The sequence below is a fragment of the Tasmannia lanceolata genome, unplaced genomic scaffold (assembly GCF_043159265.1).
Source record: "Tasmannia lanceolata isolate RefF3 unplaced genomic scaffold, GAP_Taslan_0.1 ptg000020l, whole genome shotgun sequence".
In the NCBI taxonomy this organism is placed as follows: domain Eukaryota; kingdom Viridiplantae; phylum Streptophyta; class Magnoliopsida; order Canellales; family Winteraceae; genus Tasmannia; species Tasmannia lanceolata.
In genome coordinates, this window is record NW_027518697.1 from 24935588 (window position 1) to 25007676 (window position 72089).

Sequence of the window (72089 nt, forward strand, 5' to 3'; positions counted from 1 at the left end):
ACCTGCTAAATTTAGATCTCTCAAGATTCTCTTAGTCTTGCACTTCAGGGGTATTTTAGACATTTCCAAACATATCATATTTGGTCCCACAGGGCTTGAGAGGAGTGACAGGTGCACGAGAAGCCCTAAAAAATAAGGAAAAAAAAGGCTACTTACTCCCTCTAATTATGGACCCTGTCTCATGCCTCCCATATTTCCTCTCAAATTCATCTCTTCCTATCTCTATCTAAGTAGTAGATGGACAAGGATATCATGATTTTTTTACAGTTACCAAACGTGAACTTTAGGGCACGTTTGGCTACCATGAATTGTTTTTCAGGATAAATCCATGTCTCCAAGGGCACGTTTGGCTACCTTGAATTTCTTTTCATGATAAATCCATGTCTCCAAGTGGATATGAGGGTGAAATCGCTACAAATCAGGAAACAAATCCCGGCGACTAGTGCCTCCGGTGCTAATAGTCTTGAAAAAGTCATCCCGATTTTGAGTAGAGTTTTTTGGTTCCTAATTTTTAGCCACATCGACACTAGGTTCTAGGATCTTATTTCCGGATTTTTAGTTATCTTACCCTCATCACCACTTGGTGATTCCGATTTATTATGAAAAGAAATTTATGGCAGCCAAACATGCCCCAAGTGTAAAATGAGGGTGAAGTGGTTAAAAATTAGGAAACAAAAATCAGTAAACTAGTGTCTCCAAGTGAAGAGAGTGGCTAAAAATTAGGAAACAAAAATCTCTACTCAAAATACGGTCAACTTTTTCCTTATTTTTTAGCCACTTCACAATCTCACTTCAATTGTGCCCTCAATTCTCTCTCCTTCTTCCACTGCCCTACCCCTCTCACCACTTGAAGACACTAATTTATCATAAAAATATTCCTGCTGCCAGACGTGGCCATAAATGAATAATTTTTCATCACACTTATTAAGGCTTAGGTCACCCAAAGCATTCTTATTAAGGGTGTTAGAGGGTATTTTGGTCCTTGTTCATGTAACCCTATTTTCATATGTATATAATATATGTCATATTACATGGGAGCTCCCCCAAGGAGACTCCATCTTCTCCCTCACTTCTTCTTCTTCTTCACAATAGAATGGTATCAAAGCTGATCCATTGAAGAAAAACAAGAGGGGAGAAGTGAGAAACCAAAACACACAAAGAAAACAAAAAAAGGAGAAGAAAACCCTAGTTTCTCTCCCACTTGTGTGACCCCTCTCTCTCCCATGGGTGGCCCCACCTCCTCCTCCCATTCGCATGACCCCCCGCCCTCCACAAGCGCCTCCCACTCGCATGACCCCCCCTCCAACCTACGCCTCCCATCTGCGCGCGACTTCCCCTCTCCTTTTCAATCGCGTCTCTCTCTCTCTCTCTCAAGCATACACACCCACGCCCTCGACTGCTCAACCCATTTATAACCCTAAACCCTTAATCCATCCACCACCTATTCCTCCAAATTCCTTTTTTTCCAAACCGAAATTCCCAACTTCTCAAACCTTCAATTCCCTCTCCTAAACTCTAATCCACCATCCCATAACCATTCCAGTCCATCTTTCACTACCTATTCCTCCATATCCATATTCTCCCATATTCTTCCACCATTTATTCCTCCATATTCCTTTTTTTCTCCAATTCCAAATTCCCAATTCCTTAAACCCTCAATTCACTCTCCTAAATCCTAATCCACCATCCCATAACCACTGCCATTCTCATCCACTTTATCCTAGGACTCTTGTTGGGTTCTCTACACCAACTCGATTCCCTTTCTTTACGGTTTGAGATTCTTCTTCCTCCATATTCTGTGTTGTCGGTGGCCGGTTGATGTTGTCGCATTATTCGTTGTTGGATGGTTACTTCCATGCTTGGTGTTTGTTTCTGTTCCAGAGCCGCATGATACTTGTGGTTGCTTTACGTTCATTTATGCCTTATTATTGCTGTTGGTTGTGGTTTGCTACCTCTTCATCTCTGTGCCTCATGTTGTTCGGTTGTTTCTATTCCCGTGTAGCATTATCTTTGCGGGTGATTTGCATTGTCTTATGCTTTCATTATTGTTTGGGACTTGCTATACCGGTTCCGTCGGCTACATCTTATTGTTCTATCGGAGACGTGTTGTTCAACTATTTTCTCTTTGTGGTGCTTCGTCATTATCTGTTGTGAGCCTCGTGGTACTTCTTCGTTACTAGTTAAGTCTGCTACCTCTCTCGGCCTATGTGGTTTCTGTCGGCCTCTTGTTCGCTGGCTCTCGTTTTATCTTTCTGTATTGTGGTTGTCATTGGTGTGGTTTGGTTTGATTACTTGTTAGTGATTCCTTGCTAGTGCGCATTTGAGAAGCTTTAATTGTGGCTCTCTCCTTGAGTTCTACTTCTATGGCTGTTCCTGCTCTGTTTGGAGGTAATCATGTTTTCCATAGTGGATGTTCCCGCAGTAGTCCTGATTCATAATGAGGCCGTTGTTATGGTGGATGTGGATCTCACGTTACTACTCATTGTGTCATGGATGACCACTCTGTTGCCTTTTGTTATGATCTTCATCCTAAGTTGCTCCCTCCTCAAACAGCAGGACGAGCCTCTATTGCGACGTCTGATGGCCTTGTTCCTGCCTCCATTGCCCATAATACGCATGCCGTCGTGCCACCTTCTCTCCACCTGATAACCATCCCTCTTGCGTTGTCTCTGCATCTAGGTCATGTGTAATTGATTAAGGTGCCTCCCATCATATGAATGGTAACTCTAGTATTCTTTCTACCTTCCGATCCTCTTCGTCTGTTACTTCTGTTACATTAGTTGATGGGACTGCCTCTCCTGTCTTAGGGAGTTGGGGCCGCCTCTCTTTCTTCTGGACTTTTCTTATCATCTGTCTTATGCGTTCCTCATTTTCCTATAAACTTACATTATGTTATTAAGTTGACTAAGGATCTTCATTATTTTGTTACTTTTTACTCCTTCGTGTGTCTTTCAGGATCTGGTGATTGGGAGGTCTATTAGTTCAGATTGAGAGGCGAATGGCCTATATTATCTGGATCCACCAATGGCCACTATTACTTTATGTGCCTCAGTTGATGCCTTTCAGTCGCACTGTCTTTTAGGACATCCCTATGTCGATAAGCTGTGCCAATCTGGACTTCTATTGAGTCATGTTACATCCATATGCCGTGAGTCCTGTGAGTTGGGTAAACACCATCGTGCGTCATTCCCACCTCGCCTTATTCATAGAGCTTCTCATCCCTTTGAGTTGGTCCATTCTGATATTTGGGGTCCTTGTAGAACCTCATCCTTATCTGGTTTCCAATATTTTGTCATATTCATAGATGATTATTCTCATCTGACTTGGTTATTTTGGTTGAAATAACATATTGAGGTATTCTCTACTTTTCACACATTTTACCATGAGGTGTGTACTCAGTATAGTTGTTATGTTCGGTGCTTGAGGATTGACGATGCCACGGAGTACTTTTTCTTGGCTTATGGTTTCCTATCTTGAGTCCCACAGTATCCTTCATCAATATTCTTGTGCATATACCCTCCAGAAGAATTGGGTTGCCGAGCGGAAGATGAGGACTTTACTTGACATAGCTCGTACTCTTCTTTTTCAGATGAAGATTCCCAAGCCTTATTGGAGTGATGTTGTTCTTACTGAAATCCCAATAGGCAACACAAGAGGGGGCGTGAATTGGATAATTAAAAATTTTGCCTTAGTTAAGTGGAATATTAAAGCTAATTTAACTAATTTTGCATTTATAGATCTAACCCTTGTTCATTTAAGCATATTAAAAAGAAGTAGGGTTTAGATATTACCAATCACCACAAGAAGAAGGAGGAAGAAGATAGGAGCCAACGCAATCATGTATAGTGGCTCGGTCACAAACAGACTCACTCCACTACCCAAGTACTTGGTATTTCCTTGGAATTTTGTTTCACTATTTGAGATTCCGCAAGCCGAATCTCCGGGTTATACAACATAGAATCCTTCAAGGGACAAACCCCCTTTATACAAACCGCATCCAAGGAACAATCCCTCTTCGCAAAACCTCCTCCAAGAAAATCACTCCTCTTTTCAAACCGCCTCCAAGGTAGTGATCCCTCTTTGCAAACCGCCTCAAAGGGAAAAGTTCCTCTTCGCGAATACAATGAATAATTGAAGGAGTTTAAGCTCTCTCAAGCCTCTAAATAGGCAAATAATACAATGAATAGCTCACCAATCACTCCAAATGATTACAAATAAAAGCCCTAAGGAGTGCCTCTTGTTGAATGTAAAAACACAAATCAAAGCATAGAAGATGATTTAAGAAAAACCTTAGATTTGAAAGTTTAAGCTCCAAAGGATGTGAAAATGATCGTCCAAAAGGTTGTTTAGATGGTCAAGGATAGGGTATAAATAGCCCAAGTGAAAATATGACCGTTTGGGGGCAATATGGTAAATAACTGGTCAAGAAAAATCAAGTCGTGCAAGCCCCAACGGCTACTTTGCCAGACGGGGGCGGTCGATCGGGATGTTGCGGTCGCCTGCCCTTATCGATCGCTCCTTTTTTATTTTCAAATTTCAAACCTCCGTGGTCGACCGGGGTAGTCGCGGTCCCCCTCTGTTGGCTTTCTAGACGATTGTAGTTTTTGTCCAAAACCTATCCGCGGTCGACCGCCAAGACCTTTCCGGATTGCTCCTAAAATTCCAGGAGCATATCCGTGGTCAACCCGGGTTGCCTCGGTCGACCGGCCCACTTTCATCGGGTAGATGCTGGAGTTCCAGGATCCATCCTGCGGTCGCCCGGGAGACCCCGGGAGACCAGCCCTGTTTTGAAAACTTCTTTTTACCTGTTTAAACTTTAGGGCTTTTGGCTTTTGTCCAAGGTTTTCAAACACATTTTGGGGTGTGTGGATGGTTTTCAAAGATGTCAAATTTGTTATGAAAACCCTTTTGAAAGTGCAAACACATTTTGACAAGAGGACTCCAATACAATCTATGAAAGGCAAAACCTTGAGTCCTCTTGGATTGTCTTGGCTCCTTAGCACTTTCTTTGACATCTTCAACTTAGAGTGAACTCTTCAACTTGCTTTGGGCCTTGTGACTTCCTCCATTCTTTGAACATCTTCAATGGTACATGATGTGGTCACCAATGCTAGTTCATCTCTAAGCTTCTTTTGGCACTTTGCAAGGCATGCTTGTGGGATCTTTAACTTGAGCTTTTGACTTGAACATCTTCCAAGGATGATGTCTCCAATGTATGTACAATCTCGTTTGGTTCATTGTGCATGTTGATCCTCAAGCCATGTGTTGTTGTATTGTGCTAGATGTGCTATCTTTGGTTTGACATTTAATTTTCCTGTCTAAGTCACAATACTACAAAGCAACACATTAGTCCATAAAGACTAATCAATTTGGGTTTGCTAGTATCAAAACAACAAGGTAAAGGTGATTAGTTGAACCCATGGGGAACCTTGGGCTAACACTTACGTTCCCAATCCTTATTGGAGTGATGTTGTTCTTACGACTTGCTTCCTTTGGAACCATCTTCCCTCTTCCATGTTGGGTGATAATTCTCCACCCTTTGGGTGATCCATTTCGTTTAATTCCCCATGTTTTTGGTTGTTTGCTCTTTGTTCATCGGTTGTCTCCTAGGTTGGATAAGCATGACCCCCGTTCTAAGCGGTGCATCTTTCTTGGCTACTCTCTCACACATAAAGGGTACAAGTGTTACAATCCTACCCTTCGGCGTGCCTTTGTCTGTGCTAATGTTACCTTCTTTAAGGATACCCCATATTTCTTGCCCACTGCTACTAGTTATGTTCCTAGGTCTGGGGTGCCTCTTCCCATTAGGGTTGTTCATTCGGTTTAAACCGAACTGAATCATTTGAAATTAACCAAAAAGTTTCGGTTTCGTTAAAAAGGTAACCGAAACCAATAACCGATGATATGATAACCGAACTGAATCGAAACCGAATAATAGATTCGGTTTTTCGGTTATAACCGAACTAAATTTGTGCAAATTTTGTGTGACATATCTGTTCTCTTTTTCAGTTGAAATGAATTAAATGTGATAAATGCACCCCTTACATTACTTGGGACACCCAGCTACAGTGTATCTATCACTGAAAAGGTGATGATGTACTTCACATATGAAGGAATGAAGTGACCTTATTGCCATGCACAATGCAGTTGGCTGTCCCAACTCCCAAGTGAAGTTGTGAATTGGGTGTCCACGAATAACACATGCTACAGTGTATCAGGCATCAACAAGAAAGATTTCCTAAAGCAAAATCAAGTTTAATTTAGTACTTTACCTCCACAAGAGCAGTGTTCTTCCTGTCTAATTTGGCATTAATTTGGCATTCATGATTTATCTGAACTGTGAAGACGTGAAGTTGTGAACTGTGAACTTGTGAAGGGCATTAGAATGGAAAAGACTATTATCAAGGTATCACCTACAACGATAAAATCATCAAGAACTAGCAATCTCCATATTTTTCAACATATCTGTAAGCCCAAGGGTTCCCCATGGGTTTATTCAATCACCTTGTTTTGATGATTAAGAAACGCAAATTGATTAGTCGTTTATGGACTAATCATTTGCCTTGAGTGTTGTGCTTTAGACAAGTCCTACACAAGTCAAATCATACTAGCACACACCTTATTGGCCTATGCTTGAAGATGAACCAAACACAATGGCAAAAGAGCTCGGAACATACTTGGACCAATCACACCTTGGAGGTACCAAGGAGAAGCTCATCATCAACCATCTCAAAGCATTGAACAAACAAAGGAAGAACAATGAAGGCCAAAGCTTGTGGATCAACAACTTACAAAAAAAGCTTGAACCAAATGGTGGCATCATCCTTGGAAGGTGTCAAGCAAAGAAGCTCAACCTTGAAGATCCCAAAGCAAGCCATGCACTCAAAGAGAAGATCAAGCAATGGCTACCTCAAGAGTTCGTTCAAGAGAATGGTAAAAAGGGTAGATTGTATCACCTATCTCTCTTGTGTTTTCTCTTATCAAGGCACATCTTAAAACCCCTAAAAATATGTTTTTCAAAGAGACTAACACACCCTTTAAGGAGTTAAATGGATAAGTGAATGGCCATGGTGGTGTACCAACATGTTGGGACCCATATGGCATTCAACACAAGAATGAAGAAAACAGAGTTCCGAAGCAACAACCTGGACCAGCAACTAAATCCTATCAAAACTTATTTAAAACATTTTCAAATATTTTTGAAAATATTTTTAACAGATAGCTCTCATTTTTCTCATATCCGTAGAGTATAGGAACGTCAAAATCCGACTAGAAATGAGGGAGATATGAATTTTACAAGTTCGACACTGTTTGCTGGAAACCAGTCTCGGAACTCCGAGAATTATTCTCGGAGCTCCGAGCTCGGAACTCCGAGAACATTCTCGGAGCTCCGAGCTCGGAACTCCGAGAACATTCTCGGAGCTCCGAGAAATGCACCAGATTCTAAACTTAAAGGCTCTGTTTGAATTCTCGGAACTCCGAGAATTTGCTCGGAACTCCGAGAATTTCGCTCGGAACTCCGAGAATTTTTCTCGGAACTCCGAGAAATGTTTTTCTTCAAAAAAATATAGCCGTTGGGGTGCAACGGCTAGTTGATTTTTTGACCCAGTTTTGACTGTTTTACCCCCCAAACGGTCACATGGAGTTGGGACTTTATATATACCCATTCAAGGGTCCAAAACACAAGAGGAACATTGTCCAACTTCAAGAAACCATAGAAAATCATTTGTGAACTATTTTTGGGTTAAATTCTCTCACCAACCAAACTCTTTGTGCCTTGATTTGAGAAAATCTTTTGAGATTGGTTTAGGCTTAAACTTGTTTATTCTTGAGAGCATCCATGGAGCTTCAACTTGCATTGTAGCCTACATAGAGGCAAAGCTTTTATCTTCTTCTTTATTCGATCGGTGGCAAGGGCATCCGTTGTTTTTAATTCCCTTGGGTGAACCGCTTAGAACTCGGCGGAGAAGGAGAGTCATTGTAAAGGTGGAAGGGCATCCTTATTTAATTCCCTTGGAGTGTAAAAGCCTCGGAGCCGGGCGTCGTGGAGGTCTCAATAGTGGAAATCCTCAAGTGCGACCTTGAGAAGAGTGGAGTAGGCCGTTTGCCGAACCACTATAAATCTTTGTGTCACTTGTGTGATTGGTATTTCTCTCACTCCCTCTCACTCTCTTATTTGATTATTTGTGCTTAGAATTGTGTGAGTAGTTAGCATTGATAATCAACCTAAATATCTTAACCTTGCTAACTAGGCTATATTAAAATTACCAAATTAAGTTTGCTAATCAACAAGGGTTTTGAACTTATATTAATTTGTAATATTGTTTAAGTTCAACTATTTCAAACTTAATTAAACAAGGGATAAGTCTTTGGTGAAATCTTAGGAAAAGTTTTTAAAAGGTAAAGATTTTATAAACATCCTATTCACCCCCCCTCTAGGTTGCCAAACCAAGTCACTACTTGGATTTCAATATCCAACTAGTAAGACAACTAAAATTAACAAGCACTAGCAGTTTTGTTATTACTTATTGACAGTTTGACACCAAGTCACCCACAACACTAGAGCAGTAACAAGAAGTCAACTAGTCAAGAACAGTCTCAATGTCTCATATAGTTTTTTTCAAAATCTATACATAATAAGCATGAAATCAACATCACTTCATTTTTCAAAATAGAACATTCTGATTGATATTTTTTGACAAAATCTAATTCCTATAACTTGCATGATATCATTGAGCACTGAGTACAAGGTGGATAACACATCCTTTCAAAATCTAATTCCTGTAGCAACTAGCAACTAGCAAGTTGGGAAATAGCAAGTAGCAACAACAAATAATGCTTAAAAAGAAAGCAAGGAACAAATAATGCTCAGTAGCAAGTGGGCAAGCTGGGAATGAAGAATGAACCATTCATCTCTAACTGGCACTAACAGTTGTTGATAGACATACCATTCATCTCTAGCTGGCCATACGCCAATATTGTTGATAAACAAATAAAATAACGCACATATATAAATACCAAGAAGGCAAGAAGTAGTGAAATACATATCATTCATCTCTAGCTGCCCAGACACCAATAATACTTAGAAAGAAAGTAAGGAACTGCACAGAATAATGTTGCAATGGAGTCAAATAAACCATCTCAAAATCAGTTGATAGACATAGGTTCAAAATGAAGTTCGATAGACATAGATTTAAAATGCTACTTTCATAGCAATACACATAAGAATAACGCCAACCATAACAAGACATAGGAAAGTTGATTTTGAGGGTTGGAATCTTCACGAGTGTGGATCTCCTCTTTGCTATCTTCTTTGAGACCCTCACGGTCACGGGTAACTCGTGCTGCTTGGCGCTCTTCAAAATTGCGTTGTAAGAACGCATTCAAAGCTTCTTCCGCCTCCTCCTTGATGTTATAGGACTTGTGGCATGCTCCACTGTACCTGTTATTCCGTTAACTTGGACTTGGCATTCTGGCCAACTATAAAAAATGCCTATTTGTCTTCCCTTAAAAACAACAAAACTTCTTCTTAGCCATTAACCTGATGAAAATGGAAAAACTAATGGCTAATTTGGCTATAACTTGACATACCACTAGTCCACTATACAAGGAGAATTATACTAGAACTAATACTAATTAGAATTTAGATGATAATTCTAAATAAGAATAAACAAAAAGATTTCAGAGAAATAATTGATTTCAGTCCTAAAGATAAAAGATCATAGTACATGCCACATTTGCCTAAATGAATAGAACCATAACCAACCATTGTTCATTTCAAATCACCATCTAGAACACAATTCATACACCAATTATATAAACTACAAAGAGTCAAAGATGCATGTATTAATATCATTCCATCAAATGAGTCTTTAGGTGCCGACATGAAAATTCACCAACAACAAAATAGCCACCACACTAACAAGAAAACTAAAACCAGTAGCCACCACCAAGTCACCAACAACAAAACCACCTCTAAACCAACATGAAAACAAACATCATCATCACCCCCACCAGTCACAAAGCAAGTGGGTAGCATCTGGTAAAAACAAAAAGAAAGAGCAATAAAATACAAAGCAGAGAAGGCAAAAAATACAACTAAAAAAGTGGGAGAAACACAATTTTCACTCATCAAAGATCAATACTTGACGAAACATCTCTAAGACTTGAAAATTCTTAAAATAAGAATATAAAGGTAGGAGACATCAAGTTCCAAGTCAAAAAAATAGATAGAACACACAAACAAATAAAAAAAAATTCAAATATTACCATTTTTAACAGTTTCAAGATCCTCTAAAGTTTCTTCAATATTAACCGGCATTTGACGATGAGGAAAGCCAGTCTTGAGCACATATAAGAGCTTGTACTATCTTAGGAGTCAAAGAACTCCTAAATGCATCAAGAACACGTCCTCTCATGCTAAATGCAGACTCTAAAGCAACGGTGGAGATGGAAACCGCCAATACACTCCGAGCCATCTATGGCAAGATAGGAAACCTAGGAGTATGAAGTTTCCACCACCCTAAAATATCAAATTGTCGCTATCGTCTTTGGTGTCTTCACTTAAATATCTATCCAACTTCGATTTGTTATCCCCGGCTCCGGCTTTGATCTTGTGCTTCTTATACTTTTCCTTCATCATCTTTCTCACATGTTTCGGTTCTTGAATTTGTGACTGTGAGTCTTGAGAATTCTCACTTGAACTAGATTGCCCCAAGTGAACTTGATTATGATGAGGTGTGTTCTTATTGTTTAACTCATTAAACATTTCAACTGTGGCATCGAACACTTTTTCTCCCAACTCCTTTCCTTTTTCATCTCCATACATATCAATAAGAGCAAACTTCACAAAATCCAATATATTTCGAGGGTCAATGATAACTGCAATATAAATTTACTTGTTCATCTTTTCAATGTCGCCCCAATACTTGTAATACTTCTTTTTCATTCTCAGGTCCATCATTACCAACTTAAAGTCGTCACTCTCACTCCATTGCTGCAAGAGGCATTCAACCTCACTAATTTCATGAAATCGAGTGTTGGATGTAACATACAAAGAACCTGAAACCCGTATGGTTAGCTCATAAAAGTTTTGAAGCAAGATCGTCATCTTCCTAACTTTTTTTCAATCTTCACGATCGGGCTTTCTAATCCCATCCAAATCCCCTGAATCAAGTTCTCTGCTGAAAAATGGATCTTGATCATCAAACCTATCAAATGTTTTTTTAAACTTTTCAGCTGCATTTAACATCAAATAAGTCGAGTTCCATCTAGTGCAAACATCCAAATACAACATACTCTTACTCTGAATCCTTTCAGTCTCAACACATTTTTTGAAGAGCTTCAACCTAGCTGGAGAACTCCTCACATATTAACCACTGTCCGAACACAATCAACTGAAATTTTCACTTCTTCAAGCCGTCACACACAACTAGATTAATTATGTGTGCAATACACTTCATATGAAAGTATTTTTCTTGCAAAACATTGCTGCCCCAATTGGCAATTCTTCTCCTTAAGTATCAACCTCAACTTCATTTGAACTTGCACTGTCCACAGTAATGGTGAAAACTTTATCAATCTCCCAATCTAGTAGACACTTTTCAACAGCCTTACCAATGGCCTCATCTTTGTGACTAGAAATTGGACAAAAATTTAAGATATTTTTGTGTAATTCCCAATCATTGTCTATGTAATGAGTTGTGAGACACATGTAGTTAATTCTTTGCAAAGAAGACCATGTATTTGTGGTGAGACAAACCCTTTGACGTGAGTTTTTTTAAAAATTCAACTTCAACCTCTCATCCATGTAGAATTGAAAGCAATCCCTCGTAACCGTCGAACATGACAGAATACGAAACCACGGACGTGCTACTTGACATTAAATCTCTAAACCCTTCCTTCTCAAAAAACTTGAAAGGAAGCTCATCAACAATGATCATAAGGGCTAAGGCATTTCTAATAGCTTCTTGATCAAACTTTCAATTAGTAAGGGTGCCACTACCATCCCCCTCTTGACCCTTGATCCGTTGGTAATTCAATTGTGTCTACTTTGTGTTTATCTTAGCAGGTGTATACACCCAATTTTGTCAAGGTGGAACTAATGATATGTTGTCGCGAGGAAGAGTCTCATGATGATTCCCAGTGTACTATCATTTTCTCTCAATCTCTCTCTAGATTATTGAAACAGGAAAATACCTCTCAAAAATGATTTTATCCTAGTGATGCAACAAAAGCCTGTCTTTACAAAGCACCTGCCTTTTACGGCACAACCAAAAAGCTTGTTTTCACACGGCATTTCAGCCCAGAAACTTTGGATCAAAGACATCCATTGCTACCAGAAAACACTTCACATCCCGAAAGCTACCGATATTAGACTCGTTGGAATCTCCCTGGAACAAGGAATCCAACGGATCCCACCGCGCGTGATTCGGAGTCCGAACGGAGGAGTTACGGTCCGCCAAAACTCTCCGAAAACCTGTCGAAAGAGACGAAAATCACATTTTTTGAAAAATTGCCGACCTGACATTAGGGGTTCAACTCAGGTCGGGTTGGGTCGGGTTGAGGCCAACTCGAACCCGACCCGAGCAACAATTTGGTCAACCCAAACCCGAACCCGACCTGAGTTCCAACCCGACAAGGTTCAACCTGACCCGACCCGAGGAACCCTTTTTACCAACCCGAACCCGACCCAACCTGACTTCAACCTGACCCAACCCGACCCAATCCAAGATTTTTAGCTTAAAAAATTAAAAAATTTATTAAAAATATCGGGTTCGCTCTGGTCGGGTTGCCCAAACCCTCAACCCGAACTCAACCCGGGTTGAGAAAACCCAACCTGAACCCGAATCCGACCCAAACTCAACCCAGCCCAACTTTTTCCCGGGTTGAACCCGTCGGGCTCAGGTTGAGCCCGCCCAAGTTGCACCCCTACCTGACACTGACACCTAGGTGTCAGGTCAAATTTCGCAAAGTTCGAAATTGCACTTTTCCAATTTCGCAGAATGCGAAATTTTTCGCACTCTGCGAAAATTTAGCTCAGATTACTTTATATAGGGGGTAAGAGTAAAATCAGATTTTAACTTCCAGAAGTTATTTTCTGAGGATTTTATTCTGGTTTTTAGTTAAAAATCCCTTTTGACTTTCAGAAAATGCTAGTTTCTTTACTTTAGAAGAGAGAAAGTAGAGAAATTCTCAGGTAGCTCACACTGGACGTCAGCATTCTGCCGAATTTTCGAAGACTCGGAGCGACTTCCTCCAATTAGCACCGTTGTTCTGCAGAATTTCGGAGAACTTTTGCGCTATTTATCTATAATAGCGCCGTTGTTCTGCCAAATTTTTAGAGAACTCAAAGCCCCTTCGTCCTAACAGCGCCATTATTCTACGGAATTTCAAAGAACTTTTGAGTTATTTATCTATGATAGCGTCGTTGTTCTGCCGAATTTTAGGGGAACCCGAAGCCCCTTCGATCAGACAGCGTCGTTGTTTAGCCGAAATCCCAGCAAGCTCCCCAGATAATGCCGTTGTTCTGCCAAAATCTCGGCAAACTTAAGGATCCTTCATCCAACTAGTGTCGTTACGCTGTTGATTTCTCGGAAGAAATCCTCACACCTTCTCTGGTAAATTTATAGTTATTTCCCAGCTTTCCTTACTTCTGTTTTGAAACCCAGTACGGGATAGTTACAAGATCCTATGCTTCTTTTACCTTAGGTCCTGTAATGTAAATCCCTTGCCTTTCTTTGTAAATAGGGCTTTGTTCCCTCTCCTTATCCCACCACTCTGTCTCTGGTCCTATCATAGACAAAAGAGACAGAGACGAGAGCCCCGGTGCTCCACGGTGTTAGACAAATAGAGGGAATCATAAACCCAGAGTTTCTTATCCCATATATATTATCTTTTCCGTTTGATTTAGTTAACCTGATTCTGGTCAGCTGCGAGAGCTTTCAGAACTTATATTTCAGCATACGACTTCAATCAGGATAACAATCGTTTCTTTTCTTTTCTTTGTAAGTTCATTTAATTTACATTCAGGAATTAAGCCTAATCCAAATAAATGATAAAAAGATGAATTATTCTGATTAAATTCTCCAAAAAATGCCAAATCAAGTCAAGAGACCTGGTTTACCCGGGCATGAGAAGTGCCTAACACCTTCCCTGAATGTAACCGTAACCCTTACCCATATATTTGTAAGGACCATTCCGGGTTCTAGGCCCAGAGCAAAAGAACCTCTTTGGCTTCTAGTCCTTCAATGAAACTCGGATATCTATCCTAGTTTCATGAGAAGAGCAGGCACAGATCCTAGGCCCTAACCTAGGTGGCAACTCTAAGTTTCTCTTTCTTATGAAATCTGGACCACGATCCCAAGTTCGCAAGAAACGCAGATCAACAAATACTCCTAGAAAACCAGACGTGGTGATGCCCTGCCGCCCCAGCGCGTGCAGGAAAAAATCAGCTCCCACAGACTGGCAACTCTGCTGGGGAAGATTTTTAAAAATCAAAAGGTTATAGTTCTAGATTGACTTGACTTGGCAAATTTGAAGAATTCAATCATAAAATTTGGCTTTTTCCACCTTTATTAGGGTTAGCCTTAACTTGATGTAGCTCTCAGGAGCAGTCGTAAGTTACGAACACTTCGCAAGTTACGGATGCTCCTCACAAGCAAAATAAAATAAGTGTTAGATTTACTTTTAGAACCATATGCTTGTTCTGCAGGTTTGCAAGAGCGAATGCTCAAAATTGCCGCCAATCGCACGAAAATGTCCCGGGAAGCACCTAGGCTTACCCATTTATTTTATGTCAAACACTGCACACACCATGTTTTGCATACCTATTACCCTCGGGAGTAACTAGCGCTTGGTCCGGATGGGTGGCGTTTGGGATGTCATTACCCGGATTGTTGTTTGCCACGGTTCCATTTGACGTGAAGCACCACCTCTTTGCACATCGCCCTTTTGGTGGTGTTAAAATGATGATATATTCAACTTCCCGCCGCACCAAGGCCTCCTGGTAATGGTTGTTCAAGCACTTCTGCGAGAGGAACCTTTAAGCCTTCATCACAACGCATAAGCCCGGCATACGCACGTAGATGTATACCATGCAGACATAGGGCATGCTGGGCTTAGAGTTAGGCAAAGTCAAAACCTGTTACTCTCGAGAGATGTGAGCAGATTCCATTTTAAGGATATACTAAACTTCTGGCCCAGATAGGGCATGTCCAATGAGTCTAAAAAGGTGTCCCCGGATTGCCTCAATTCTTGCTAGGGATTTCCTCATGCTAGCCCGATGCACATCGGTCGCAGTTCATTTTCACCCAAAACTAGGGGTGATTCCAAACCTTTTGTTTTGTCTAGAGTCTTGGTTTCAAACCCATACCATCACTTTCCTTGGACAAGCAACCACAGTAACCTAGAGGAATGTCCGTCTTATGGTTACATGCTTAACCAAAAGACCCACATTCTAGTTCCATCTTTTAAATAAATGTCATTGTTTCTCTATGAAACCTTGACCCCTCATTCATCTTCTGTCCTGACCATCTTTATGGTCAAAGCAGCGAAGCTCTGCCCAAATAAATCTATCCTTCCATATAAAGGAAGATGTGTCTTGACTGTCCTGGTCACAGCCCCTTCTGGCTCTACTGTTTAAGCCCGTCCTGACCATCGTTATGGTTAAGGTGGTAGAGCCCTGCTATGATAAGTCATCTTTCCATATAAAGATAAACTTGTCCTGACCATCCTGGTTGTAGCCTTCTTTGAACCTATCTTTTCATATAAAGATAGGCTTGTCCCGACCATCTTTACGGTCAAAGCAGCGAAGCTCTACCCAAATAATCTCTATCTTCCCATGCGAATATAGACCCGTCTTGACCATTATCATGGTCACAGCTCCCTAGCCATGCTCAAATGAATTTGTCTTCTCCTGTGAAGACAAGCCTATCTAGACCATTTTTATGGTCAAAGCGTCTGGGCTTTGTTCAAATGAATATATCCTCTCATGTGCGAATATACCCAACTCAACCCTTGTCATGATCAAAATGTCGGACTTTTATCCCATTGTCATCTCGAATAGGGTTGGATCTTTCTCTAATCCTTGATCAAATTTAATCTTTTCTGGGGTAAAACTTGTAAAGATGGTCGGGACAAGCCTATCTTTATATTGGGAAAACTTGTAAAGATTACTAGCAAAAAAAACAAAAACAAATGTTTCATCGAATGATTTACCATTTGTTTTACCGAGTTTTCTATTCTCTGTCTTCAGTGTAGATTGATGAGCACATTCATGTGTGAATGGTAGGTGTAAAAAGCAAACATATTTTATATTTAGAGTAGTGCTACTAAGGTATTTTCTATGTTTTTGGTGTTTCAGGGACACTTCTGGATTTTCACAGAAAATGGAGCTAAAGAGATGAAGATTCAAAGCAAATTGCTATTCACACCTTTACCTCTCTTAGATGTTCACACCAATGGGCCGATTGTGGGTGTCATAAAGTAGATGGCTCGGATCAGCTACGGACTTGTGTAAGCCCAATGGTTCCCACCTTGGCATTCCCATCTTATTTTGATGATTCCAATACACAAGTGATTTAAGATCACTAATGTGTTTGAATGTCTAAGTTGTAGATCATAATGGTGTTAAGACAAGATTGCTTGGATTGAGGCCAAGAAGCTCTCATTGGACCGCTTATGAAGACCAAAGACATCGGAGATCCAAGACGAATGAAGACTTGAAGAATCAATTGAAGATCGAAGTCTAATTAGAATGTATAAGATCCAATCTTAGTTTTAGATTTTAAGGGGCATAAATTAAGTAAATAAACACACACCCTAAAATGTTTAAGTGATTGTCCTGGTGGTGTTCCAACACTTTGGAACCCTCATAACAATCCCAACTTAGTGTAAAGTTGGAAGCCCAAAAACAGAATTGAAAATCTGCTTGACATAGGCTTTTCGGAACTCCGAGAGAATTCTCGGAACTCCGAGAAATCCTCGGAGCTCCGAGAAATCCTCGGAGCTCCGAGAAATCCTCGGAGCTCCGAGAAATCCTCGGAGCTCCGAGATTTGGTCCAGTAGCTTTTTTTCAACTTCTGTTTGTATTCCCGGAACTCCGAGAGAAATTCTCGGAACTCCGAGGAATTTCTCGGAACTCCGAGAACACTATAACGGTAAGAAAAATATATAACCGTTGGGAACTTTGCTAGAATTACCACTATGCCCCTCAAACGGTCATATTTGGTTTTTCTATATATATGGGTATTCTCTACTTCCCAATTATCAATCCTAACACTCTAAAACTCTATTTCAATATCCCAAGATTGAATCAAAGCTTGTTTATGCCTCTCATCCTCTAAGATTAGGATTTGGATCATTATGCTCAAATTTGTACATCTTCTACAAATTGTAAACCCTTGTGAGGGATTTTCTGTTTCATTCTTTCTTATTCAAGAACATTGTATTCGGGCAAGTGTTAGAAGAAGCGGAGCCCACTCTCCGTGGTGAGGATTGCCACCAAGGTTAAAGCAATTGGAATTGTAATTGGCACCGATCTTCACCGGAGTTAAGAAGATCAAATAGTGAAGCCATCAACGGGTTTAGTTGGTGGAGTGGAGTAGGCCTCACGTTTTGAGGACCGAACCACTTTAAATCTCGGGTGCATCTCTCTTAAACTCTTACTCTTTATTTGCATTGCACTTAGGATTTAACTTGTGTGCTTGAATTTCATTCTTGATCTCTTAATCTTCAAAATTGGGTTAGAAGTTTTCAAAAGGTTAAAACTTGTTAGCAACCTAATTTTTCACTCCTCATAAGTTGCCGTATTAGGGATCACCCTTGGATTTTCAATTGGTATCAGAGCCTTGGCTCTTAAAAGATTTTCTTTTCTATAAATCTTTGGAAAAAAATTTTAAATTTCAACAAGGGAAAGATCATAAGATCTTTGGCAACTTTCTAATTGTGAAATGACAGACAAAAATGGAACCGGACTTTCGAAAGGCCATTCCACAACTAGACCTCCTTTCTTTGATGGGTCCAACTATGGACATTGGAAGACAAGGGTGCACATCTATCTTCTTTCGATAGATGTAGAGCTTTGGCATATTGTTGAAAATGGATACATTTTGCCTTCCAAGCCATTTGAAGAATGGAATGCTGTAGAGAAAAGGCATGCAAATTTAAATTACAAAGCTACAAATTCTTTGTTTTGCGCCTTATCTACGGAGGAGTTTAATAGAGTAGCTCTTTTTGATTCCGCCAAGATTATTTGGGATACACTTGTCGTTACCCATGAGGGAACATCACAAGTCAAGGATTCCAAAATAAACTTGTTAAAGAGCAAATATGAAATGTTTAGAATGGGTCAAAATGAAAGTATTTCCTAAATGCATACCCGATTTTCTAAAATATCTAATGAATTAGCAAATCTTGGTAAATCTTATCCTACTGATGAGCTTGTGAGCAAGTTGCTTAGGTCACTTCCTCCTTATTGGGATCTAAAAGTCACAGCCATCCAAGAATCAAAAGATCTCAAGACGCTAACTATGGAGGAGCTTGTAGGATCTCTTATCACTCATGAGATGCTCCTCACTAGCCGTTGTGGGACCCGATCCCGCGAGAGGGGAATGACGCAAGGCATCACGCTCTCTCTTGGTCTCTCGTACCCTCGCGATTGGCGTGTGCTTTTTATTATTGATTTTAATCACCCAACCAACCAAGAAGCAACCAAGCCATAGGGTGCAAACAAACGTGCAATCCAGTACCCATAAGGGCAGGGGTAAGCTGCTGAGCCTAGCGAGGTGTGATTTAATTCATCTTTTCCGTGAACTTGGGATCACTAAGGCAATCCGAATTCCACACAAAAGAGAGTGACAGACTCGCCAGCTAGATGAGGGATCTAGGATCCATAATTGACCAGAAATCTAGACTCGTTACCTGGTTACGAGAATGGAAGGTATGGGGAGTTACCACCACATGCACCATTCCTGCCCGATAATCGGTCTTCAATTCCAAAAGTTAACTCTTTTGAATTTCATTTAAATGGCTCATTTAACTCTATATTAATGTGCGAACTATGTGACATGCATCCTAAGATCTAATTTCAATGTAATTCCGAAATGTGTATCTTGATTTTCTTAATTTGTTTGAATTCAATCTAAGTGAAAGTTCTCCTAAAATTCTAATTTCATGAAAAGTCCTAAGTGATTTAATTACTTTTAATTTAAGGATTAATGTACAAAACCCCACTACTTATGTGTGGAGCCGACTCGTGATTGGTATGCCATCAAGCATCCAAGCTGCCTACATACCCAAGCCTCACTAGGATCAGAGTCGACGTAGTTCGGTGCACTTAAGCTAAGCTACTTATGCCTAACTCATCTAAGACACTGATCTAGACTGGATTGACTGTTTCAACAGTTTTAAGAGAAGTTATTTAATTCAAGTTGAAGCTTTTATTATCCTAAGACTTCATCTAAGATGTTATATGATCCTATCTAAGTGCAAATTGTCCCTTAGACTAATACAGGTTAACCTACATCCTAGGTAACTAGGCCAGTCCTATGAGAAAAGTGGGGTAACTAGTGTAACTAGATCTATGGCACAGTAGTTGTCCATAGCAAACGGACGTGATGAGGCTGGACTCCTAACTCTAGGACTCCCTAAAACATAGGACACGACATGACATAAGTGTTCCTAAATGGGGCTCTAATGGTTCTTACGATGGAAACCACGAAAGACATGGAGTGAGTTAGTTCAATTTGTTGAAGTTGATGATTTTCAATTTCAAGGATTTTCGATTCCTAAACATCTAAGGAATACTAAAGGCTCTATGGTTCGCAAGTTTCGGCCTCGAATCGCAACCATAGAAGGGAATCTTGCCCTCAACCCTCGTATAATTTTAGCACGTAAGTTATAGTATCTTATTGCCTGGCATATTTCTCAGGATTTCTGTGGACAGTGGACCTCGGAGCCAATAACATACTATGATTTACACACTCTAATTATGCTAGATCGATCGCAATTAGCGTACGATTATGGTTACGATCTCGACATCTAAATTATCCTAGCATGTTATTTTACAAAGGAAATCTATTATTCCTAAGATTTCTGTTTCAGAGGGCTTAGTGATTGATTACATTATAAAAAATTAGAGTTCTCTGGAAATTTTCAAGGTGTTTTGAATTAATTTGGATTTTTAAATGAATTTATCACAATTGGATCAGATTAATGATTTTACAAAGAAGCCCATAGCTAATCAAGTTATCTGTTCCAGAAACTTTAGGATAAGATGAGTTCTTAAAAAATATATTCTGCTTTAAGTTTTCATGATTTTAAAGATTGAAATTCCATTTTTAATTGATTTTACACTTTCGGGTCAGATTAATGACATCACACTAACAAATATAGCAAATTAATTCCAAATCCAACCAAACTTTTACTAGACAATTCTCGGACAAATAGAAAATTATGAGAAAACATTCAGACATTATTTAAGTAATTATCTATTTTTAACAGATATATTCATGTTCTGGTTAGAGCAATTAAAAATCAATAAAAATATTAAAATATGCCCGAAATTTGCAAACAATTCACAATATGATTCTGATAGGTCAATTCATTTTACTACAAAATTTTAGATTTTAAGGAGTTCTTTTAATGATATGTCCTTCATATATATGAAAATCAATGATTTTATCGAAACAATTCCGGTAAAAATAATAAATAAAGTCCAAATTTTTGAAAATCTACTGCGGACCAAATTTCAATCAGTTTCGAATTGTTTTGTTATACGAACGATTTTTAGAACCATGAAAATTCTATTTCCGGGTATTTTTTGAACTAATTTTTGAGCCGACAAGACAAATGAAATCTAACGGAATTTTTAAATCTTTTTAACCTCATTAAGACTCAGAAAACATAGCTTCGCGAAAAATCCTTGATTTTAAAATACTCACTTTGTAAAATGATTCAAAAAAAACCACTAAATATCCCAATCGGTTAAACGCCCAATTTTCTCATATAACGGTTCATTTTTTTTACCAAAATTGATAATTAAATGAACTGACCCATCAAAATCATGCATGGTAACTCTTACGAAAATCATGAAGAAAACGAAGAAGAAACGGCCCTAAACATGCTTTTCAACCTTTGATTTTATAAAGATAGAGGAACCTATCGTTGATTGCACTCCTTGTCTCTAAGGTGCGTAAATCCGAGGTATACCCTTTGACGCACCCCTATATACGCAAGAGAAAACCCAAAGTTAGAGGAGATGAACCGCTTTGATGAAGAATCTCAATCCTACTTGGTTTGGAGCTGATTCGGCCCAGCGAGAGATAAGGAAGTAAGCGCTTGAACACCTCCAAGAGAGAGATAGAAGTGCATGGCCAGTGGGTTGACGGATTGTGGAATAGCCGCCTAGGGAAACCCTCCAAATTATTTCAGACTCTCAGTAAATGAGATGGGAGGTTTCGGTGAAGAGATGAGATAGTAGGGGAGTGCTACTGTACGTAGCAATAGAGGTGGGAGACGAGAGAGTATTCCCCTTCAGAGAGTGAAAACCATGTAGCCCTTTTAGAAAAAATTCGACCCTCCTCTAAAAAGCAATCGGGTATATATCTATATTCTCTTCCCATTTGCTTTGAATCCCTCCCCAAAATAAAAAAAATATTTCCTCTATACATAACATACATGCAGGTAGAGTTGGAAAAAGTTTAAGAATCAAAGCATCTTTTTATTTCTAAAAGAAAATATTCTTTATTCCCTAAATAGTATAGAGAATGTGCCATCCACGTATTGAATATAAAAAGAAAACAATTTTTTTATTTTTAGCAAAAGTGATAGTACCATGCATTTCTTTTTGTTATATAAAGAATTCTCAAAGTTGACCAACAGCACCACACCCTTCCCATCAATAAAAACCGTGTGGGGCTCCATGCAAGGAAAGAGAGAGAGATGCTACCTTTATAACATGCTTCTTAAAATTGTTATTTTGAAAATACCCACAACACTATACCCTTTCCCACATTAAAAACCGTGTGGGGCCCCATGCAAGAGAAACATTACTTTTCTCAACATAACATGCCTTCTTATAAAATATGGAAAATTCAACCGTACATACCTTTTTAGAGTCCTTTTGAGTAATGGTAAGAGATAACCCAAGTGGGTCCCATGTGTGTAGTTTTCACAAATTTTTCCCAACACCAGCCGAACCATATGTATTGGAACAGATTTTTAGATTTTTTTTTTAAACATGGGTCCCATCTATAAAGGCGATAGAAAAATATGGGTGGGGCCTACACAATTGGGATGCATAGTGATCCACCACTAGCCAAAACCTGTTGGTTGCACATTGACCATCGGTTCTTCAAATAGTGGGCCCACTAATAATAAAAAAAAATCCACTAGACCATCCAAAACGCGCACTAGTCGAACCATAATGCAAAATCATGCCCACAATATTTCCCATAGAATAATCTAAACTATTCATGTGATGGGCGACAGTTGATGATCTTGATCGTTCAAATAGTGGGCTGCGATGTGATTTAATTCCATAGGATTATCTAAACTGTCCATTTGGTAGGCTCCCCATAAATGGGTTGTGCCCCCTTAAAATCAATTCAATGGGCTGATCTACTCCATCAAAATGATGGGCCACCATGTAAATTGGTTATACATCCAAAGCCGCTTCTATAGGCTAATTCGAGCTATCAAATTAATGGGGCCGCGGCGCAAACAAGTTGTACCTCTAAATCCCCCAAATCTTTTTTTTTATGAATATCAATGCAGGGCACACCTGCTTGATCCCATTCCGATTAAAATGTTCAATACAGGCTCATTCAGTGGGTCCAAATTCTCTCTTGTTTTGATTCTTGTGATAACCCTCTCAACAATTAGCAGGAAAATGCAAAATACGACGGAAATGACCAAAAAGATTTAAAAATGTAAGAGACGGACACGGAAAGGAGAGACACTAGAAAACCGATAAAAAAACACTGACTTCTTTGTTGATTAAAGCGGAGCAAAATGCGGGTGTCTACAGATGCCCCTCTTTGGTAGAGATGACATAGTCATTGAGTACCAAAGCAAAAATGACAACACCATTTTGCGTGGTGTTTTGCCAACAAAGGACTCTCTAGACAAAATGCAACATAAATGTGAATGCATGCAACCTAGCCTAATGCAAGACCTTAGATGAAGCCCTAGAATTAGAATGCTTTCAACGATGATTTACTCTAAACACCACGAGGTGGTAGTTCAGAATAACGGAGAATCGGATTCACTCTGGGTGTGCAAAAATCTTGCAATCCAGAACAAAATATGATTATGATGCGGCGCCGTTTTCGAACGGGCAATGAAGGAATGAGATACCATTTTCAAACGGATTTTCGGAGGGAAAGGAATACCGTTTTTGAACGGTTTCAGAGGAAATGAGACGCCATTTTCAAATGGTTTTAGAGAGAATAACAGATGACTTTCGAAAGATTTTTAAAGAAAATGAAGCATCATATTTGCACGGGCTCAGATAAAATGTGATACCATATTTGTATGGGTCCAAAGAGAACAGGACATTGTAATTATACAGATCCAGAGGAAACGAGACACCAGGATGAGACACCATATTTGTACGATTTCCCAAAGAAAATGAGCAACCATCTTTGTATGGATCCCAAAGAGGAATAAGAGACCATTTTTGAATGGACTCAGAAAGGATGAGATACCGTATTTGTACGATTCCCAAGGAACATGAGACGCCATATTTGTATGATGCTCAAAGAGAATAAGAGACCATTTTTTAATGGACTCAAAGAGAATGAAATACCGTATTTTTACGGATTCCAAGGAAATAAGACATCACAATTGTATGATGCTTAAAGAGAATAAGAGACCATTTTTTAATGGACTCAAAGAGAATGAAACACCGTATTTGTATGGATTCCAAGGAAATGAGACATCACATTTGTATGATGCTCAAAGAGAATAAGAGACCATTTTTTAATGGACTCAAGGAGAATGAAACACCGTATTTTTACTGATTCCAAGGAAATGAGACATCACATTTGTATGATGCTCAAAGAGAATAAGAGACAATTTTTTAATGGACTCAAGGAGAATGAAACACCGTATTTTTACGGATTCCAAGGAAATGAGACATCACATTTGTATGATGCTCAAAGAGAATAAGAGACCATTTTTTAATGGACTCAAGGAGAATGAAACACCGTATTTTTACGGATTCCAAGGAAATGAGACATCACATTTGTATGATGCTCAAAGAGAATAAGAGACCATTTTTTAATGGACTCAAAGAGAATGAAATACCGTATTTTTACGGATTCCAAGAAAATGAGACATCACATTTGTATGATGCTCAAAGAGAATAAGAGATATGATCATTTGAGTTTTGACAAAGATTATCAGAAAGTGGAAATCGAAATCTTCATTTAACAACTTTGGAAACAAAGGATTTAATAACACCATATAATAAAGGACTTTCAAGGCCCGAATTTGAGATGCCACTTCATTAGCAACCAGCCACAGCTTAAGGCATTCTGACCTGCTTCTATTCTTTCATCAGAGGTATTCTTTAAAGATCTTTCACCATTTATGACAGTCCTGCTTCTTCCAAGTTTCTCAGAACCTGTTAATGAACCTGTTTTCAGAGCGATTGCACCCTACAACAATTCTTAAAATTGAATTCGTAAATATTTTTTTTATACAATTAACAAAAAAACACAGGTACTTGCAATAAAATGACGAAGTAAGAAATATTACTCAAATAATCCTGTGATGCTTCTGACTTATCAGTATTTTCTTTTGAGTTAGGCTAGCCTCTTTTAAAGAATGTTTCCCCATTGACAAACATCTTCACTTATTTTTAAGACAGTAATACTTCATATATCTTTCTATCAACTTTCCGATTGCTAGAAATTAATGCCCCTAGTTTTAGAAATTGTTGTTATTTTTGCCTGACCTACTGCGACTTCAGAGATCGATGTAATTCTTCTGGCGTGAACCCAATCTTACCACGACCAAGTCCCCCTTTTTGGATTTTCAACTTGGCGGACCGCTTGGCCTTTATTTTGCCTGAATCGCCTTTTCAAGTTTTCGACTCAGCAGGCCACCCCCTTAACTTTTGCCTAAGCCACCCTTTCAAGTTTCCAACTTAGCAGGGGAATGATCCTAAATTTTGCCTAGATAGCCTTTTCAGGTTTTGAATCTAGCGGATCTTCAAGCTCCATTTCTTTTTCTTTTTTCATCATTTTTTTTTACTTGAACACCAAAAGGACTTTATAGGTGAGGTAGGGCTTTTCAAAGAATGGCTTAAGGTTTTGCAAAAATTTCGACCGAACCTGTGAACAGGTTGCCTACATATCCCAGAGTAGGAATCAGGCCAAGCGTAGTTCAGGGCGAATGCCCCTAGTTTGAAGGTATTTTAATTTTTCTTTTCTTTTCTTTTCACTCAATTTTTTCTTTTTCTTCTTTTTGGAATGATTGAATTTTTTCTTTTTCTTCTTTTTGGAATGATTGAATTTTTTCTTTTCTTCTTTTTGGAATGATTGAATTTTTTCTTTTGAAACAACCGAACTCGGTTTGACCGAGCTACCTACGTACCCCAAAGTAGGGATCAGGTCATGCGTAGTTCAGGGCGAATGCCCCTAGTATATTGGATTTTTGAAGGAAAATATTATTTAGTCTCAAAAGAGTTCGCAAAAGGTTATATATATATATATTTTTTTATCTTGGGCAATGAATTTGGGATTTATTTGGCCAAAAGACGGCCTTATGGTGTTCAAGCATAGAACCTCTTGAGTTGATCAAGATGTGTTGGTTCTGGTAATATTTCTCCATTTAAATTCCGGAGCTTGACGGCTTTTCCGGGTAAGATTTGGTCCACAATGTATGGTCCTGACCAATTTGGTTTGAACTTGCCTCTTGGGTCAAACACTGGTCCTCGGTTCTCTTTCAGAACAAGATTGCCTTCTTCTAAATCTCTGATCTTAACCTTTTTATTAAAAGCTTGGGCTATTCTGCGCTGGTAACCCTGCACATGGTAAAGCGCCTTTAACCTCCTCTCATCTAGCATGTTCAACTCTTTATATCTGGCATCTGCCCATTCATGTTCTGACAACTTAGCCTCAGTCAATACTCAGAGCGAAGGTACACGGATCTCAACAGGTAGCACTGCTTCTATCCCATAAACAAGAGAATAAGGGGTTGCCCCAGTTGAAGTTCTAATTGATGTCCTATAAGCCCACAAGGCATACGGTAACTTATTCTACCAATCCTTATAAGTTTCTAACATCTTGCTAATGATATTCTTGACATTTTTGTTTGCAGCTTCTACGGCTCCATTTGTCTGCGGCTGATAAAGTGAGGATTTATGATGCTTAATCTTGAACTCTTGGCAAAGAGTGATTACTTCCTTCTTTAAATGAGATCTATTATCTGAGATAAGTTCATGGGGAATTCCATATCTGCATATGATGTTGGTGCGCATGAATTTAGCAACTGATGTGGATGTAAGCTTTGCGTAAGAAGCGGCCTCAACCCACTTGGTGAAGTAATCAATTGCAACGAGTATGTACTCGTAACCATTAGACGACCTAGGAGAAATCTTGCCAATAATGTCAATTTCCCATACCGAAAATGGCCAAGAAGAGGTAAGAGAATGCAATTCGGTGGGTGGTACATGGATGAGATTCGCATGTATCTGACATTTATAGCATTTCTTCACAAATGTGTGACAATCTGCTTCTAATGTTGGCCAATAGTACCCCAGACGTAGGATCTTCTTTGCCAACATCTTTCCATTCATATGAGGTCCACATACCCCTTCATGAATATCTGCGAGAATTTCTTCTTCCTGATCTTCAGTGACACATAAGAGTTGAATTCCATCGAAAGATCGTCGATACAACTCCCCTCCACAAATGACAAAATTAGCTGCCAATCTCTACAAAGTCCTCCTTTCTTTATTCGAGGCCTCGTCGGGATGCTCATGGCCTGAGATGTAGTTCTTTATGTCTGTGTACCATGGCTTACCATTAGGACATCTTGCAGCTATTTCTATAGCATCAACATATGCAGGAGCCCATTGCTCCTGAACCGTGATGGGTCTCATCTTCATATTGTGAGGTATGTCAATCATAGAAGCAACGTCGCTAAGGCATCGGCGAATCTATTCTTCAACCTTGGTAAATAACTGAAAGTGATGCACCAGAATTGTTGAGCAAGAACATCCAAGTATTCATGATACGGCTGTAGCTTTTCTTCTTTGGTTCTCCATTCTCCTTGAGTTTGGCAAATGATTAACTTCGAATCTCCATATACGTCAAGATTCTCTCTGCCTAAGGCCAATGCGGCCTCAAGTCCAACAATGCATGCTTCATACTCTGCCATATTGTTGGTGCAATTAAATTGTAACTTAACGGCAAGGGGAACATGCTCATTTCGGGGTGACACAAGCAATGCCCCTACTCCTTGCCCTGTTTGGTTTGCTGCTCCATCAAAATAGAGGGTCCAACCAGTTTCTGGATATTCATCTTCTACCATCATGATCTCTTCATCTAGGAACATCGGCATGAAAGCCTGACTTTCTTCTCGGGGTGCTTCTGCCAATTGTTCGGCAATGGCTCGGCCTTTTATTGATTTTTGGGTTACATGGGTGATGTCAAACTCAGATAACAACAATAACCATCTAGCGGTCCTACCTGTCAGGGCTGGTTTTTCAAAGAGATACTTCAGAGGATCCATTCTTGACAAAAGCAGAACTTTATGTGATAAAAGATAATGTCTGAGTCGCTGAGTTGCCCAAACCATGGCTAAGCAGGTTTTTCCAGGACAGTGTACTTCTGTTCATACTCCAACATCTTCTTGCTAAGATAATATACAGCCTTTTCATGCTTGGTTTCTGGATCTTGCTGTGCTAACATACAACCCATGGTGGTTTCTGTTACTGACAAGTAAAGCAGCAATGGATGTCCCGGTATTACTGGTGCTACTATCGGTGGTTGAGACAAACTTTGCTTTATCTTCTCAAAGGCCTGTTGACATTCCTCTGTCCATTCTTTGGAAGTATTTTTCTTTAAGAGCTTAAAGATAGGTTCGTAAGTTAATGTAAGATGAGCGATGAATCGTCTTAGGAACTGTATCCTTCCTAGGAATCCCCGAATTTCCTTCTCGGTTTTAGGCGGCGGCATCTCCTGGATAGCCTTAATCTTCTGAGGATCTACCTCTATACCCCTTTGGCTCACCATGAATCCTAGCAACTTACCAGAGGTGACCCCGAACACACTCTTGCTAGGGTTTAAGCGAAGCTGGTATTTGAGTATTCTTTCAAAGAACTTCTTAAGGTTCGGAATATGATCTCTCCTTTCCTTGGCTTTTACAATCATATCATCGACATAAACTTTGACTTCTCTATGTATCATGTCATGGAGTAAGGCTGTAGCTGCTCTTTGGTATGTCGCACCATCGGGGTGACACAAGCAATGCCCCTACTCCTTGCCCTGTTTGGTTTGCTGCTCCATCAAAATAGAGGGTCCAACCAGTTTCTGGATATTCATCTTCTACCATCATGATCTCTTCATCTAGGAACATCGGCATGAAAGCCTGACTTTCTTCTCGGGGTGCTTCTGCCAATTGTTCGGCAATGGCTCGGCCTTTTATTGATTTTTGGGTTACATGGGTGATGTCAAACTCAAATAACAACAATAACCATCTAGCGGTCCTACCTGTCAGGGCTGGTTTTTCAAAGAGATACTTCAGAGGATCCATTCTTGACAAAAGCAGAACTTTATGTGATAAAAGATAATGTCTGAGTCGCTGAGTTGCCCAAACCATGGCTAAGCAGGTTTTTCCAGGACAGTGTACTTCTGTTCATACTCCAACATCTTCTTGCTAAGATAATATACAGCCTTTTCATGCTTGGTTTCTGGATCTTGCTGTGCTAACATACAACCCATGGTGGTTTCTGTTACTGACAAGTAAAGCAGCAATGGATGTCCCGGTATTACTGGTGCTACTATCGGTGGTTGAGACAAACTTTGCTTTATCTTCTCAAAGGCCTGTTGACATTCCTCTGTCCATTCTTTGGAAGTATTTTTCTTTAAGAGCTTAAAGATAGGTTCGTAAGTTAATGTAAGATGAGCGATGAATCGTCTTAGGAACTGTATCCTTCCTAGGAATCCCCGAATTTCCTTCTCGGTTTTAGGCGGCGGCATCTCCTGGATAGCCTTAATCTTCTGAGGATCTACCTCTATACCCCTTTGGCTCACCATGAATCCTAGCAACTTACCAGAGGTGACCCCGAACACACTCTTGCTAGGATTTAAGCGAAGCTGGTATTTGAGTATTCTTTCAAAGAACTTCTTAAGGTTCGGAATATGATCTCTCCTTTCCTTGGCTTTTACAATCATATCATCGACATAAACTTTGACTTCTCTATGTATCATGTCATGGAGTAAGGCTGTAGCTGCTCTTTGGTATGTCGCACCAGCATTCTTAAGACCAAACGGCATTACCCGATAGGAATAAGTCCCCCATTGTGTAATGAACGAGGTCTTAGTCATGTCCTCGGGTGCCATCTTAATTTGATTGTAGCCCGAGAAACCATCCATGAAAGATAGTAATTCATGCCCGGCCGTATTGTCTACCATGATATCGATATGTGGTAGATGGAAATCATCTTTTGGACTTGCCTTGTTCAAATCCCTGAAATCTACACACATTCTCACCTTTCCATCTTTCTTTGGTACAGGTACTATATTTGCGAGCCATTCTGGATATTCTACTACTTGCAGAAACCCAGCATTCAACTGCTTGGTAACAAAGGTAGCTTGTGCTGAACAATGTCTTCGCTCAACCCGGGCATATCTTTGTAGGACCAAGCAAAAACTTCTTTATATTCCCTAAGTAGGTTTATTAATTTATCGCGCTCTTCAGGAGATAGAGTATTTCCAATTCGTATTTCCTGTATTAAATCTTCTGTTCTGAAGTTTATAATTTTGATTTCATCTTTAAGAGGCTGGGCTCGGCGCTCCTCCTCTTGTTTGAGCATATGCTGCAATTCAAGGGGAGTTTCGTCGATCCCTTCTTTCTCGTCTGAGGAGGGAGTGTTGTTATTATTAAAGTCAGAAGCAAACACAGAGACATACTGAGAATCAGATTTCATTGGATTAAAAAAAATTACATCATCATCATCGGACTCATCCTGAACAGCCTCAGGATTCACATTGAAAATAAAATCAGAAAATGACTCACCTGGACTAGGCATCGACACTGGCTTGACAGACTTGACTGGACTCGACTTAGCAATAAGATAAGTAGGAAAAACATTAGAATTCCAGTTTGAAAGATTTTCTGTTGCAGGTGCAATCTGACTCTGAGGTTCGGTAAGGTAGCATCGCTCTGAATAACTGCTATTCACGGTCTGTCTCTTCTTGTTCTTCAGAATGGTCTAAAACTGGCACCTCCTGCCAAGCAACATCAGGCTCATCTTCTTCAAACAAGGACCCCAACATATCTGGCTTAAGGTAGACTAACCAGTCCTCAACAGTTTTTTCCACATAATGCACCGGCGGTTCTGTTTCAGGGAGAGCAAGGCCACTAAATATTTCAAAACCAGGTATCATGATTCCTATCACCGAGTCATACCATGGTTCGAAAAACCCATAGTATGGTGAAGTCTCGCCTTCCCTGAGAAAGTGTCCATTCATCGATAAGGAGTATGGGGCCATTGGTAGTACCATTCCGGTGCGGCGGATTTCTTCCCTCAATTTCAACAATTCTTCCATGGCTTCTTCCTCTTCCCCAGTAGGTATATATCCGAGACCGAAAGTTCCATGGTTTGCTTTGATGGGGCGCCAGTGAGACGCCTTGTTTGGATCATGGCCCAAATTCATGCCAGGAAAGTAATTCATTTTTCTCATTATCTTAGCAACCACAGGACTGATCGCAAAAGCTAAGCACAACTCCTCCTGAGAGGTCTCTTTATAGGAAATCGCAGAAACGTCGAACGTGAAACCATTCAAGTTGTAGTCTTCTGCTTTTGCAACTGGGAGGATCAGAGTTTCTCCTGTTATTTGTCCTATTTCTGGCTCTCCGTCACCTCTGATAGTGATCAACTTTCCATCTTTGATGAACTTCAATTTTTGATGAAGGGTTGAAGCAACAGCACCTTCCTTATGCAACCAGGGAAGTCCCAGAAGCATATTAAACGAGGCCTTGATGTCAATAACCTGAAACTCAACTTCAAATTCTTGACCACCTACAACAATCTTGGTGGTAAGGACCCCGACTACATTTCTGCGGGTGTTCTCATATGCGAGGATCCTAAGGGTTGATTCGGCAAAATCAGTGGGGCTGAAACCCAAGGTAACGGCAGTTCTCAACGGACACACATTCAACGCAGATCCGTTATCTACTAACACAGATGGTATTTTCTTGCCTTCACAGACAATAGTGACATGAAGATCTCTAGCATGATTCTGACCTTGAGGAGGCAGTTCCTGATCTGAGAAACTAATGACTCTGGCGGCCTCGGTTAGAGCAACAACTTCAGCCAGTTGCTCTGGAGATATTTTTGAGGATACCTGTATAGTATTTAATTCTTTTAACACGGCTTCCCTGTGTTTCTTTGATGCTATCAATAATCTCCATACAGATATAACAGCCTGAGTTTTATTCAACTGCTGCACAACCTCATCATCTGGGTCTTTCACATATTGCGGCTCTTCTCCTCGAGCTAATGCCCCTGGATTTGCGACTCTCAGTTCAGCAGGTTTGAAGATCCTTCCTCCCCTAGTAACATGTCTGACCTCATCTAGCTCCGGCTCATCATAAGTAATAACTTGAGGAACTTGTGGCTCAAAGATGAACACCAAGGGAGATACAGACTCTCTTAGGTATGACTCATCACAGAAGATGATTTGAGGTTCAGAAACGGGTTCTAAGGCACAGATGAGGGTGAGAGGGTCAAATTCAGAATCTCCTATGGTTATGGCATTAACGGCAGCAGGAGGATTGGCATGGCCAGGTAGCGGGTTTTGGGTAACATTGGGTCTTGGCTGGAATGCAATGCCTTTATCATCAATGAGTTTCTGAATTCTAAATTTCAAGGCAATGCAGTTGTCAGTAAGATGACCAGGACCCCTGTGATACTCACAGTGTTGGTCAGCTCGCCAATTTGCAGGTAGAGGATTGAGGGGAGGCCTGATGGCAGGTAGGGTTATGCGACCTGAGGTAAGACACTGCTTTAGTACCTCTGAAGATGGAATAGGAAGAGGGGTAAATTCTCTTGGGTTCGTTGTCGAGGTGCAGCCGCGGTTTGGGCATAGTCCATCACTAGAGGTTCCTGGGACCTAGATGACTGAGCATTGGAACGAGAAATATTACTAACTTGGGCTGGGGGAGACTTTTTGAAATCCCTGGTGTTTGGGTTACTACGGTTGAATACACCTTGAGTCATAGCCTCCTCTATTTGGGTGCCTGCCACGATGAAATGTTTGAAATTCGGATAATACTGTAAAGACATGTGATACTGGAGCTGGGGGGAAATATTCTTCATAATTACTTGGACCTGCTCTTCCTCAGAAGGGAGCTCCATCATTTGCGCTGCTACTCTCCTCCATCTTTTCACAAAGGTTAGAAAAGATTCTTTCGAGTCTTACTTGGTTCTCTCTAAATCCTTTCTAGTGATTTCCATCCCATCATCATATTTGAACTGCTTGATGAATTGTTCACCGATGTCCTTCCATGTCTTATAACGGGTTTTGTCTAGGACCATGAACCATCTCCTAGCAACTTTAGTAAGTGAAACAGGGAACAGTTGAGCCATCTATTCAGAAGATAAGCCTTGAGGCTGACACATGATGGTAAACATCTGTAAATGGGTGATTGGCCAACCCACACCATCATATTTATCAAAATCCGGCATTTGAAAATTGGCAGGGAGACGGATTTCGGGAAACAATGTAAGATCACTTGGGTTGAAACCACCCTGGTCTTGAAGCTGGATGTCTTGAACTTTCCTGGTAAGACTTTCTAATTTCTCCATAACTGTCTTATCAACCGTGGACTGAGAAGGCTTACTACGATCCTCGCTGTACTGTTCTTTTTCTAAGTCTTCTTCGGTTTTATCAGGGATAGGGATGAACACTGGCTGGGCAGGTGCTGCTGAAGTAGCTGTATGGTGCATAGGCCCTTTATCTTTGGAAGACGACGGCTCTAACTTCTCAGAAAGCTGAGCCTTGATAACTCGGTTCTCCTCTTTGAGCTCTTGAAGTTGCTGGAGAATTAAGGTGAGAGTATCGGTAACAGTAACGAGTGGAGGATTATCTTGGTTTTCTGCCATCGGTGAGGATGAGGATGAGAAAGGAGATGCTGGGGTTCTCAGAGAAGGTGTCGGAGAGACAGATTTCCTCTCCAATTGTGAAGAGATCCGAACCCAAGGAGTAGTAGGCTTAGCTATGGTGTTACTTTCCTGAAATATTTGAAAGACATATTTTAAAATCACAGACAAAAATGGACGATGATACGCACATAGATGAAGATACTGAAAGAGAAAGATGGGCTTTATTGATCAATCATTAAAGCTTGAGTACATGGTTCACTCTTATTAAATCACAGATAAACTGACATGACTAAAAAGACTAAACATTCTTTTTAGACTTTTTCTTCGGACGATAATCTTCCTCAACTGACTCCTTTAAAGGTTTGATGATTTTGACATCCCAAGCAGATGAAACGGCTCTGACGATCTTGGGCTTGAGATCGTCAGGCCATAAAAATGACGAAGGGGAGGCACAATAGATTGCTCCCTTCCATACTGACGTAGAATCCTGGCAGGAACATAAAAGGAAGTCTTTTTGAGACCACGAAGGCGAACGTAGTTAGCTTCTCCAGTGTTGAAGACAGCTTCTTAGATTCCAGGAATTTGCCAACAAATCTGATCTTGTTGGCGAGAACTTAACCAATCAGCCCAATCGCTTTTATGATAGAAGGAAACATCATGACGCCACTCGCTAAAGGTATACAATGTATGATCAAAATAGACAGGAGCTGCAATTTTTAGCTTGTGGCACAACCACACCTGGAGTAATGCAGGACAGCCTGAGAAGGACCCATTGAAAGAGCGAACATAACGACCTGGATCTGAGCTAGCACGAAGGCGAGCCATATCATCTAAGCCATTGAAGGTTTCTGCAAGTATAGTAGGAATTGGATTGGCGCCACGATCCATTTGATCAACGAGATCCAAAAGAACAGCTGACGCCAAGCGAGAAGGCTGGACAGTGAGGAACCTAGCGAAAGAGTAGAATCTCAGAGCGCGACGTCGGGCTTTTTGAACATCGACCTGGCCACCGTGTCCAATAGGAGGGTAAATGTCGATCAGTTGCTGCATGGATACTTCTTAGCCTTTTATGAAAGAGTCCATGGATTCGTCTGGATTATTCATTAAGTGAAGGAATAAAGGACGATAATCCGGCACACAGGATGGCTTCACCAGAGGGCCACCCACAGGATATTCCAACAAGGCACACCATTCTTCAAAAGTGGGACACATTTCTTGGTTGCCAAATCGGAAGACATGATGATCAGGGTCCCAACACTCTGATGCGGCATAGAGTAATCCCCAATCGAGCTTAATGGTTGCTATGTAGCCAAAGAGGTTTTTCTCTTGCTCACTTATGGCATATATGTGTGATTCCGTTAATGTACCACGGATCCAATCGAGAATTTTACGAGTAGACATGATGCCTGTAAGCCAAGACAGGGGATACAAGAAGGATCAAGATTACATAGACATGATATTGGGACAAGTTCTTGCCAGTTTAAAGAAAGTATGAAGATATGATCGAATCTCATGATAGAAGAATGAAAGGCATACGATCAAAAGATTAGATGAGATTGCATAGGATTGCTTTCAATGGATAGATCAAGAATGACTAATCCTATGAGATCTTAGGAAAGATCAGATTTATATCCTAACCCCAAAGGGAAAGTTTTTAATCCTCATACATTTTAACAGTGTTACCTGAAGGCAACAATCCTAATCCTAATCTAACGAAGTGGAGAGAGGATCTCGACTCATGACTTTGTTTGTGTACCTAAGGACCGATCGTAGCCATTAGAAGATGGACTACGGCCTAATCTAGACACAAATGGGTAGGATATCCTAAACTAGGCTCACACACGTGATGCGCGTGTGTTCGTATACTATATGCATGTGTGGGTTAATCTAGGGGTAAGGCCAAGAGTTCCCTTAGCGTGAATCCGTGCTCAATATACTGTACCAGTGTCCGGCGTATCAGTACGTGAACAAGAGATCCGTTTACGCACCATAAAGGTGCTAGGCTAAGGGTGGAATGCTTCTCTAGCACAGAGGCACCAGGTGATGAAATCCCAGTCAACCATGCTAGATAACACTCCGGGTTCCTAAAATAGGATGTGTGTGCATGTGAGATGCAGGGGTTTAGATGCAAGTGATGTAAGTGTGTGCAATAAGTTTGCGCAATCTATGATGCCTTTAGATTTTGTTAGATTAAGTTTGAGTATTATGTGATGAGAAAGTAAACAAACTAATCTACCAAGCATATAAGATAGAGTTTTCATGAGCCAATTAGAATCAATTCAAATGGGTTATCCTTTGAAATTGTAATGAAATTAGGTGGTCCCCAGCAGAGTCGCCAAACTGTGGGACCTGATCCCGCGAGAGGGGAATGACGCGAGGCATCACGCTCTCTCTTGGTCTCTCGTACTCACGTGATTGGCGTGTGCTTTTTATTATTGATTTTAATTACCCAACCAAGCAGGCAGCAACCAAGCCATAAGGTGCAAACAAACGTGCAACCCAGTACCCATAAGGGCAGGGGTAAGCCGCCGAGCCTAGCGATGTGTGATTTAATTCATCTTTTCCGTGAACTTGGGATCACTATGGCAATCCGAATTCCACGCAAAAGAGAGTGACAGAGTCGCCACCTAGATAAGGGATCTAGGACCCATAATTGACCAAAAATCTAGACTCATTACGTGGTTACGAGAATGGAAGGTATGGGGAGTTACCACCACATGCACCATTCCTGCCCGATAATCGGTCTTCAATTCCAAAAGTTAACTCTTTTGAAAATCCAAACCTAATTTTGAAAATCCAAGGGTGGTCCCGAAATGGCAACTATGAGGAGTGAAAATTATTAGGTTGCTTAGCAAGTTTTAACCTTTTGAAAATTCAAACCTAATTTTGGAAATTAAGAGATCAACAGTGAAATTCAAGCACACAAGTTAAATCTAAAGGTGCAATGCAAATATGGAGCAAGAGTCTATGAGAGAGTGCACCCGAGATTTAAAGTGGTTCGGTCCTCAGAACGTGAGGCCTACTCCACTCCACCAACCAAACCCGTTGATGACTTCACTATGTGATCTTCTTAACTTCGGCGAAGATCAATGCCTATTACAATTCCGACCGCCTTTAACCTTGGTGGCAATCTTCACCACGGAGAGTGGGCTACGCTTCTCCGAACACTCACCCAATACACGTTTCTTGAATAAGAAAGAAAGGAACAAAAATCCCTCACAAAGGTTTACAACTTTGTAGAAGATGTACAAATAGAGCCTAATGATCCAAATCCTAATCTTAGATGATGGGAGGCATAAACTAGTATTGATCACTCTTAGGATGTTCAAGTATGCTTTTAGAGTGTTAGGATTGCTTTTCTTGAAGTTTAGAATGCCCATATATATAGGAAAACCAAAATATGACCGTTCAGTGGCATTGTGGTAATTCCAGCGAAAATTCCGAACGGCTATAATTCTGGCCGTTATAGAGTTCTCGGAGTTCCGAGCTCGGAGCTCTGAGAATTTTCTCGGAGTTCCGAGAAGCCTATTAGCAGCAGATTTTCATTTCTGTTTCTTGGGCTTCCAACTCTACACTAAGTTGGGATTCCTATGAGGGTTCCAAGGTGTTGGAACTCCACAAGGACAATCTCTTATACATTTAGGGTGTGTGAGATTGACTTAATTATGCCTCTTAAAATCTAAGCTAAGATTGGATCGTATACAATCTAAAGCGACTTCGATCTTCAATGCGATTCTTCAAGTCTTCATTCGTCTTGGATCTTCGATGTCTTTGGCCTTCATAATGTGGTCCAATAAGATCTTCTTTGGCCTTAATCCAAGCAATCTTGTCTTAGCACCAATGTGAAACTTAGACAATCAAACACATTAGTGATCATAAATCACTTGTGTATTGGAATCATCAAAATAAGATGGGAATGCCAAGGTGGAAACCTTTGGGCTTACAATCTCCCCCTTTTTGATGATGACAAGCACAAGAGATTTTCCAATAAAAAGCACGTGTATTTTTTCTTACACTAGAATTCTCTCCCCCTTTGGCATCAATAAAAAATATTGGGGTAAAAGAGAAACAAAGGGATGAAATATTCAATTTAAAACTCTCCCTTTTTCAAGGAAAAAGAAAAACATAGAACTCCCCCTATTTGGAAAACAAATTCAATACAAGAGGGTCTATTTAACCATAAAAAGATATTCAATTTTAAGCATATTAAGCCTCTAGTCTAAGCACATATGATGAAAATCATATGGGGGCTCTCGGAACCCAAGATTTCTTGGTTCCACCACATTCCCTAATTTTAGATGCACATTGGAATTGGTAATGATCATTTATTCCACAATAATGGCATCTAACATGAGGGTTAGATAAGTTAGTCCTATCATAAAAAGCATGATTAGGTTTATGACTTGCTTTCTTTAAGATTATGTCAATTATTTTACCTCCATTTAGGAATCCATGGAGACATAATCTTAATCTTTCATTTTCATTATGAAGATGTGTTATTTGATTTAAATAATCATTAAATTCATCTTCATAAGATTTGGAAGAGCTTGCCATATTTTGAAATTGTGCTAATTGGCAAGTTTTCTCATCCAAAATACCCTTAAGGGTTTCAATCTCAAGTTTAAAATTTTCAAGTTGAGCTTGAGATTTGGAAGAAGATTTATTCCTCAAAAAATTAAGTTCACTTTCTAATTTTGAAATAAATTTCTTTTGAACTTTATTTTTAGAAATTTGAGAATGCAAAGTTGAGCACAATTCATCATAGGATATTTTTTCACTATCACTACTTGATGAATTATAAGAGGGGTTTGAATTTACCTCATCTTCATGGGTGAGTGCCATGAAGCAAAGATCATCTTTTTTATCTTCCCCTTCGCTTGAACTCTTGCCCGACGTGCTTAATACATCCCAACCGGCGGCAAGAGCCTTATGCTTCTTCCAATCCTTCTTCTTTCCCTTGTACTTCGAGGAGGATGAGTTGAGAAGGGGGCATTCCGGTCTTTTGTGTCCGGTCTTCTTGCAATTATAACACCTTATAGCTCCCTCAACATCACTTTCTTCTTTTTTCTTCTTTTTGTCCTTTTTATGCTTCTTTCTCCATAAGCTTTTAAATTTTCTTAAAGCTTCCTCTTCATCACTATTCGCCTCACTTGAGGATGATGAGTCCGCTTTTATCTTGGAGACTTTTAGAGCTAGAGATCGGCTTTCTTTTTCCTTCTCTTTTAGCTTCTTCTCCTCTTGTCGGCTAGTGAGGAGCATCTCATGGGTGATGAGAGATCCTACAAGCTCTTCCACGGTTAGCGCCTTGAGATCCTTTGATTCTTGAATGGCGGTGACTTTTGGATCCCAATGTGGAGGAAGTGACCTAAGCAACTTACTCACAAGCTCATCAGTAGGATAAGATTTACCAAGATTAGCTAGTTCATTAGAAATTTTAGAAAATCGGGTATACATTTCGGAAATGTTTTCATTTTGACCCATTCTAAACATTTCATATTTGCTCTTTAACAAGTTTATTTTGGAATCCTTAACTTGAGATGTTCCCTCATGGGTAACGGCAAGTGTATCCCAAATAACCTTGGTGGAATAAAAAAGAGCTACTCTATTAAACTCCTCTGTAAATAGGGCGCAAAACAAAGGGTTTATGGTTCTGTAATTTAAATTTGCATGCCTTTTTTCTACGACATTCCATTCTTCAAATGGTTTGTAAGGCAACATGTATCCATTTTCAACAATGTGCCAAAGCTCCACATCTATCGAAAGAAGATAGATGCGCATCCTTGTCTTCCAATGTCCATAGTTGGACCCATTAAAGAAGGGAGGTCTAGTTGTGGAATGGCCCTCCGGAAGTCCGGTTCCATTTGTATATGCCTTTTCACAATTATAAAAGTTGCCAAAGATCTTATGATCTTTCCCTTGTTGAAATTTAAGAAAACAAATTTACCAAAGATTTTAAGATAAGAAAATCTTTTAAGAGCCAAGGCTCTGATACCAAGTGAAAATCCAAGAGTGATCCCGAAATGGCAACTATGAGGAGTGAAAATTATTAGGTTGCTTAACACGTTTTAACCTTTTGAAAACTCAAACCTGTGGGACCCGATCCCGCGAGGGTCGCAGCGCGCGAGGCGCCACGCTCTCTCTTAGTCTCTCGTACCCACGCGAATGGCGTGTGTTTTTTATTATTGATTTTAATTATCCAACCAACTAGGCAGCAACCAAGCCATAAGATGCAAACAAACGTGCGACCCAGTACCCAAAAGAGCAGGGGTAAGCCACCGAGCCTAGCAAGGTGTGATTTAATTCATCTTTTCCGTGAACTTAGGATCACTAAGGCAATCCGAATTCCACACAAAAGAGAGTGACAGAGTCGCCACCTAGATGAGTGATCTAGGACCCATAATTGACCAGAAATCTAGACTCGTTACCTGGTTACGAGAATGGAAGGTATTGGGAGTTACCACCACATGCACCATTCCTGCCCAATAATTGGTCTTCAATTTCAAAAGTTAACTCTTTTGAATTTATTTTAAATGGCTCATTTAACTCTATATTAATGTACGAACTATATGACATGCATCCTAAGATCTAATTTCAATGTAATTCCTAAATGTGTATCTTAATTTTCTTAATTAGTTTGAATTCAATCTAAGTGAAAGTTCTCCTAAAATTCTAATTTCATGGAAAGTCCTAAGTGATTTAATTACTTTTAATTTAAGGATTAATGTACAAAATCCCACTTATGTGTGAAGCCGACTCGTGATTGGTATGCCATCAAGCATCCAAGCTGCCTACATACCCAAGCCTCACTGGGATCAGAGTCGACGTAGTTCGGTGTACCTAAACTAAGCTACTTATGCCTAACTCATCTAAGACACCGATCTAGACTGGATTGACTGTTTCAACAGTTTAAATGAGATTATTTAGTTCAAGTTGAAGATTTTATTATCCTAGGACTTCATCTAAGATGCTATATGATCCTATCTAAGTGCAAGTTGTCCCTTAGACTAATGCAGATTAACCTACATCCTAGGTAACTAGGCTTGTCCTATGAGAAAAGATGGTAACTAATGTAACTAGATCTATGGCACGGTTGCTATCCATAGCAAACGCCCGTGATGAGGCTGGACTCCTAACTCTAGGACTCCCTAAAACCTAGGACATGACACGACGTAAGTGTTCCTAAATGGGGCTCTAATGGTTCTTATGATGGAAATCGCAATCCAACGGTTCCGAAAGACATGAGGTAAATTGATTCAATTTGTTGAAGTTAATGATTTTCAGATTTTAAGGATTTTCGGTTCCTAAACCTCTAAGGAATACCAAAGGCTCTATGGTTCGCAAGCTTCAGCCTTGAATCGCAACCATGGAAGGGAATCGTGCTCTCAACCCTCGTATAATTTAGCATGTAAGTTATAGTATCTTATTGCCTGGCATATTTCTCAGGATTTCCGTGGACAGTGGACCTTGGAGCCAATAACATACTATAATTTACACACTCTAATTATGCTGGATTGATCGCAATTAGCATACGATTATGGTTACGATCTCGAGATCTAAATTGTCCTAGTAGGCCCATTTTACAAAGGAAATCTAAGACTCCAAAGATTTCTGTTTCAGCGGCTTAAGGAATGAATACGTGACAGAAATCTAAAGTTCCCTAGAAGTTTTCATAGTAATTTTGATTAATTTCAATTTTTAATAGATTTTATCAATTTCAGATCATATGAATGATTTTACAAATGAACTCATTGCAAGTAAATTCGAAATAAATTGAAATTTCTACAGTAACAAGATATGAATGAGTATAGCTTACTGGAAAACTTTCATAGATTTTTATATTAATTTACTATTAATTTCCGAATTAATAACAATGAGGCCAAATTGTAAAAATTACAATGAAACCCTTAGAAATTGAAATTGAAATCAATTTAAATTTCTACAGTAATAAGATATGAGTGAATATAGTACACTGTGAAAATTGCATGAATTTTAGATACAATTTACCATCAATTTCAGATTTTTAAAGATTCAGACCAGATTATACATTTGCACAGCATCCATTAGGAAAAAAATTCCAAATTAATTGAAAAATTTTACAGCAACATGATATTTGTAATATAAGACTACTGTAAAAATTTTGAAAATTTTAATTATGATTTGATATTAATAAAAAACCCCACAAAATCTGGTTGTTTCAAAAGAAAATATCAAACGATATACCAAATAAAATCCTAAAATCATTAAAAATTCATGGAAGAATATATCAGCATCATATTATTTTTTCACGAAATTTCATTAATTTTAGAATTTATTTGGTATATTTTTCATTTTTCTTCTTCAAAAAGATGTCTTTTAAGAGTTTTCTATTTTTTAAACATGATTTCTGAGAAAATTATGACTTTGAAAGATATCCTTTAACATTGTTCTGATATGATGAACATAAAGAAATTTTAATATTCTAAGAAATAGATCATCCTAAGATAGCTATTTTTTCCAATTTCTTAATATCCCGGTCATTAATTCAAATTAAATTTCAATCTTCACTCAAATTCTGGAAATTCTTTGATCCAATGTCCGATCCGATCCGATAGTTCTTGTAGTTTATTTAAATAGATCAATGTATTAAATTTTGAGACGAATCGGACTTGAAACACTCATGTAAAACACGATTTTGAGCCAACCCATATATTATTGAATTAAGTAAGCATAAATACTAAAACCATGCAAAAATACGTAAAAAAAACGGGATAATTCTAGAAAAATCTGAGAAGAGTGCACCTACCTTTGGTATCGATCCTTGCCAAATCCGAAAGCCCAAAAATCCGAAAAAATTCGTAGATATAATATAAGTACGATCTGATTCCCCCTTTTTTTCTTTTCTCTGAGATGAGACCCACTCAAACTATAAAATGGAATTCGGCAATGAGACAAATCATGCGAAATTCGGAAAACGAGATGAACGAAGCAAAATCCCGGCAACGAGATGAGCCACGTGAAATTCTTGCAACGAGACAGACCATGCAAGATTCGGGTAGCAAGACTCTCGGTTATCAAATGAGCGAGAGAGGGCTACAAATACCAATGGCTGAGAGGGCTGCCTATATAAAAGAGAGGGGTGCAATTCTTGTGTGAAATTAGAGAGGGTTTGTGGGTTTCGGCTAGGCAAGGGAGAGGAATGACTGAGAGAGGATCCCCAGAGAGGCTAAGAGAGGGGAGTTTTGAGAGAGGGTGATAGAGTAAGAGAGCAAGAGGGCTGTTGAGCAGGCTAGAAAGAGAGATAAAGAGGGCTATAGAGAGGGTGAAAATGGGAGATAAAGCTTGAGAGATGAGAGGGTTGTTGAGCGAGGGAGAGGGAAAGATGTTGAGAGGGAGAGGGAGAGCTGCTGCTGTGTGGAGAGGGAGATTTCTGTTGCTGTGTGGAGGGGAGAAATCTGCTTTGTGGAGAGGGAGAGATCTGTTGCTTGAAGAGGGAGAGATCTACTGCTTGTGTGGAGGGGAGAAATCTGCTGTGTGGAGAGGGAGAGAGCTGTTGTAGGTGAGAGCTTATAGAGATGGAGAGGGCTGCTGTAGAGATGAGAGGGCTGTGGAGAGTGGGGAGAGATGAGAGTGAGAGAGAGAGGGCTGTGGGGAGTGGGGAGAGATGAGAACGGTTGAGGGTGAGAGAGAGAACGGTTGAGGGTGAGAGAGAGCTTGAGAGATGAGGGATGTAAAGAGGGAGATGGAGAGAGAGACGTTGAGTGGGCTTGATCTCCAAGACCAAGAAGTGAGAACCCGCCTGCTCTGTTTTCTCTCTGCCTTTTTTTTTTCCAAAAACCGTCTGTTTCTGTTTTTGTTTTTCTTTGTAATGGCTTCTTCCCAAATATTCCCAAAGAGAATCATAAAAAAGAAAGTCATACGATGGCAACTTCCTAATATGGACATGAGCAATGGATTGTGATTGCCACAACACAGCAACATTCTTTTCTTTATATTTTTGGTAGTTACTTTAATGCCATGTTGGGCATCTATTCATTAAATAAGGCATTGTTTTATATATATGAGAATGAGACATTGTTTTTTTTTTTTTAGAAATTTTCTTTTTCACCTCCCCAAAACGTGATGTGAGAGAACAGCCCAAAGATCATACGACTGGGTTTTTATGAAAACTTTCCTCATAGAATCCTAAATAATAAAAGAAATCACATTGGATCAACGTGGGTCCCACATAGGATTGCCAAATAATATTATAAAGAAAGTAAATCCCACTCCAAAACCAAACGTATCTTGCTTTCTATATGTGAGATCACCCCCACAAACCATTTTCATAGATTAATCCTAGCCGTCCATTTAGAAAGCTTCGACATAGACGAGTTGTATCCTCCAAATATCACCTCCATGGGGTGATCTAAACCGTTCATTTGGAAAGTCCTATCATGAACAAATAACTCCAAGAGATTTTTCTTATTGCCATTTAATACACCGCATTGCAAATGACCTCTCCAAAAACTGATCCGAAATCCTCATTTGTTGAGACCCAAAGTAAATAAGTTATGCCCAATAACCTTCTCTATAAGAGGACCCTCACTGTTACATTGGATTAAGTTGCAATGGGAACAATAAATTACACCCCACGATCATTCTAAATTAGATGATCAAAACTGTTCATTTGATGAGCCGCAACACAAGTTAGGCGCCCCCCCTCTGAACCATTTCCAAAGGGTGATCCGAACCGTCCAACTTATAGGCCAGGATGTGGAAATAATGAGCCTCACTTGAGTGACCGAATCCCTCTAGAATAATTTTCAGAATTTATTGTTGGTGGGCCCAAACAAGACTAAAACTCCCTTGAAATTTGAACTTTTTCCAATCGAAAATTATGTTTGCTCGCTTGTTCAACCCAAATCACAATTGTAGGACCACGAAATTCGTACAAACTCCTCTTATTTGGAACTTCATGAACACTATTTCTCAACACCTGCTGGAAAAGATGGAAAACATGGTGGAAATGATCGAAAAGATCAAGATAGTGTAAGAAACGGACACGGAAATAGAAAACACTGGAAAACCGATAGAAAAATACTAACTTCTTTGTTGATTAAAGCGGAGCAAAATGGGGGTGTCTACACAATCCTAACACTCTAAAACTCTATTTGAATATCCCAAGATTGAATCAAAGCTTGTTTATGCCTCTCATCCTCTAAGATTAGGATTTGGATCATTATGCTCAAATTTGTACATCTTCTACAAATTGTAAACCCTTGTGAGGGATTTTTTGTTTCTGTGGGACCTGATCCCGCGAGAGAGGAATGACGCGAGCTGCCACGCTCTCTCTTGGTCTCTCGTACCCACGCGAATGGCGTGTGCCTTTTATTAATTATTTTAATTACCCAACCAAGCAGGCAGCAACCAAGCCATAGGGTGCAAACAAACGTGTAACCCAGTACTCATAAGAGCAGGGGTAAGCCGCCGAGCCTAGTAAGGTGTGATTTAATTCATATTTTCCGTGAACTTGGGATCACTAAGGCAATCCGAATTCCACACAAAAGAGAGTAACAGAGTCGCCACCTAGATGAGAGATCTAGGACCCATAATTGACTAGAAATCTAGACTTGTTACCTGGTTACGAGAATGGAAGGTATGGGGAGTTACCACCACATGCACCATTCCTGCCCGATAATCGGTCTTCAATTTCAAAAGTTAACTCTTTCGAATTTCTTTTAAATGGCTCATTTAACTCTATATTAATGTGCGAACTATGTGACATGCATCCTAAGATCTAATTTCAATGTAATTCCTAAATGTATATCTTGATTTTCTTAATTTGTTTGAATTCAATCTAAGTGAAAGTTCTCCTAAAATTCTAATTTCATGGAAAGTCCTAAGTGATTTAATTACTTTTAATTTAAGGATTAATGTACAAAACCCCACCACTTATGTGTGGAGCCGACTCGTGATTGGTATGCCATCAAACATCCAAGCTGCCTACGTACCCAAGTCTCACTGGGATCAGAGTCGACGTAGTTTGGTGCACCTAAGCTAAGCTACTTATGCCTAACTCATCTAAGACACCGATCTAAACTGGATTGACTGTTTCAACAGTTTTAAGAGAAGTTATTTAATTCAAGTTGAAGCTTTTATTATCCTAGGACTTCATCTAAGATGCTATATGATCCTATCTAAGTGCAAGTTGTCCCTTAGACTAATGCAGGTTAACTTACATCCTAGGTAACTAGGCTTGTCCTATGGGAAAAAGGGATAAGTAGTGTAACTAGATCTATGACTCAATTGCTAATAATAGCAATCGGTCGTGATGAGGCTGAACTCCCTAACTCTAGGACACCTTATAACCTAGAATACAACAAGACACAAGTGTTCCTAAATGGGGCTCTAATGGTTCCTACGATGGGAAGCCGTAATCCAACGGTTCCAAAGACATGGAGTGAGTTAGTTCAATTTGTTAAAGTTGATAATTTTTTATTTCAAGGATTTTCGATTCCTAAACATCTAAGAAATTCCAAAGGCTCTATGGTTCGCAAATTTCGGCCTTCAATCGTAACTATGGAAGGGAATCGTGCTCTCAACACTTGTATAATTTAGCACGTAAGTTATGGTATCTTATTGCCTGGCATATTTCTCAGGATTTTCGTGGACAGTAGACCTCGGAGCCAATAACATACTATAATTTACACACTCTAATTATGCTGGATTGATCGCAATTAGTATACGACTATGGTTACAATCTCGGCATTTAAATTATCCTAGCATGGCCATTTTACAAAGGAAATCTAAGACTCCTAAGATTTCTGTTTCAGCGGCTTAAGGAATGAATACGTGACAGAAATTTAAAGTTCACTAGAAGTTTTCATAATGATTTTGGTTAATTTCAATTTTTAATAGATTTTATCAATTTCAGATCACATGAATGAATATAGTCTACTGTGAAAATTTCATGAATTTTAGATGCGATTGAATATCAATTTCAGATTTTTAAAGATTCAGATCAGATTATGAAGTATCCCCTAGGAAACAAATTCAAAATCAATTGAAAATTTTACAGTAACATGATATTTGTAATATAAGACTACTGTAAAATTTTTGAAAATTTTAATTATGATTTGATATTAATAAAAAACCTGACAAAATCTGGTTGTTTCAAAAGAAAATACCAAACGATATATCAAATAGAATCCTAAAATCATTAAAAACTCATGGCAGAATATATCAGCATCATATTATTTTACTACAAAATTTCATTAATTTTAGAAATTATTTGGTATATTTTTCATTTTTCTTCTTCAAAAAGATGTCTTTTAAGAGTTTTCTATTTTTTTAAACCTGATTTTTGAGAAAATTATGACTCTGAAAGATGTCCTTTAACATTGCTCTGATATGATGAACACAAGAAAATTATAATATTCCAAGAAACAGATCATCCTAAGGTAGCTATTTTTTCCAATTTCCTAATATTCCAGTCATTATTTCAAATTAAATTTCAAACTTCATTCAAATTCTAGAAATCCTTAGATCCAACGTTTGATCCAATCCGATAGTTCTTTTAGTCCCATTAAATAGATCATTGCATTAAATTTTGAGACGAATCGGACTTTGAAACACTCATGTAAACCCAATTTTAAGCCAACCCATATATTATTGAATTAAATGAGCGTAAATACTAAAACCATGCAAAAATATGTAAAAAAATACAGAATAATTTTAGAAAAATTTGAGAAGAGTGCACCTACCTTTGGTATCGATCCGAGTCTAATCTGAAAGCACGAGAGTCCGAGGATGATGATTTGATGTTGAAATTTCGAGATTGAATCCGAAAGCTTCTCCCAATGTTTATGAAAAATAGCCTGTTGAGAGAGGTGAGGAGAGACCTGTTGAGAGAGGTAGAACGAGACCTGCTGTTGAGAGGTGGAACGAGACGAGCTGCTGTTGAGAGGTAGAGCGAGACCTGGCGTGAGAGGTAGAACGAGACCTGCTGCTGAGAGGTGGAATGAGACCTGCTGTTGAGAGGGAGAGAAAGAGCTAGAGAGGGCTATAGAGAGGGATGAGAAACAGAGATAGAAAGGGCTGTAGGGAGGGATGAGAGAGACAAGAGCTTCTGAGAGGGATGAGAAAGACAAGAGCTGCTGAGAGGGAAAGAGAGACAAGAGCTTGGGGGTTAGATGGAAGAGGGGTATCTGCGAGGGGTATATAGGAGATGAGTATTTGGGAGATGGGTATATCTTACTTTGAGGGTGAGATGGGAGATGGGTATATGTGATGGCTATATGGTGGGGATGTATGGGCTTGATATCGAAGAGGAGGAAGTGGGAACGAGGGTTGCTCTGTTATGGGTCTTTTTCTTTTCTAAAAATCGTCCCTCATCTTCTCATATCAATCAGATTATATCTATTCCCAAAAAAAAAAAAGAGAACCCACAAAAACACCTTTCCTTTTATAATTAAAGAATTTCTGAAAGTACTAAAAATATCCCCAAAAGTTGCTGGATTGAAAGAGAATGTTTTGATAAAAAAAAAACCAACGAGATTTCTTGGATAGAAAGCATTGCCATTTTTTTTATCCTAAATAAAGAAGGCCTTGCTATAAAAATGTATTACTGCAGGTTTGGGTTTTATAAAAATTCCAAAAAAGAATGCCAATACTTAATTTGGATGGATTGCCAAAAAAGAAAAACCAAGATTAGCCTCTTTTTTTTTATGTGACGTGCTTGCCCCTCTCCCTAAGAGAGTAACGACCTGAACATAGAATTGTTTGCCATGTTTTTAGAAATCAAAAATTCCTTTTTCTAATGTCTGCTCAAAGACCTCTTTTCTAAAGATGGAATTCAAATATTAGATTTCCACTTGCTTTTAATAAAATGACTCCAATGAGACCCACCCAAAATCGCATGTGAGAAAGAGAAGGTTGGTGGGAAAATCTATCAAATGTATGGCTCAAATCATCTCATGGTTCAATCATTGAATGGTTCGGATCCTGACCCCAAATTGCATCCCTAGGCCCATCAAATGGATGGTTCGGGCCATTACCAATAGACACAGGTGGGAGCTATCCCATGGGTGGTTCAGATCATCCCCATGGTTTGGCCTGTTCATGGGTTTCAATATTAATATTGGGCTCGCAAATTGAACTCCCTGAGATGATCCTAATTGTTCATTAGATGGGTTAAAACATAAATGGGTTCAAATGTAAATTGGTCACGCCCTTAGTCTTTTCTATAGGATGATCTGAGCTATTCATTTGAATGAGCTATGGCATAAACGAGTTTGCGCCCTCCTAAATCACTTCAATGGGCTGATCCGAGCTGTTCATTTTATTAGGCCAAAACATAAATTAGTTATGATTACTTACTCAATTCTATAGGCTGATCTGAATCACCTAATTGATGGACCATCATATGAATAAGATGTGCCCCTTGAATCATGTCTATGGGATGATTTGAAGCATTCAAATAACTGGCTATCAAGTGATTGACTTGGATCACTCATAATGTGGGCCCCCCACGTCTCTCCCATTGTATGATCTAAACCGTCCATTTGGTGAGCTTCCCATAAATGGGTTGTGCCTCTTTGAAAATTTTCATGGGATGATTCTTACTGTCCATTGGATGGGCCATATTACAAATTGGTTATGCCACAAAATTAATTCTAATTAGAATAATCTCAACCATCAATCTGACGATCCACAACTTAAAAAATCATTTTCAAGAATGGTTCGGAACAACCTAATATGATAAACACTAAATGTATAGTGGGCCCCACTACCTCGCCGATCAACTATTCCTTCAAAATTTTGATTTTCCAAACCTTTGAGACCGCACCAAATGAATTGATTTTATTTAAATTTATTCTCTCTAATGTCCAACTCTTGATGTGATAATAAGATCAGCAAGTGGCCCCACTTGTATTTGCCGGACTCCTATAAGATTTAATGATTATCAAGAACGAACCCCCACTTAAGTGACCGAATTCACCTAGAATAATTTTCAGAATTTATTATTGGTAGGCTCCAAACAAGACCAAAACTCCTTTGAAATTTGAGCTTTTTCCAATCGAAAATTATGTTGGCTCAGTTGTTCAACCCAAATCATAATTGTAGGACCACAAAATTCGCACAAACTCCTCTCATTAGGAATTTCATGAACACTCTTTCTCAACACTTTGTTGGAAAAGATGGAAAACGTGGTGGAACTGACCGAAAAGATCGAGATAATATAAGAAACTGACACGGGAATGGAAAATATTGAAAAACCGGTAGAAAAACACTAACTTCTTTGTTGATTAAAGCGGAGCAAAATGGGGGTGTCTACAGATGCCCCTCTTTGGTAGAGATGACGTAGTCATTGAATATCAGAGCAAAAGTGACAACACCATTTTGCGCAGTGTTTTGCCAACAACGGACTCCCTAGACAAAATGCAACCTAAATGTGAATGCATGCAACCTAACATAATGCAACACCCTAGATGAAGTCCTAGATTTTGAACATTTATAAAAAATTATTTACTCTAAACACCATGAGATGGCAGTTTAGAATAATGGAGAATCGGATATACTCTGGGTGCAAAAATCTTGCAATCCAGAACAAAAGATGATTAGGATGCGGCGCCGTTCTCGAACAGGCAATGAAGGAATGGGATACCATTTTCAAACGGATTTTCAGAGGGAAAGGAATACCGTTTTTGAATGGTTTCAAAGGAAATGAGACGCCATTTTCAAATGGTTTTAGAGAGAATAACAGATGACTTTCGAAAGATTTTTAAAGAAAACGAAGCATCATTTTTTAATTGGGCTCAGATAAAATGTGATACCATATTTGTATGGGTCCAAAGAGAACAGGACACTGTAGTTATACAGACCCAAAGGAAATGAGACACCGTATTTGTACGGTTTTCCAAAGAAAATGAGCAACCATATTTGTATGGATCCCAAAGAGGAATAAGAGACCATTTTTGAATGGACTCAGAAAGGATGAGATACCGTATTTGTACGATTCCCAAGGAACATGAGATACCATATTTGTATGGATCCCAAAGAGGAATAAGAGACCATTTTTTTAAATGGACTAAGAAAGGATGGAACACCATATTCATACGGATCCCAAGGAAATAAGGCATCATATTTGTATGACGCTCAAAGAGAATAAGAGATCATTTTCGAATGAACTCAGAGAGAATGGAATACCGTATTTATACGAATTCCAAGGAAACGAGACATCATATTCGTATGATGTTCAAAGAGAAAAGACCATTTTTAAATGGACTCAGAGAGAATGAAATACCGTATTTATACGAATTTCAAGGAAACGAGACATCATGTTGATATGATGCTCAAAGAGAAAAGACCATTTTTAAATGGACTCGGATAAATCGAAATACCGTATTTTTACGGATTCCAAGGAAATGAGACATCATATTTGTATGATGTTCAAAGAGAATAAGAGACCATTTTCGAATAGAGCCAGAGAGAATCAAATACCGTATTTTTACGGATTCCAACGAAATGAGACATCAAATTTGTATGATGCTCAAAGGGAATAAGAGATACGATAATTTGAGTTTTAACAAAGATTATCAGAAAAAGGAAATCGAAACCTCCATTTAACAGCAAAAGGATTGATAACACCATATAATAAAGGACTTTCCAGGCCCGAATTTGGGACGCCACCTCATTAGCAACCTGCCCCGGTTTGAGGCATTCTAATTTTCTTCTATTCATTGACCAGAGATCATTCTTCAAAGATTTTTCGCCATTCATGACAGTCTTGCCTTTTCCAAGTTTCTCAGAACCTGTTAATGAACCTGTTTTCAGAGTGATTGCACCCTACAACAATTCTTAAAATAGAATTCGTAAAAAAAAAAAAATTTAAACAATTAAAAACCACAGGTACTTGCAATAAAATGACGAAGTAAGAAATTTTACTCAAGTAATCCTGTGATGCTTCTGACTTATCAGTACTTTCTTTTGGGTTAGGCTAGCCTCTTTTAAAGAATGTTTCTTCATTGATAAACATCTTCACTTATTTTTAAGACATTAATACTTCATATATCTTTCTATTAACTTTTCGATTGCTAGAAATTAATGTCCCTAGTTTCAGGAATCGTTGTTATTTTTGCCTGACCTACTGCGATTTCAGAGATCGATATGATTCTTCTGGCGTGAACCCAATCTTACCACGACCAAGTTCCCCTTTTTGGATTTTCAACTTGGCGGACCGCTCGGCCTTTGCTTTTGCTTGAATCGTCTTTTCAAGTTTTCGACTCAGCAGGCCACCCCCTTAACTTTTGCCTAAGCCGCCCTTTCAGGTTTTCAACTTAGCAGGGGAATGATCCTAAATTTTGCCTAGATCGTCTTTTTAGGTTTTCAATCTAGCGGATCTTCATGCTCCATTTCTCTTTTCTTCCTTCTTTTTATTATTATTATTATTATTATTATTTTACTTGAACACCAAAAGGACTTTATAGGTGAGGTAGGGCTTTTCAAAGAATGGATTTAGGTTTTGCAAAAATTTCGACCGAACACGTGAACAGGTTGCCTACGTATGCCAGTGTAGGAATCAGGTCATGCGTAGTTCGGGCGAATGCCCCTAGTTTGAAGGTATTTTAATTTTCTTTTCTTTTTAGATTGCATGAATTTTTTCTTTTATCATGACCGAACTCGTTTTTTACCGAGCTACCTACATACCCCAGTGTAGGGATCAGGTCATGCGTAGTTCAGGGCGGATGCCCCTAGTATATGGGGTTTTTGAAGGAAAATATTACTTAGGCTCAAAAGGGTTCGTACAAGGTTATATATATATATATATATATATATATATATATTTTTTATCTTGGGTTATGAATTTGGGATTTATTCGGCCGAAAGACGGCCTTCTGGTGTTCAAGCATAGAACCTCTTGAGTTAATCAAGGTTTGTTGGTTCTGGTAATATTTCTCCATTTAAATTACGGAGCTTGACGGCTTTTCCCGGTAAGATTTGGTCCACAATGTATGGTCCTGACCAATTTGGTTTGAACTTGCCTCTTGGGTCAAACACTGGTGCTCGGTTCTCTTTCAGAACAAGATTGCCTTCTTCTAGATCTTTGATCTTAACCTTTTTATTAAAAGCCCGGGCTATTCTGCGTTGGTAACCCTGCACATGGTAAAGCGCCTTTAACCTCTTCTCATCTAGCATGTTCAACTCTTTATATCTGGCATCTGCCCATTCATTTTCAGGCAACTTAGCCTCAGTTAACACTCGGAGCGAGTGTACACGAATCTCAACAGGTAGCACTGCTTCCATCCCATAAACAAGAGAATAAGGGGTTGCCCCAGTTGAAGTTCTAATTGATGTCTTGTATGCCCACAAGGCATATGGTAACTTATTCGACCAATCTTTATAAGTTTCCGACATTTTGCTAATGATAGTCTTGACATTTTTGTTTGCAGCTTCTACCTCTCCATTTATCTGCGGCCGATAAGGTGAGGATTTATGATGCTTAATCTTGAACTCTTGGCAAAGAGTGATTACTTCCTTTTTAAAATGAGACCCATTATCTGAGATAAGTTCATGAGGAATTCCATATCTGCATATGATATTGGTGCATATGAATTTAGCAACTGATGCGGATGTAAGCTTTGCGTAAGAAGCGGCCTCAACCCACTTGGTGAAGTAGTCAATTGCAATGAGTATGTACTCGTGACCATTAGATGACTTGGGTGAAATCTTGCCAATAATGTCAATTCCCCACATCGAAAACGGCCAAGGAGAGGTAAGAGAATGCAATTTCGTGGGTGGTACATCGATGAGATTCGCATGTATCTAACATTTATAGCATTTCTTCACAAATGTGTGACAATCTGCTTCCAATGTTGGCCAATAGTACCCCAAACGTAGGATCTTCCTTGCCAACTCTTCCCAGTCATATGAGGCCCACACACCCCTTCATGAACATCTGCGAGAATTTCTTCTGCTTGATCTTCAGTGACACATAAGAGTTGAATTCCGTCGAAAGACCGTGGATATAATTCTCCTCCGCAAATGACAAAACTAGCTGCCAATCTCTGTAAAGTCCTTATTTCTTTATTCGAAGCCTCATCGGGATGCCCCTGGCCTGAGATATAATTCTTTATGTCTGTATACCATGGCTTACCATCGGGACATCTCGCAGCTATTTCTATAGCATCAACATATGCAGGAGCCCATTGCTCCTGAACCGTGATGGGCCTCATCTTCATATTGTGAGGTATGTCAATCATAGAAGCTAACGTCGCTAAGGCATCAACGAATCTATTCTTCAACCTTCCTAAATAACTGAAAGTCACCAGAATTGTTGAGCAAGAACATCCAAGTATTCATGATATGGCTATAGTTTTTCTTCTTTGGTTCTCCACTCTCCTTGAGTTTGGCAAATGATTAACTTCGAATCTCCATATACGTCAAGATTCTCTATGCCTAAGGCCAATGCGGCCTCGAGCCCAACAATGCATGCTTCATACTCTGCCATATTGTTGGTGTAATTAAATTGTAACTTAACGGCAAGGGGAACATGCTCATTTCGGGGTGACACAAGCAATGCCCCTACTACTTGCCCTGTTTGGTTTGCTGCTCCATCAAAATAGAGGGTCCAACCAGTTTCTGGATATTCATCTTCTACCATCATGATCTCTTCATCCGGGAACATTGGCTTGAAAGGCTGACTTTCTTCTCGGGGTGTTTCTGCCAATTGTTCAGCAATGGCTCGGCCCTTTACTGATTTCTGGGTTACATGGTTGATGTCAAACTCAGATAACAACAATAACCATCTGGCAGTCCTGCCTGTCAGGGCTGGTTTTTCAAAGAGATACTTCAGAGGATCCATCCTTGACAAAAGCAAGACCTTATGTGATAAAAGTTAATGCCTGAGTCGCTGAGTAGCCCAAACCAAGGCTAAGCAGATTTTTTTTAGGACAGTGTACTTCTGTTCATACTCCAACATCTTCTTACTAAGATAATATACAGCCTTTTCATGCCTGATTTCTGGATCTTGCTGTGCTAACATACAACCGATGGTGGTTTCTGTTACTAACAAGTAAAGCAGCAATGGATGTCCTGGTATTACTGGTGCTACTATCGGTGGTTGAGACAAACTTTGCTTTATCTTCTCAAAGGCCTGTTGACATTCCTCTGTCCATTCTTTGGAAGTATTTTTCTTTAAGAGCTTAAAGATAGGTTCGCAAGTTGATGTAAGATGAGCAATGAATCTTCTTAGGAACTGTATCCTTCCTAGGAATCCTCGAATTTTCTTCTCGGTTTTAGGCGGCGGCATCTTCTGGATAGCCTTAATCTTTTGAGGATCTACCTCTATGCCCCTTTGGCTCCCCATGAATCCTAGCAACTTACCAGAGGTAACCCCGAATACACACTTGCTAGGATTCAGGCGAAGCTGGTATTTGAGTATCCTTTCAAAGAACTTCTTAAGGTTCGGGATATGATCTCTCCTTTCCTTGGCTTTTACAATCATATCATCGGCATAAACTTCAACTTCTCTATGTATCATGTCATGGAGTAAGGCTGTAGCTGCTCTTTGGTATGTCGCACCAGCATTCTTAAGACCAAACGGCATTACCCGATAGCAATAAGTTTCCCATTGTGTAATGAACGAGGTCTTAGTCATGTCCTCGGGTGCCATCTTGATTTGATTGTAGCCCGAGAAACCATCCATGAAAGATAGTAATTCATGCCCGGCCGTATTGTCTACCAGGATATCGATATGTGGTAGAGGGAAATCATCTTTTGGACTTGCCTTGTTCAAATCCCTGAAATCTACACACATTCTCACCTTTTCATCTTTTTTTGGTACAGGTACTATATTTGTGAGCAATTCTGGATATTCCACTACTTGCAGAAACCCAGCATTCAACTGCTTAGTAACCTCTTCCTCTACTTTTAAGACCTACTCGGGCTTCATTCTCCTTAGCTTCTGCTTTTTAGGTTTAATTCCTGGAAACAAAGGTAGCTTGTGCTAAACAATGTCTTTACTCAACCCGGGCATATCTTTGTAGGACCAGGCAAAAACTTCTTTATATTCCTTAAGTAGGTTTATTAATTCATCGCGCTCTTCAGAGGATAGAGTATTTCCAATTCGTATTTCCTGTATTAAATCTTCTGTTCCGATATTTATAATTTTGATTTCATCTTTAAGAGGCTGGGCTCGGCACTCCTCCTCTTGTTTGAGCATGTGCTGCAATTCAAGGGGAGTTTCGTCGATCCCTTCTTCCTCGTCTGAGGAGGGAGTGTTATCATTATTAAAATCAGAAGCAAACACAGAGACATACTGAGAATCAGATTTCATTGGATTAAAAGAAACTACATCATCATCATCAGACTCATCCTGAACAGGCTCAGGATTCACATTGAAAATAAAATCAGAAAATGACTCGCCTGGACTAGGCATCGATACAGACTTAACAGATTTGACTGGACTCGACTTAGTAATAAGATAAGTAGAAAAAACATCAGAACTCCAGTTTGAAAGATTTTCTGTTGCAGGTGCAATCTGACTCTGAGGTTCAGTAAAGGTAGCATCGCTCTGAATAACCTCTACTAGCACATCTTCACGGTCTGTCTCTTCTTGTTCTTCAGAATTGTTTAAAACTGGCAGCTCCTGCCAAGCAACATCAGGCTCATCTACTTCAAACAAGGACCCCAATATATCTGGCTCAAGGTAGACTAACCAGTCCTCAACAGTTTTCTCAACATAATGCACCGGCGGTTCTATTTCTGGGAGAGCAAGGCCACTAAATATTTCAAAACCAGGTATCATGATTCCTGTCACCGAGTCATACCATGGTTCGGAAAACCCATAGTATGGCGAAGTCTCGCCTTCTTTGACAAAGTGACCGTTCATTGATAAGGAGTATGAAGTCATTGGGAGTATCCTTCCGGTGCGGCGGATTTCTTCCTTCAATTTCAACAATTCTTCCATAGCTTCTTCCTCTTCCTCAGTAGGTACATATCCAAGACCGAAAGTTCCATGGTTTTGTGGGACCCGATCCCGCGAGAGGGGTGGGGCGCGAGCCGCCACGCCTTCTCTTGGTCTCTCGTACCCACGCGATTGGCGTGTGCTTATTATTATTGATTTTAATTCATCTTTTATGTGAACTTGGGATCACTAAGGCAATCCGAATTCCACACAAAAGAGACTGACAGAGTCGCCACCTAGATGTGGGATCTAGGACCCATAATTAACCAGAAATCTAGACTCGTTACCTGCTTACAAGAATGGAAGGTATGGGGAATTATCCACCACATGCACCATTCCTGCCCGATAATCGGTCTTCGATTCCAAAAGCTAACTCTTTTAAATTTATTTTAAATGGCTCATTCAACTCTATGTTAATGTGCGAACTAAGTGACATGCATCCTATGATCTAATTTCAATATGAATCCTAAATGTGTATCTTGATTTATTAATTTGTCTGGATTCAATCTAAGTGAAAGTTCTCCTAGAATTCTAATTTCATGGAAAGTCCTAAGTGATTTGATTAAGCATTTACAAGAAAATTAATATACAAAACACCACAATTTGTTGTGGTGCCGACTCGCGGTTGGTATGCCATCAGACATCCAAGCTGCCTACGTACCCAAGCCTCACTGGGATCAGAGTCGACGTAGTTCGGTGCACCTAAGCTAAGCTACTTATGCCTAACTCAACTAAGACACCGACCTAGACGGGATTGACTGTTTCAACAGTTTTAAGAGAAGTTATTTAATTCAAGTTGAGGATTTTATTATCCTGGAATTTCATCTAAGATGCTATATGATTCTTATCTAAATGCAAGTTGTTCCTTAGACTAATGCAGGTTAGCCTACATCCTAGATTACTAGGCTTGTCCTAGGGAAAGATTGGGTGACTAGTGTAACTAGACCTATGGCACGGTTGCTATCCATAGCAAACGTACGTGATGAGGCTGGACTCCTAACTCTAGGACTTCCTAAAACCTAAGACTCCCTAAAACTTAGGACACGACACGACACCAGTGTTCCTAAATTGGGCTCTAATGGTTCTTACGACGGAAACCATAATCCAATGGTTCCGAGAGACACGAGATGAATCGATTTCAGCTTTTGAAGTTAGTTAATTTCAGATTTCAAGGCTTTTCAGTTTCTAGACATTCAAGGATTACCAATGGTTCTAGGGTTCACCAATTTCGACCCAGAATAGCATCCAAGGAAGGGAATCGTGCGCTCTTTCCTTGTGCAATTTAATACTTAGGTTATAGCACCTTATTGCCTGGCATATCTCAGGATTTCCGTGGACAGTAACCTCGGAGCCAACAACGTGCTATAGCTTAAATATTCAAATTGTCAAAGATCGAGTGCAATAGGGATACGATTATGGATGCACTGGCCATTTTTCCAGGGAAATCTAAAGATCCTAAGATTGCTGTTTCAATGGATTAAGGAGTTAATATGTGACAGAGATTTAAGGTTCTTTAGAGATTTTCAGATGATTTTTAATTAATTTCGGATTTTCAATGAATTTTATCAATTTTAATGGCATATGAGTGATTTTACAAGGGAAACCGTTGCAAATGAATTCGAAATGAGTTGAAACTTCTACAACAGCAAGATATGATGAGATGTAGCTTATTGAGAGATTTTTACAGACTTTTACATTAAGCTCATATTTAATTTTGATTTAACTATTAATTGACCAGATTGCAAAAATAACACAGAAACTACTAGAAATAGAAATCTAAATTCAGTAAAATTTCTACAGAAATAAGATATGAGTAAATATAGCATGCTGTGAGATTTTCATGAATTTTGGAAACTATTTACTATCAGTTTCGGATTTTTCAATTTTCAGCCCAGATTATGAATTAACACTACATCCCATATGAAATAAGATGTAAATCACTTGAAAATTTTACAGAAACTATAAATATGGAATATAAGAATACTGTAAAAATTTTGAGAATTTTAGCCGTGATCTGATGTCAGTAAAAATTCTCCCAAAATCTGGTAAGTTTCAAAGAAAGTATAAAATGATATACCAAACCAATTCCAAAAATTCCCAACAATTCATGGTAGAATGTATCAGCATTATATTATTTTCCTACGAAATTTCATTAATTTTGGAATTCGTTTAGTATATATTTTATTTTTCTTCATCGAAAAGATATTTTTGAAGAGTTTTCTATTTTTTAAACACGATTTTCGAGAAAATTACGATTCCGGAAAACGTCCTCCGATCTTGTTCTGATGTGATGAACGCAAGAAAAATTTAAAATTCCAAAAAATAGATCATCCTGAGATGGCTATTTTTTCGAATTTCGTAATTACTCAGCCAATATTTAAAATAAAATACCACTCTTCACTCAAATTCTAAAAAACCGTTGATTCAATGTCCGATCCGATCCGATAGTTATTTTACTCTATTCAAGTAGAACATCGTATTAAATTTTGGGACGAAACGGATTTGAAATCCTCATGCAGATCATGATTTTTAGCATACACATTTAATATTCAATTAAATTCAATTAAAGGCTAAAAATCATGCAAAATTCATAATAAATGCCAAATAATTCGGGAATAATCCGAGAATGGGGTACCAACCTGTGATAGAGTTCCCCGCCGAATCCGAGGACCGAAAAATCCGAAAATATCCCGCCGATGTGATCCGCTCCGCTTTTATTCTTCTCTTTTTCTCTTTTTTTTTTTTTAATTCTTTCTCTTGCTTTTTTTTTTCACAGCAGAGATAGAGAGTGTGTGAGAGATGGGGAATGAGAGATAATGAGCGAGAGTGAGAGAGACAGAGAGCAGAGTGAGAGTGAGAGCTGCAGAAACTGAGAGAGAGAATGAACGAGAGAAGTTGTGAGGGAGTGAAAGAGTGAAAGATTGGCAAGAGGAGGAGACAGAGAGAAACAGAGTAAAGAGAATCGGTGGGGGAGAGTGAGAGAGAGGAAGTTGAGAGGAGAGAGAGAGAGAGAGAGAGAAAGAGAGAGGGAGTGAGTAACAGATAGAGATAGAGATTTGGAGGTGAATATTTAAAAAAAAACAGAAATAGAGAGCGAACGTGGGTAACAGAGAGGTGAGAGAGAGCGAGAGCAAGGGAAAGATGGGAGTGAGGGTAACAGAGAAATGAGAAAGATCGAGGGGGACCACCGAGGGTTGAGAAAGAGAGAGAGAGAGAGAAAGAACGAGAGAAAAAAAACCGAAAAAACAGAGTATGGGAATACTCTGTTTTTTTGTTTTTTTTTCTTTACGTTCGTTCCCTTTTTTTTTTTCTTTTTTTTTTTTTTTCTTTTTTGTGCTTCTCTCACGATGGATGGGGAGAGAGAGGTGGTTGAGGGCTGCTGTTGGGATGGGTGTAGAGGTGAGGGAGATGAGAGAACACAGAGAGAGGGTGAGAAGGAGAGTGTAAGAATTTGAGATGGTGAGAGATTGAGAGTGAGAGGGTTAGATGAGAGGGATGGAGATTGGAAAACTGAGAGAGGATTGAGGGGGATCCAGAGTGGAAAACCGAAACCAGAGTGAGAGGTAATGGGAAGAGAAAAACAGGGAGCTCGAGAGTTGGGTGGGCTGTGTGGAGAGATGAGTGGGCGGTGGGTTTCGGCCAAGCAAGGGAGAGCCCTCGATCGGATGATCTCCCTTCTCCTTTCTTTTTCTTTTTTTTGTTTTACAGAGCTCTTCTCTCCTCTCAAATCTGTGATCGATCCTCTCTCCACCCAACCCACTTGCTGTCTTTTTTTTTCCCAAAAGAGAAAGTTCTGAAAAAGAAACTTAAGACATCCCGAGGTTGCCCAGTTTCCCTTTCTTTCCTTTTTTTTTTTATAAAGGATGGAAATAGTAAATCCAATTTTAGTGTAGAGAGATGCTATTTCAACTCTTTTCTTGACAACAATAGAATATTTATTTTAGGAGAATTTGTGACTTGATAATTATTGAGTAGAAAGAGAGAAGATTGCCAAATTTAGTGAAAAAGCTAACATGGGGAGAGAGAAGGTTTGGCATCATAGGATCGTCCAAGCCATCCGATTTAATGGGCCATAGTGTAAATTGGTCGTGCATCTAAATCCATCCTATAAGATCATCCAAATCGTTGATTGATGGGCTACAAGATAAATTGGGTTGTGCCCCCTTAGATCAATTTCAAGGGCTGATCCGAGCCGTTCAAATAACTGGCTATCAATTAATTGGCTAGGATTACTCATAGCGTGGGCCCCCTAAGTCACTCCCATGGGACGATCTAAATTATCCAATTTGACGAGCCACGACTTTAAATTTTAATTTTTCCCAATGATGGGTCCATATCAGATTGGCAAAAATACACTCCGCCCATCATGGAAATTGATCTTGTTTATTGGATCCAAATGAATTTAAAAACTATATTCTTCATTAAATACAATGCAGGGCACACCTGTTTGATCTCATTTTAATAGGAAATGCTCAATGCGGGCCCCCCAAACGGGTCCAAATTTCAATAAATGTTCACTGCGGGCCCACCGAATGGGTCCGAATTCTCCCCTGGCTTGGATTATTCTGAATAACCATTCTCGACACTTAGCGAAAAGAAAAACGCGGAACATAGCGGAAATGATCGGAAAGATTGAGAAAGCATAAGGGACGGACACGGGAATGGAAAACACTGAAAAACCGATAGAAAAATACTCACTTCTTTGTTGATTAAGGCGGAGTAAAATGGGGTGTCTACAGATGCCCCTCTTTGGTAGAGACGACGTAGTTATCGAATACCAAAGTCAAAATGACAGAACCATTTTGCGTAGCTTTAATCGACAAAGGACTCCCTAAACACAATGCAACCTAATATAATGCAAGACCCTAGATGAAATCCTAGCTTTAATCGACAAAGGACTCCCTAAACACGATGGAACCTAATATAATGAAAGACCCTAGATGAAATCCTCGATTTTTGAACCTATATCAGAAATCATTTACTACAAACACCATGAGACGGCAGTTTAGAATAACGGAGAATCAGATTTGCTCTGGGTGCAAAAATCTTGCAATCCAGAACAAAAGATGATTATGATGCGGCGCCGTTTTCGAACGGGCCATGAAGGAATGGGATGCCATTTTCAAATGGATTTTCAGAGGGAAAGGAATATCGTTCCTGAACGGTTTCGGAGGAAGTGAGGCGCCATTTTTGAATGGTTTTAGAGACTAACAGATGACGCTCAAAAGATTTTTGAAGAAAAACGAAGCATCATTTTTTAATGGGCTTGGATAAGATGAAATATCGTATTTTTACGGATTTCAAGGAAAATGAGACATCATATTCGTATGACGCTCGAAGAGAATAAGAGACCATAGTTGTATGGACTCGAAGAGAATGAAATACCGTATTTGTACGGATTCCAAGGAAGATATCACATTTGTGTGATGCTAAAAAAGAATAAGAGACCATAGTTGTATGGACTCGAAGAGAATGAAATACCGTATTTGTACGGATTCTAAGGAAATGAGATATCACATTTGTGTGATGCTCAAAGAGAATAAAAGACCATAGTTGTATGGACTCGAAGAGAATGAAATACCGTATTTATACGGATTCCAAGGAAACGAGATATCACATTTGTGTGATGCTCAAAGAGGATAAGAGACCATAGTTGTATGGACTCGAAGAGAATGAAATACCGTATTTGTACGGATTCCAAGGAAATGAGACATCATAGTTGTATGATGTTCAAAGGGGATAAGAGACCATAGTCGTATGGACTCGAAGAGAATGAAATACCGTATTTGTACGGATTCCAAGGAAATGAGACATCATAGTTGTATGATGTTCAAAGGGGATAAGAGACCATAGTTGTATGGACTCGAAGAGAATGAAATACCGTATTTGTACGGATTCCAAGGAAATGAGACATCATAGTTGTATGATGTTCAAAGGGGATAAGAGACCATAGTTGTATGGACTCGAAGACAATGAAATACCGTATTTGTACGGATTCCAAGGAAATGAGACATCATAGTTGTATGATGTTCAAAGGGGATAAGAGACCAGTCGTATGGACTCGAAGAGAATGAAATACCGTATTTGTACGGATTCCAAGGAAATGAGACATCATAGTTGTATGATGTTCAAAGGGGATAAGAGACCATAGTCGTATGGACTCGAAGAGAATGAAATACCGTATTTGTACGGATTCCAAGGAAATGAGACATCATAGTTGTATGATGTTCAAAGGGGATAAGAGACCATAGTTGTATGGACTCGAAGAGAATGAAATACCGTATTTGTACGGATTCCAAGGAAATGAGACATCATAGTTGTATGATGTTCAAAGGGGATAAGAGACCATAGTTGTATGGACTCGAAGAGAATGAAATACCGTATTTGTACGGATTCCAAGGAAATGAGACATCATAGTTGTATGATGTTCAAAGGGAATAAGAGACCATAGTTGTATGGACTCGAAGACAATGAAATACCGTATTTGTACGGATTCCAAGGAAATGAGATATCATATTTGTGTGATGTTCAGAGAGAAAATATCTTTTTCAAATGAATTCAGAGAGATATGATGATTTGAGCTTTGAGAGAAATCGAAATTTTCAATTAACAACTTTAGAAGCAAAGGATTTAATGACACCATGCAACAAAGGACTTTCAGAGCTTAAATATGAGATGCCACTTTATTAGCAACCTGCCCCAGTTTGAGGCATTCTATCCTTCTTCTATTCATTGACCAGGGATCATTCTTCAAAGATTTTTCGCCATTCATGACAGTGTCACCTTTTCCCAAGTTCCTCAGAACCTGTTAATGAACCTGCCTTCAGAGTGATTGCACCCTACAACAATTCTAAAAATAGAGTTCGTAAATTTTTCTAAAAAATAGAATCACAGACACTTGTAATAAAAGGACAAAACAAGAGAGATTACTCCAGTAATCTCGTGATGCTTCTGACTTATCAGTATTTTCTTTTGGGTTAGACTAGCCTCTTTTAAAGAACGTTTCTCCATTGATAAACATCTTCACTTATTTTTAATACAGTGATACTTCATATATCTTTCTATCAACTTTCGGATTGCTTTGGAATTAATGTCCACAGTTTCAGGAATTGTTGTTATTAGCTTTGCCTGACCTACTGTGATTTCAGAGATTGCTGTAATTCTTCTGGCGTGAACCCCATCTTACCACGACCAAGTCTTCCTTTTTGAATTTTTAACTTGGCGGACCGCTCGGCCTTAACTTTTGCCTGAATCGCCTTTTCAGGTTTTCGACTCAGCAGGCCACCCCCTTAACTTTTGCCTAAGCCGCCCTTTCAGGTTTTCAACTTAGCAGGGGAATGATCCTAAATTTTTTCTAGATCGCCTTTTCAGGTTTTCAATCTAGCGGATCTTCAAGCTCCATTTTTTTTCTTTTTCTTTATTTTTTCATTTTCTTTTTCTTTTTACTTGAACACCAAAAATGACTTTATAGGTGAGGTAGGGCTTTTCAAAGAATGGCTTAAGGTTTTGCAAGAATTTCGACCGAACCTGTGAATAGGTTGCCTACGTATCCCAGTGTAGGAATCAGGTCATGCGTAGTTCAGGGCGAACGCCCCTAATTCGAAGGTATTTCAATTTTTCTTTTCTTTTTGTATGGATTTTTCTTTATTCTCTCTCTTTTTTTTTCTTTTTTTTTTTCAACTTCTGCTTGGAATAATTGATTTTCTTCTTTTGAAACAACCGAACTCGATTTGACCGAGCTGCCTACGTATCCCGGTGTAGGGATCAGGTCATGCGTAGTTCAGGGCGGATGCCCCTAGTTGTGGGACACGATCCCGCGAGAGGGGTGGGGCGCGAGCCGCCGTGCACTCTCTTGGTCTCTAGTACCCACGCGATTGGCGTGTGCTTCTTAGTGTTGATTTAGATTCGTCTTTTATGTGAACTTGGGATCACTAAGGCAATCCGAATTCCACATAAAAGAGACTGACAGAGTCGCCACCTAGATGTGGGATCTAGGACCCGTAATTAACCAGAAATCTAGACTCGCTACCTGGTTACGAGAATGGAAGGTATGGGGAGTTATCCGCCACATGCACCATTCCTGCCCGATAATCGGCCTTCGATTCCAAAAGCTAACTTTTTAAATTTATTTTAAATGGCTCATTCAACTCTATGTTAATGTGCGAACTAAGTGACATGCATCCTATGATCTAATTTCAATGTGAATCCTAGATGTGTATCTTGATTTATTAATTTGTCTGGATTCATTCTAAGTGAAAGTTCTCCTAGAATTCTAATTTCATGGAAAGCCCTAAATGATTTGATTAAGCATTTACAAGAAAATTAATATCCAAAACACCACAATTTGTTGTGGTGCCGACTCGCGGGTGGTATGCCGTCAGACATCCAAGCTGCCTACGTACCCAAGCCTCACTGGGATCAGAGTCGACGTAGTTCGGTGCACCTAAGCTAAGTTACATATGCCTAACTCAACTAAGACACCGACCTAGACGGGATTGACTGTTTCAACAGTTTTAGGAGAAGTTATTTAATTCAAGTTGAGGATTTTATTATCTTAGGATTTCATCTAAGATGCTATATGATTCTCATCTAAATGCAAATGGTCCCTTAGACTAATGCAGGTTTGCCTTACATCCTAGTTTACTAGGCTTGTCCTAGGGAAAGATTGGGTGACTAGTGTAACTAGACCTATGGCACGGTTGCTATACATAGCAAGCGTCCGTGATGAGGCTGGACTCCTAACTCTAGGACTCTCTAAAACTTAGGATACGACACGACACCGGTGTTCCTAAATTGGGCTCTAAGGGTCCTTACGACGGAAACCGTGATCCAACGGTTCCGAAAGACACAAGACAAATCGATTTAAATTCTCGAGGTTAGTGAAAAAAAAAATGGAAGAGATGATGAAATAGTGTGAGGGAATGAGAAAGATAGAGAAAGGTGCGACTGAACTTGGGAGTGCCAAATTGCCTACGTACCCCGCGATGGGGATCAAGCCACACGTAGTTCCGCTGGGGAGGTTGCTTGGATTTTGGAAAACAGGATTGGTATTTGGATCAGGAATCGGGTTTGTATTTGAGCATTGGACTTGAGATTCAGAAACATTGATTTAGCAATGGGATTTTGGAATTGGGAATTTGCATCAAAGAATTGAGCATATAGGAATCATCAAGGGTTTGAATTTTGGGAATTCAAAATGGGCGGGCTTATGAGATTCGGTCAAATGGATTCAGACATGCGACTCAGATTGTGTTGGGATATGACTTGGTTAGGCAAAAGGGAGGAAGTTCTATTAGGTGTAAAAGGGCATTAGTAGAATAGGGGAATGACTCGGTTGTGACATGGAAGGCCGCAACTTGGTCGAATGCGACTCGGTTGCATTGGGATGGGTTGATTAAGGAATTAGATTGAGTCAACTAAGGGGAGAGTCCAATCGGTTAAAGAGGTTGAGCATACTCGACTAGAGAGTTGGGTCAACTCGACTAGGGAGGTTGGCTAGAGTTGACTCAGTTGAGCTGGGTTGGGATCCCACTTGGATGGATTGTATTGGGGCGATTTGACTTAAGCTGCAGGTGGCCTGGCTGGGTTAGATTTAATGTAACCAGATTTATGGATAAATGGTGTGCCTCAGTGAGTGGACAAAGGTATGGCTTGGGTTGATGTGACTCGGTTGAGTTGTGCTAGGGTCAGGTTAGGTGGGGTTAATGGTTGAGTTGGATTGGATTGGGTTAATGGTCAAGGTCAAGTGCGGGTTGACTTGGCTTAGACTGGATTGGAACTGGTTGAGCGTGGATTGGGGTGCGGCTTGAGGTTTGGGTGGTTGGAGTATCTTAGGAACCAATAGGGCAAAGTGGCTCTTAAGGGGAATGAATTAATTGGGCCGAATGGGCCCGATGGCCGGGTTAACTGGGTTGGCCGGGTCTATTGTAGGGGTGTATGAGGGTACTGTTGGGTGGATGAATGAAAGGCATGTGGTGTATGATGTGTGGCTATGGTTATAGGGTTTAAGGCTTATGGGTATGGGTTTAGGTGTGGTTAATGGTTAGGTTGGATTGGGTTAATGGTTAGGGTCAAGTGAGTCGGGTCTAAGTTAGGAGCAAACCCGAGACTAGCCATGGTCTAACTAGGAGGAAGCAGGGTACAAACCAGGGTGCGGACCAGGGTGCACCAGGGTGCGAACCAGCAGGGAACCAGGGTGCGAACCAGCAGGGGAACCAGGGTGCAACCAGCAGGGAACCTGGGTGCAACCAGCAGCGAACCTGGGTGCAACCAGGGTCTAACCAGAGTGTGAACCAGCAGGGAACCAGGGTGCGAACCAGCAGGGGAACCAGGGTGCAACCAGCAGGGAAACCAGGGTGCAACCAGCAGGGAACCTGGGTGCAACCCGCAGCGAACCTGGGTGCAACCAGGGTCTAACCAGAGTGCGAACCAGCAGGGAACCAGGGTGCGAACCAGCAGGGGAACCATGGTGCAACCAGCAGGGAACCTGGGTGCAACCAGCAGCGAACCTGGGTGCAACCAGGGTCTAACCAGAGTGCGAACCAGCAGGGAACCAGGGTGTGAACCAGTATCGAACCTGGGTGCAACCAGCAACGAACCTGGGTGCAACCAGGGTCTAACCAGAGTGCGAACCAGCAGGGAACCAGGGTGCGAACCAGTATCGAACCTGGGTGCAACCAGCAACGAACCTGGGTGCAACCAGGGTCTAACCAGAGGCTAACCAGGGGGAACCAGGGTGTGAACCATTAGGGAAAAATAAAAATGAAGATAAGATGGGTTAAGAGAAGAGGGAAACATGTATAACTTCAAAGTCTACCATCAAGAAGAATGAGTAAAGATTGATCCCAGATGCTTCCTAACATGGTTTTTCTTTTAAAGTAAAAGATATGCATGAAAACAGACCCTACATAGAATTGAAATAAATGCCTACCTCTTTGAAAACCCACTTTGTGTTTGATTTTTCTTTGATGTTAATTCCTTGAAGATGATTCCTTGCTTGATAATGACTGCTTTTGATATATATCACCCAACGTATCACCCGATCCGACAAGGATGGCCGAACCCTTGAAGAGATGAGGGAGAGGGATGAATTTTCTAAGAGAGGGATTCTTTTTCTTCTTCTCCCTTGGATGGTGGGATGAGAGGGTATTTATAGGAGAATGGGATAGGAGGTTAGGTGAGGTTAGGTGAGGTTAGGTAAGGTTAGGTGAGGTTAGGTAAGGTTAGGTGAGGTTAGGTGAGGTTAGGTGAGGTTTGGGTGGTTAGGATGAGAGGAGAGGTTAGGTGAGGTTAGGTGAGGTTTGGATGGTTAGGATGAGAGGAGAGGTTAGGTGGTTTTGGATGGTGAGACCCAGGTCAAGATCTGTCATTGATCTAACGATTTACGGAAATCGGGTCTCGGAATGGAATCAGGGTCCGGGCTATGAAGTGACCCTAGCTTATTTTGTCCCGATTGATGATCCGTAAAGTCAGATCAAGATATTAATGACCTAAAACATATAAATCAATGATAGAGGGGGTTCTCACATGGATTTAACACACTAAATTCACTAATCAGGGTATTTTTCAATTTTTCGGATCTAATCATCTCACCAGGTACATCTCTTTATCATTTTGTTTTTTTCAAAAAATTTGAGGATGGATCAATATATTAGGTTATTGTTGGTTAAAGTAAAGCAAAATGTGGGTGTCTACAGATGCCCCTCTTTGGTAGAGACGACGTAGTCATCGAATACCAAAGTCAAAATGACAGAACCATTTTGCGTAGCTTTAATCGACAAAGGACCCCCTAAACACAATGCAACCTAATATAATGCAAGACCTTAGATGAAATCCTAGAATTGGAATGCAATAAAACAAACCCGCTGCGGTGCCGCTGGCAACGAGAGAAATGGGATACCATTTTCAAATGGATTTTCGGAGGGAAAGGAATATCGCTTTTGAACAGCTTCAGAGGAAATGAGACGTCATTTTCAAATGGTCTCAGAGAATAATGGATGACTTTTGAAAGATTCTTAATGAAAATGCAGCATCATTTTTGAATGGGCTTGGGCAAGATGAAATACCGTATTTATACGGATTCCAAGGAAATGAGACATCATAGTTGTATGATGTTCAAAGGGTATAAGAGACCATAGTTGTATGGATTCGAAGAGAATGAAATACCGTATTTGTACGGATTCCAAGGAAATGAGACATCATAGTTGTATGATGATCAAAGGGGATAAGAGACCATAGTTGTATGAACTCGAAGAGAATGAAATACCGTATTTGTACGGATTCCAAGGAAATGAGACATCATAGTTGTATGATGTTCAAAGGGGATAAGAGACCATAGTCGTATGGACTCGGAGAGTGAAATACCGTATTTGTACGGACTCCAAGGAAGCGAGATATCATATTTGTGTGATGTTCAGAGAGAAAATATCTTTTTCCAAATGGATTCAGAGAGATATGATGATTTGAGCTTTGAGAGAAATCAAAATTTCCAATTAACAACTTTAGAAGCAAAGGATTTAATAACACTATGCAGCAAAAGAACTTCAGGGCTTAAATATGGGATGCCACTTCATTAGCAATCTGCCTCAGTTTGAGGCATTCTAACCTTCTTCTATTCGTTGACCAGAGATTATTCTTTCAAAGATCTTCGTCATTCGTGACAGCGTCACCTTTTTCCAAGTTCCTCAGAACCTGTTAATGAACCTGCCTTCAGAGTGATTGCACCCTACAACAATTCTAAAAATAAATTTTTTTTTTTAAATAGAACTACAGACACTTGTAATAAAAACACAAAATAAGAAAGATTACTCCAGTAATCTCGTGATGCTTCTGACTTATCAGTATTTTCTTTTGGGTTAGACTAGCCTCTTTTAAAGAACGTTTCTCCATTGATAAACATCTTCACTTATTTTTAATACAGTGATACCTCATATATCTTTCTATCAACTTTCAGATTGCTTCAAAATTAATGCCCCTAGTTTCGAGAATCATTGTGTATTAGCTTCGCCTGACCTACCGCGAGTTCAGAGACCGATGTAATTCTTTTGGCGTGAATCCAATCTTACCACGACCAAGTCTTCCTTTTTTGGATTTTCAACTTGGTGGACCGCTCGGCCTTAACTTTTGCCTGAATCGCCTTTTCAGGTTTTCGACTCAGCGGGCCACCCCCTTACCTTTTGCCTAAGCCGCCCTTTCAGGTTTTCAACTTAGCAGGGGAATGATCCTAAATTTTGCCTAGATCGCCTTTTCAGGTTTTTCAATCTAGCGGATCTTCAAGCTCCATTTCTTTTCTTTTTTATTATTTTTTTTTATCTTCTTTTCTTTTTACTTGAACACCAAAAGGACTTTATAGGTGAGGTAGGGCTTTTCAAAGAATGGCTTAAGGTTTTGCAAGGGTCTCGACCGAACCTATGAACAGGTTGCCTACGTATCCCAGTGTAGGAATCAGATCATGCGTAGTTCAGGGCGAATGCCCCTAGTATATTGGGATTTGAAGGAAAATTTTATTTAGGCTCAAAAGGGTTTGCAAAAGGTTATAAATTTTTTGATTTTTGGTTATGAATTTGGGATTTATTCGGCCAAAGGACGGCCTTCTGATGTTCAAGCATAGAACCTCTTGAGTTGATCAAGATTTGTTGGTTCTGGCAATATTTCTCCATTTAAATTACGGAGCTTGACGGCTTTTCCGGGTAAGATTTGGTCCACAATGTATGGTCCTGACCAATTTGGTTTGAACTTGCCCCTTGGGTCAAACATTGGTGCTCGATTCTCTTTTAGAACAAGATTGCCTTCTTCTAAATCTCTGACCTTAACCTTTTTATTAAAAGCACGGGCTATTCTGCGCTGATAACCTTGCACATGGTAAAGCGCCTTTAATCTCTTCTCGTCTAGCATGTTCAACTCTTTATACCTGGCATCTGCCCATTCATTTTCTGGTAACTTGACTTCAGTCAATACTCGGAGCGAAGGTACACGGATCTCAACAGGTAGCACTGCTTCCATCCCGTAAACAAGAGAGTAAGGGGTTGCCCCAGTTGAAGCCCTAATTGATGTTCTGTAAGCCCACAAGGCGTATGGTAACTTATTCGACCAATCTTTATAAGTTTCTGACATTTTGCTAATGATAGTCTTGACATTTTTGTTTGCAGCTTCTACCGCTCCATTTGTCTGCGGACGATAAGGCGAGGATTTATGATGCTTAATCTTGAACTCTTCGCAAAGAGAGATTACTTCCTTCTTGAAATGAGATCCATTATCTGAGATAAGTTCATGGGGAATTCCATATCTGCAAATTATGTTGGTGCGTATGAATTTAGCAACTGATGAGGATGTAAGCTTTGCATAAGAAGCGGCCTCAACCCACTTGGTGAAGTAATCAATAGCAACGAGTATGTACTCGTGACCATTAGACGACTTGGGAGAAATCTTGCCAATGATGTCAATTCCCCATACCGAAAACGGCCAAGGAGAGGTAAGAGAATGCAATTCGGTGGGTGGTACATGGATGAGATTCGCATGTATCTGACATTTATAGCATCTCTTCACAAATGTGTGACAATCTGCTTCTAATGTCGGCCAATAATACCCCAGACGTAGGATCTTCCTTGCCAACATCTTCCCATTCATATGAGGCCCACACACCCCTTCATGAATATCTGCGAGAATTTCTTCTGCCTGATCTTCAGTGACACATAAGAGTTGAATTCCATCGAAAGACCGTCGATACAACTCTCCTCCACAAATGACGAAATTAGCTGCCAATCTCTGCAAAGTCCTTATTTCTTTACTCGACGCCTCATTGGGATGCCCCTGGCCTGAGATGTAGTTCTTTATGTCTGTATACCATGGCTTTCCATCGGGACATCTTGCAGTTATTTCTATAGCATCAACATATGCAGGAGCCCATTGCTCTTGAACCGTGATGGGCCTCATCTTCATATTGTGAGGTATGTCAATCATGGAAGCTAACGTTGCTAAGGCATCGGCGAATCTATTCTTCAACCTTGGCAAATAACTGAAAGTGACGCGTTGAAATTGCTTAGCGAGAATATCCAAGTATTCATGATATGGCAATAGCTTTTCTTCTTTGGTTCTCCACTCTCCTTGAGTTTGGCAAATGATTAGCTTCGAATCTCCATATACGTCAAGATTCTCTATGCCTAAGGCCAATGCAGCCTCAAGCCCAACAATGCATGCTTCATATTCTGCCATATTGTTGGTGCAATTGAATTGTAACTTAACGGCAACGGGGACATGCTCATTTCGAGGCGACACAAGCAATGCCCCTACTCCTTGTCCTGTTTGGTTTGCTGCTCCATCAAAATAGAGGGTCCAACCAGTTTCTGGATATTCATCTTCAACCATCATGATCTCTTCATCTGGGAACATCGGCTTGAAATGCTGACTTTCTTCTCGGGGTGCTTCCGCCAATTGTTCAGCAATGGCTCGGCCCTTTACTGATTTTTGGGTTACATGAGTGATGTCAAATTCAGACAACAATAATAACCATCTGGCAGTCCTGCCTGTCAGGGCTGGTTTTTCAAAGAGATATTTCAGAGGATCCATCCTCGACAAAAGCAGGACCTTATGTGATAAAAGGTAATGCCTGAGTCGCTGAGTGGCCCAAACTAAGGCTAAGCAGGTTTTTTCTAGGACAGTATACTTCTGTTCATACTCCAACATCTTCTTGCTAAGATAATACACAGCCTTTTCATGCTTGGTTTCTGGATCTTGCTGTGCTAACATACAACCCATTGTGGTTTCTGTTACTGACAAGTAAAGCAGCAATGGATGCCCCGGTATCACTGGTGCTACTATCGGTGG